This window comes from Miscanthus floridulus, chromosome 16 (genome assembly GCF_019320115.1).
Source record: "Miscanthus floridulus cultivar M001 chromosome 16, ASM1932011v1, whole genome shotgun sequence".
NCBI classification, from domain to species: Eukaryota; Viridiplantae; Streptophyta; class Magnoliopsida; order Poales; family Poaceae; genus Miscanthus; species Miscanthus floridulus.
In genome coordinates, this window is record NC_089595.1 from 57,028,049 (window position 1) to 57,100,137 (window position 72,089).

Sequence of the window (72,089 nt, forward strand, 5' to 3'; positions counted from 1 at the left end):
GCATACGCTCGTGGGTTTAGCATATTGATAAATAGGAGTGGATTCCATAAAAGAAAAGGTAAAAATAAAAGATAAAAGGTTAAGCTAGGCTCGAAGTTAACTCAGCAACTGTTTTTCCAGCAACAGCGTCAGAAAGCTTGTTGGTATTTATTAATGCACACAGATAAATCCGCAAGCGGATGGATACCGCTATAGCTTTCACCTAGAAATATTCTAAGCATCGTATCCATAGGGAAACGTGTGAGATTAACTACAATCTAACTTAACTAGGGGTAGCAACAAGGCTAAGGATAAATAGGAACGTAGAGAGGATAACTAATGTTCTCTAGTTCTGACTTCGGTAAGCTATGACTTCTACTATTCAACTGGGAACATTACTAGGGAAAGACACCAGTAGAGGATGCTTTCTTTTGTAACTGGGAGGTGGACTACAGAGAACTCAATGAGAGTGTCACACTTGCGGTCTAACATTACCTCATGATCTACCACCGGTCCGGAATGCAGGGTGCATCTATGATTAACCCAAATCTAAGCACCACACTTACACTTACGATTAATATTTTACTCCCTCTAGAATAGGAATAAATCACTCAAAAAGTCACAAACCTGATGAACAATATAAACAAGATACTTAAATCAAAAGTTGATTACCAGAGAAATCTCAGAAGCAAGCTTAAGTAGAACTTAGTTCCGCCAAGGTACAAGCCATAGAGAGAGCATCGATAGGCCGACACTTCCTCCAAACTCTTCCCTCACACTCTATCTTACTATTATTTATAAGACTGGATCCTATGGAGGACTAATCTTGTTTTGATTGCTGGCTCTGATCTTGATGAGGAGAATATGAATTAGGGTTTTAGGATGGCTCTGCTGGAGGGGTACATGGCTATATATATAGGAGATAGCATCAATTCTGGACCCTCAGATCAAACCGACTTAAAAGGACGGCGTAGATGCAATCTAGAAAGCGGTGGAGAACCAACATTCAAAGGAAAGACTGACCAGGGGGGCCATAGCCTGACCGGCCTGTAGGTAGGGTCGGTCGACCCCACCTGGCAGCCCCTTGGCCTTTGCCATGGTGGGTTGCCCTCTGGTGTCTTCTGGAATTTTCTGGTGCTGGTTTCATTATGGATAAGTATGATTAATTCTGACGTTTAGGTCTCTCATGACGATTTTCTAGATATATCCTGCTGAAAACACAGATTCACCAAAACTTATAGAATTTGTCAGTTAAAACCCCTATACCTATGTTTGGTGATGGAATTAAGTATATATGTAGGATATGTTGATGGTTTATGATTGATGTTAATGACCGTCAACACCCGCCTTGGTCGAGCCGGTCATAGGTCCACCCTTGGTCGACGTCGTGTCCGAGCTGCAGCCCAGCACCGCAACAATAGGCATGTCACGCTACCCACCATGCCGCAACGCCACCCGCTGTCCTTGACCTTGCTGTCATGACATCCCCAAGCCATCCCATCACCACGCCATGACATCACGCCGACGCTAAGTCGTCAACACCAAATCACGGCAGCATCGCTCCACTCCTTCGTGACATCACTCCAAGCCTTGTCGCCTTCCAAGACAATCATGCTATAAAGCGTAGCCACCGCCTTCGCCACCCAGTTTCCACCCAGTTTCTTCTTCTCTTCTCCATACGTCATTGATCGCATCGCCAAGATCTTTTCTTGGTGCAACGCATAGGTATGATCCTAGTTACATAAAAATATGAAATGTTACAGGCGCCATGGCTTCTCTTTCTGCAGTGAGCGAGGCGAGGGCCCAAAGATCCCCTCCCAATCCTTGACCATCTCAACGAGATGAGGCTCGACGAGGTCGGGTTGCTTAGGTTACCATCATCGCGTTCATGGTGGATCTTGGCTCAGAGGGGATCTTTGGGACCTCGCCTCGCTCGCCGCAGAAAGAGAAGCCATGGCGCCTGTAACATTCCATGTTTTTATGTAACTAGGATCATGCCCCGTGCATTGGATCGGAGAAAAAATTATGTCACAAGATAGCTGCTCGCCAATCCAAAATCAAGGTCATGATATTTCAATTTTGCATTTTAGATAGTCATTTAAACATACAGTGAGAGTGAGGCAAAGTCATTTTCAATGTCAATCAGTACATGCTCATGTCATAGTACCAAAGAATGACTAACTTTGTGTGTTTATTGCACACACTTATATAATCTTGCCGTAGTTATGTCTTTCATCAAGGCTTCTAATGTCTTGTTTGAGGTGTTGATCATCCGGAACCGTTGCCTAAGTCCAAGTCCACTTTTGCACCCTTTAAACTATATCTAAGAACACTAGCAAAATATGTTAGTCCAAATAATCATGTTGTTCATCAAACACCAAAATCCAAACTAAATGGACCAATGGTCCATTTTCCTTACATTGATCATCACCTTCATCTCCTTGTTCCCCATGAACCCTTTCTCTAGGACTTGCCATTTTCCTCACACGGTTAAGTGTAGGATTAGGCTCTTATACCTTTTGAAAGGATCTAGCAAGGGTCTAGTTGTGGTGAATAGGCCTGATTTGACTAAATCTCACAAACTCAATCACACTGCCAAATCACAGAGCATTCATGTATCCTTGCGGAGCTGACGTGTTGCGGAGCCTTTACGAGTCAAAGCACAAATCAAACACACAGCGAAATATAATGTATGAAACGTAGATCAGTTCTGATAACAGCCTTTTCTGGGGAGTGTGTTGACCTTCTCAAAGTAGTGGCTGCACTTACAACTTCATGGAAAGAGTAGATCAAATGCAAACCATAGAAATCAATTCAAACACAAGTAATATGCAATATCAAACATAACACACAAGACACAAGTATTTATCTTTAGGTTCATCTTGCCATAAAGGCCTGCCTACGTCCACGTTGTTGAGGAATCCACCAAGGCAGAGCTGTTCGGCTGATGGTTTCTGTGGCTGATAAGCCGACTGATGCTGATTTGTTGTGAGAGAAAAACACAGTACCATGCCCGATAAACCGAGCGGATTTGTTGTCTCTTTCAACCCGCTCCTCTTCTCCAACCCACCCCCAAGGTAGTAGGTTAGAGGTTTCCACTAAGTCATAAAGGGCAATACAAACATTCCGGTGCTTAACCAAAACCGATTGGGAGCTCCTAGACAACCTCTAGCTGTCTAGGAGCAAAGCTCCAAGAGTAACGAACACACCAGGTGGCTAGGGTTCACCAAGTGTTCAAGAACGAAGGAGCTTGATCTTCTCTAGTTTTCTCACACTCTCTTGGAGCCAAACACCTCAAGAAATTACCAAGATTAGGACAAAAGGTGGTTGGGACATCAATGGAAGAGAGAGAGAGAGAGAGAGAGAGAGAGAGAGAGAGTTGTCCGTCGAAATGAATGAATGAGTGAAGAAGATACTGTTGGGGGAGAGAGAGGAAAGAATATAATACTCTCCCTCAGCTCCCACAGCTAGTTGAACAGAAAGGGTGCAGAGGTTTCGTGCATGCCGGAGAAGAAGAGGATTGAAAATCATCTAGCTTTTTGTAGCTGGGTGTATTTGATGTATATAGGAATATGAGCACTTGGATCATCCCAGCATACCTTTAGTACCCCTTTGATAGTACGCCTTGTCCTAACTCAAATTCAAAATATAAAAATAAAGTAGACTACTCTGTCAGACACTTACAAAAGTCATTAGACCTTTAATTATGTGGTCAACATCACCAAAACCCACTTAGAACTTGGTTGCACTTACAACACTGAGGCCGCAGGCCGCCGCACTGAGGCTGTGGGCGACCTGGTCGTGACCGAGCAAGCTCTGCCACGTCGGCTCTTGCGCAAAGAGAGGGAGAGAGAGAGAGAGAGAGGAGTCGACAAATGGATGGGGTTTCTAGTTCTGCTGTAGCAATACTCCCCTAAAATCACAAAACGGGTTTTCTCAATCCCCTATGTGTGACCCGGAAGTTTACCATTGTCGATTGCCCAGGAATCAAATATTTATTTTGTTTCACAACCTATACAAGGCTGGATCCACTCAGTGCGTAGAACCGATGGATCATTTCAGGCAACCTAAGCTTCACCTTGTGCCAAAAACCAAAATGATCCATCGATCCACCCATTCAGTCTGTAAACATAACAGTGGCGCAAGGATTAGGAATGTGGCTCTTAAAGGAATGACCAGAGACTTTAAGCAGATGAAGTGACGAGGACATCCCCAACGTTGACACTTCTCCCATACCTAAACAAAATGCTATTGACATTGTTGGACCTATTACAAGACAACGGGCAAAACAATTAAAGAAGAAAATAAATGCTCCGGTGAACGCTCTTGCATTCATTACAAACAATGTTGAAGATTCATCTATGCATTCAGGTTATTGCTTTATTACTCTTAGGAATGATGGAGCATATGAAAGTGCATGGGATAATAAAAAAAATTTAGTCCACGACAAGTGTTGTTCTAATGAATTTTTCAAGTGCAAAAACTCAAGGATGAAAAGGTGAAAGCTATCCCTCAATACATGTTACAATTTGCATCTTGAATTGTTATATCGTATTTTTCACTTCTATTTCAGATTCCACTTAATTTATGGATGTGCAAAGATGCTACAAGTATTAGGCAAAATCTGCAACTACATTCAATCAAGACAAAGAAGCTAAAAGAGAACGATAGCTGCAGATTATGCTGAGATGCAAGTCAAGGATGTTAATACCACCTATTAATTAGGCCCAAGGAGATGGAAGGACACCATATACTAACATCTTTGGTGCATGGAAGGGTGATTATGTCGGCAGTTTGTTGCATGTGCCAGACTCGTGCAACTGCCTCATCGTCAGGTTGCGCATCAATAGTCATCAAGTTCTCGGATCCTCGAAGAAGATGGGCCACAACAATTCATCACGCGAGATCCATAGACGTATGCACATCATGAAGTAAATGGTACTAGGAGCTATGTGGTCATGACAGCATCCTCTTCCTCTGCGCACTAACCGCCTGCTTATCATGTTCGATTGCTGTTTTCATGTGGGCAAACAAACCGGCAGCACTTAATTCTCTAATTGCCTCCTCTTCTGGTTCCATTTCCATTTTCATCTGGGCAACAAAACAACCGGCATCACTTTATTGTCACCGTATAGGATCCAGCCAGAGTACAACCACTTCGAGTACATGCTTACAAACGAGGGGGGACAGGGAACACCCTATAAGGCTATAACGCAACTCTAGCACAAACCTCTGCTGCTTCACTTTGCCACATTATTATTTAGGTATTGCATCCCTTGGTGTGCTTGGGGCATTTCTGGAGGTTTTCCCGGATAGGGCTTGGAGACACTCTTGATCACATTGTTGGAGTTGTTCCAAATTCACTCCAGGATATAGGCGGGGCTTCTGACGGAGCGAAGCGGAGGCCCGTCGCCAGAGGCTTGGGCCGGAGCGTAGCGGAGTCTAAAGCCGGCCCATCAGGTCTCGCCCCTGTGCTCGGGGGGGTGCGGGGGGCGGAGCCCCCCGCGGTACGGTACGGTATATACACCCTTGCTAGGGTTTCGTGGAGACTTGATTCTCTTGTAAGCCGCCATAGGCGTGTAACCCAAAACTCTTGAGATAGTGAGATTGTTGCTGGCTGGTGCCCGTGGTTTTTCCCCTTCACATCGGAGGGGTTTTCCACGTTAAATCGTGTGTCTCCTCTGTGGCTTGATTATTTACTTCATATTCCTATACGTCGTTCATAACACACATCGCTTCTCATGCTGACTTCCAGCAACTGCAAGGTTGAAAGAAAGTGTATATTATTATTCTCTGTACTGCCTGTTTATACAGGTAATATCGATAACTTTTTGGCGAGACATCAATTGGATGAAAACGACAGCAAGATTGAAGTTCGAAGTTGAATCAACCATAGAAAGGGAAAGCATACCAAAACATAAAGTATAATTCCCATAGCCACTACACAGGATATACATGAGGCCGGACATCTTTACAGGTCCAGCTCGTCTGGTATTAAGATCTTTGTCAGAGTAAACCAGTTTCATTTCATTTCTCCAGATCTGGAAAGGGGAACAGTTTACGAGTCAGATTTCACCAAAGTACTACTACTTGCCAAGACAATAAAGGGAGAACAGAATTTATACCATTTCTCTAAATTGAACCCTGATGTGCGGTACATTCGTTCTGTGAATGTCATTTCCAGCAAGTCCTCTTTTGAAGTAGTTCTTGCCAATCCAGTGAGACTGCCAAAGATCATATGATTATTTGCTGTGTGCTTTGCACACATTTATACTAAGCAGGTAAGGATATTCTCTAATACAGTTCCAGTGTCTAAAGAGAGAGCTTCAATACATGCTGAAGGCCCCATTTCATACCATCACTCTATAACTAAAGTGAAGGTCTCAGGCTTGGAACACACATTAAAGTGTTTCGAGAGAAGTAGCAAAAGATCGCTCACCTTTTGAGCATGTGAAAATCCAGATTGATAAACGGAGTTCCTCGCAATTTCACATAAATCACAAGAACTGAGCTTCCACAGCTGAAACAATCAAAATGGACATTGGTCGCTCATCCCTTTTGGCATGGGTAGCACAGTATCTATGCGTAAAGGTGTGTGCTGCATACACATGCACACAAATTTCATGCTGCATGTGTGAAAGGACAATCACAGAAGAGCAAAAAAGCAAGGGAAGTAGGAAGTACCGAAGCAGCAATGCTGTATTCTTCCACCAATGGTTCTTTTGTCAGGTGAATTTGCAAAGGGTCATCCGTAGATAATGAGACATTCAGACCTCGTTGGAAGAACGTTGGAAAAGGGTTGCGATGATAGTCAAGAAACAAGGAGTTGTTGCTCAATGGTGACATCGCCAGACCAATCTGACAAAATTTAAAGTAACAGGTTGGAAAGAAAAACATCATCATTCAAAAATCAGAAATTGAAAAGTGCAAAATCTTATGCCATTTACTGGTGTTGCCTCCAGCCACTAAACCCACTAAACATGTGAAATTTTAATAAACATTATAGTCCCCAAAACACATCACCCCTCTATTTGTTAAGTGAAGGCCTATCTACTATTGGTCCATATGAGTGCCTATATCTATCTATCTATTTGTCTATATATATATATATATATATATATATATATATATATATATATATATATATATATATATATATATATATATATATATATAGAGAGAGAGAGAGAGAGAGAGAGAGAGAGAGAGAGACACACACCTGTCACTAATGGGGTGATTACCTCTCGAATCCCCAGGTCAGTAACATACCAGAGCTAAGGATTAGGTCAGGGTTAGCCTAGTCTAATCCACCCACAACCCTTTTTTTTTTCTTCCTGGGGGATCTACTCCGTATGTGTGCGCACCAGGTCACGCACATCACACGACCGTCTGTGCGGCGCCCGCCCACCCGCGCCCATCGTGCGCCCACCCGCGAAACCGTCGCCCATCCGCACACCCACCCGAGGAGTCGTCCGTCTTGGCTCGTAGCTCGTTGATACTGTCTGTGTGGGACGCACCGTCTGCTCGTCTCTACTCATCATCACGCGTCCGCTAGGGCCCTCCGTCGCCATCGTCTGCGGCCCCGACTTCATTCGCTGGCCGTCCATCCGCTCGTAGACCAGAGAAGGTGTGGTTGCCTGTCTGTGTGTGAGACTCTGCTGCTTCCTCTGCTCTGGGACTCGTGCTGCTGCTGCTTCCTCTGTTCTAGGACTCGTGCTGCTGCTCTGTTCTGAAGGATTGCTATGCTCTGGTCTATTGCTTTTTGCTGTTCCCTGGTATCACAATGCCACAGCCCAATGTGTTGTTTTTCCTATGAAACTTGAGGGCCCTAGTAACTATCGAGAGTGGGCTTTCTCTGTCGAGACCGTTTTGAGGGGCCATGGTCTTGTATCTCATTTGACTGCTGATCCTCCAGTCGATAAGTCAAAGGATGGTTCTGGTGCTGCTGCAGTCACGGCTTGGACTGATGCTGATGGCCGTGTGATGAGTGCCATTGTCACTAGTATGAAGTCTTCTTTGATGATGAGTCTTGAGAATCACGAGTCTGCTAAGGAGACGTGGGACTATTTGAAGGGGCGATATGTTCAGAACAATGGTGCTCTTCTCCTTACTCTCATGCAAGAACTTCATGAGCTTCAGCAAAATGAGATGTTCATAGAGGAGTACTACACTGCTTTTAATCGTGTCATAGGACCTTTTCTCTCCATGTCCATGGTTCCAAAGTGTGAGCAAGGGTGTTCCGGCTGTTGTGCCAAAAAGATTCAGTTCATTGAGAGATTTCTCATACATCAATTTTATCATGGCTTGATGTCTGATTTTGAGGCTATTCGTAAGCAGCTGCTGAATGCTCCCACTACTCCATCCATTTTGCTGAAGAAACGCGTCTTAGTTCTCTAAAGCACAAACTCGAGAGCAACATAGGCTTCACATGCTTCATATTCTCCACCACCTTGAGTTTGAAGGGGGTGTTAAGTGAAGGCCCATCTACTATTGGCCCATATGAGTCTGCCCACTAATGGAGTGATTATCTCTCGAAATCCCCAAGGTTAGTAACACTATTCATGAATGTGCTACCCAACACGCCAAATGCGTATTTTTCACAAGTTAAATATTCATTTAATATCTGTCGCCAAAAACTAGAAAAATTTAAATTCATCATAAAACATCACTTATTTTAACTGGAATGCAATATACCAGTACTGAGAAGTAAATGCCATCGAATGCATCTCAGAAGAGACCAAAATCATGCTGGGTTATGGAACTTGGTAACATATTACCTGACCAAGATAGTATAAGTACTGAAGCACAGGAGACTTCCTTAGATTGATTCCATGTGATATGTTGTGACAAAGAAGAAATGTCGCAGCCAAGTGATCGATATCTCCAGCCTGTACGAGCATACCCATTAGAGCAAACAGGATCTGTACTTTCAGAGAGGACCTGGAATAGATTTTACCTCTCCAGCATGTGGACGGAATTTGATAGTGGTCATCCCCTTTGACTCACGCAGCTGAAAATTGAACAGAACCATTACCTCTCTGAGAAATATGGAGAAAATTGAGGAAGGGGAGGAGGATATGATCACCTTGTTTAGGGTGAATAAGTTAGCATAGCAGTAGTATGCATAATATGAAAATGCAGGGTTGAACACATTGGTCCACTGTTCAGGTGTAGGCATGTGGTGCTTTGTTGGACGCCTTTCTGGTTTACTTTCATCATCAACCAGGTCTAGCCCTACAACCTGCAAGGCCCAGAAAGAGTCAACTGAAGTTGCAATATCACGTACCTGAGATAAATGCATGTGAGCATATTTATCAATTATCATTACTGAAAAAACTAATGCTGAAATTTAGCATTAGTTTACCATGTTACACACTCGTAGTCTGGCATGTGAGACACACACACACACTGGCATGTGAAACATCTGGGTGCTCACGATCCAAAAAGGAGGGCAAATAAATGGACTGTTCTTGAAGCCCTCATGGACTAGAAGTGGATCTCGTATGTCCAAGGTGCACTTTCAGTGGATGTCATTGTTGAATTCCTTGAGTTATGGGATATTATATCTGAGGTGGAACTACAGCCAGGGGTGGAAGACTCTCATATTTGGAGATTTTCTTAGTGTGGACAGTACACAGCAAAGTCAGCATTCGACAGATTTTTTCAGGGGGCAATAAGATTTGAACCATATGAGAGGATTTGGAAAACTTGGGCACCAGGCAAATGCCGCTTCTTTTTGTGGCTAGTCACACATAATAGGTGTTGGACAGCTGATAGACTAGCACGGCGTGGTCTTGATCATCCAACTCGGTGTCTTCATTGTGATCAAGATTCAGAAACTATCAACCATCTTCTTGTAGACTGTGTTTGCACAAGATTTTTGGTACAGCCTGCTGCAAAAGATTGGTATGCAAAGTCTCTTGCCCCAGCAGGGCCAAAGGGCCTCTAGTCCAACTGGTTAGAGCGTCCCAGCGGCACTCCTTAGGTCCTGGGTTCGACTCCCCGAGGGAGCGAATTTCAGGCTGGGGTTAAAAAAAATTCTATCGTCTGTTCCACGCCAAAGCACAGGTCTAAGGACCGGCCCGTTCTCACAGGGCGATGGTGCCGCTGTGTAAGGGTGGGGCAGGGGTTTGGGGGTTTTCTAGGCCTGCGTGAAAATGTCTTCTTCTTAATGCAATGCCTGGGGGTGGTCATACCCTCGCAGGTCCAGTTTTTTCTTGCCCCAGCAGGGAGAGGCGTCTTTCGAGGCTCTGGATGGTTTGGCAAGAAAAGGCTTGAACTCTATCATCATCTTGGGAACATGGACACTTTGGAACCATAGAAATCGTTGTGTGTTTGATGGAGCTTCACCTAATCTAGCTAGGGCTTTGACTCTTTTTTTTAGCATTAAATATAGCAGGGGAGGCCCCCACTGTAGTGGGCTTTGACTCTTGCCTTAGAGGACATGAGTTTGTGGGGTATTGCAGGTGTCAGGGGTATTTCTTACCTAGCTGGCCTGCTACCTATGTGAGACAAAGTCGAGGTCCTCTTTTTTATAGCACAGGCGAGCGTGTATTCTTAGTTGCTTTGGTGTGAGTTTTGGGGTGTTTGTAAGGGTTCTTTTCCTTTTTTTTTAATATAATGATACGTAGCTCTCCTGCGTGTTCGAGAAGAAAAAACACTGGCATGTGAGATGCACACAACAGCAAGTAAATGGTTGATGTGTGAAAAGTTGATGCATGACACAAGGCAGAACTACAGTCGATATGCATATTCTTTATAACCAATGATTTCTCAACCTGCTTCAGGAAGACATGGAGCTGCGGGTGTGAAGCTGGATCAATAGTAACCTCAAAAAGAGGAAGGAAAATGTTGTCAAGAAGATTTTGGAATGACGTAACAATACCCATTCCCTTGTACACATTATATAAGCGTGGAATCTGCAAAAGAGTGTCCACAATATATATCAGAAAAGAATCGTTTTTGCATCAAATATTTCACTGGGGCAAAAAGGGTAATATTTCCATGGTTAAGAACTACTGAACTACATCTTAGGCTAAGTACTCATCTTGGCATTCTGCAAGCTAGACTGTTGTCAAGAGTACTTTTGTCCAGTATTCCAACAGATTATTGACTAAAGAAACAGTGACTACAAACTTTTTTTTTCTTGAACATGGGGCGCCACGTATCACTATATTAAAGAAGACAAAGGAGAAAGAGGCCCAGGTACAACACACCCACCCACATAATGTTTTAGGGTTCCATGAGCGCCCATGATGAATAGATAAAAGACGACTGCAAAAACTACTTGCTAGACATATGTATTATAGCCGTGTATGCTATTGGGCCAGGGCCATGTGTCCATATTTTAGCCGGCCAGCCATTGGCGAGGCAATTGTATCCGGTCCTGTTTCTATAAACCGATCAATCCCCTATATATACACACACACACACACGTACATGTGCTCCAATCTAATCAATCCAATATTTCACGCAATATTCATTGCTTTCAGGGTAGCAGAAGACTAAGTTTCTCTCCTGGTCTACTACCGCTGCTCCCGCGCGACCATCCTCTGGTCAGCGCCTCCCCCCACGCACGCCTCTCCCGAGTCGTGCCCCCTCCCTCTCTTGCCCAATGGCGGGGACTCCCCCTGGCTCGCCATCTGGTGCCGCGGCTGCTGCCGCCAAGGCCAAGACGGTGGCCGACTCCGGCGTTGAGGAAGCTGCGGATGACTCCCTCAAGCTCCTGGCCCTCCAGGAGCAACAGGCCCACGACGCCAAGGAGCGTGCAGCTGCTGTTTCCCCTCCAGACGGCTCCTCTTCGTCTACTCCTGAGCCGTCCCTGCGATCTGTTCACGACGCCATGCTGCTCCACGAGGCTGCCGCCGTTCTGAACCTCCACGGGCTGTCGCTGGTGCGAGGCCTTCCTCTTGACTGTGGGCAAGTTCTCACTGGAAGGCCACGTCCTCGCCGACGATCTTGCTCCCGATCACCCTTATTGGGCCCGCATGGACTGCGTGGTTTGCTCATGTATCCTCAGCACCATCTCCATTTCTCCAACGACCTCGTCGAGACCGTCATAGAGCATGGCGCCACTGCTCGTGCCACCTGGCTCGCCATTGAAACTCAGTTCCTTGGGAACCAGGAGACTCGGGCCCTTTACCTTGACGCCCAGTTCCGCAACTTTGTTCAAGGAGACCTCTCCATCACCGAGTACTGCCAGCACAGCACTTGAAGACCATGGCCAATGCTCTCATTGACCTGGGGAGTTCGTCTCAGACCATACTCTCGTCCTCAACATCCTTCGTGGCCTCAACGACAAGTACTCCTCTGTCGGGCTGCATCTCAGACGTGGCCGCCCTTCCCCACCTTCCTGGAGGTCCGCTCCGACTTGCACATGGAGGAGCTCACCCACTCCAACAAGTCTGCAGGGCCGGCCACGGCTTTTGTGACTTCCTCCAGGACAGGCCCTCCGCCGCCTCCTTCCCCAGCACCTGGAGCTCCTCACCAGTGACGGATCCAGGATAAATGTCAAGGGGGCTTCTTCAACCACCAGACAGCTTCGGTCTCTCCTCAAAGTGCATCCCTACCAAAAATTCGTGTGTGTGTGTGTGTGTGGGGGGGGGGGGGGGGGGGGGGGGGGGGGGGGGGGGGGGGGGGGGGGGGGGTTCCATGGATCCGGCGGCCGTAGGGGGGGCTACAGCCCATCCGTCCCACCGTTGGATCCGTCCTGCTCCTCACCCTCCGCCGCCACATTCATTGCTTTCACTACTGTTTATTCCCTAGAATCAAGGGCAGTCTAGAGGGAAATCCCTCGAGCCCTGGACAACAACGAACTGCACTTCCCCACTGCTCAGCAAGGCCGATGCCAAGCTAGGAGTCACCCATCAAAAACACAATGTTTTCGATGTTTAAATTACATAACTTTGGTGGAACAAAAACCAGCAGTAGCTCTATAGCTAAAGAAATAGCAGATACAATTACAAGACAAGGCTTTACTACAGACTACCAGTAGACAAGGAAGAGGTGAACAAAGCAGTCAGGAATCAGGAGCCACAGAACTATCCAACATAGAATATTAGCAATTAGTTCAACTAAGTGCCAGGAAATTATAAACACTGCCACAGCTAACTAGTCCAATAGAAGTAAATAAAGGATACCTGAACCAGCCAGACAACATTTTCATTGTGCAATTCATTGTTCACTATCCAACTCGCAAGTTGGTCCCATTCACTTTGTTTCCTTCCGTAGATTGAAATCCTATATTCTGCCGCTGAAATAGCATATTAGGGCATAAAGTTACAAGATATCAAATAAGAAGTGCCTCTGAATTAAAAACAAAAAAAAAAGTTATCCAGCTGACAGTTTACCTGATATTTGCTAGCAGAAAGGTCAGAGAAAACTTGCTTTGTCAACTCGGCAAGAAAACGGCCTAGTTTAAATCAAATGCAATGTGAGTATTTCAAAATATTAAATATTGGTTAGAACTGAATAGCTGATATAATGATTAATCACGGTTCATGATCGAATCATTCCTCCACAGACCAAAACAAACTAGTGCCGAGCATACTATACAGCAACCACATTTTTAAATGATGTCTAGGCCTCTAACAAAACAGAACTTGGGCATGTGGTCGAACAAAGCCAGAAACCAAAACCAAACAACCAGCTTGATCACTTTAGCCTACGTATATATCTAAAGACTATTTTCTTAAGGGAATCTAAAGAGAAAGGTGATGGGTAGCTCACAGGTTAATAAGCTCAGGAGCACAAAAGGTGGGTTTAGAATATCTCTTGGAGTTGTGTTAGGAAGCTACCCCTCAGTTTCAAATTATAAGTCATTTTGCCTTTTCTAGTTACACAGGTTTTGATAGACATAACGTATATCTTAGGTGCATAGTACAAACTATGTATTTAGAAAAAAACTAAAACGACTTATAATTTAGACTATCTCTTCGAATTGTATGAGGAAGCTAGCATATACGCGTCGCAAATTGCTGATCGTGGTAGTTTTTCCTCTGTCGAGGTCTAGCACAGGCACTAATGTAATTTCAAAGCTTGGTGATACATCATACATGCTGGTAGAATCCCTAGTCCTACGAGAGAGGGATCGGAGGCTGTAGGTGTGGGTTATCGCGGGGCGAGGCTGGAGGGCGCGAGGAAGACGGCGCGGCGGCGCCGTGACTGCTGCTCGCGCGGCTAGGGCTTGGTGCTCGGTGGAAACTCCCGACTCCCAGAAGGAAGCCGAGAAACAAATATGTTTCTGCTTGATTCATCTGAATAATGTTTACAAGTATTAATACCTCTCTCAACAAAAATAGGAAATATTCTAATAAATATTCTAATAATATGGCAATCAAGATGAATATGGGCTTTTAGGCTCCTAGCCACTAGCGGGCTTGCGGCGTGAATAGCCCACGCCGGTCATAACATCTCTCCCCGCCTACTGAAATAGCTCGTCCTCGAGCTTGAAGTCTGGGTAGGAGACACGAAGATCGTCCAGCAGCTCCCACGTCGCCTCTTCTTCGGGAAGTCCTTGCCACTGCACCAGCACCCGCCAGACGCCACGGCGCAGCTGGGCACGCAGGGCCTTGGCCGGTGCCGGAGTGCGCCGACCGTCCAGCACAGGGGGCAGCCGCCCAGGCACCACGGGTAGGTCCCCGCGGTCGCGGTGTCGCTTCAGAAGGCTGACATGAAACACGTCGTGGAGACAAGAGCCTTCCGGTAGCTCCAGCCGATAAGCCACCTTGCCAATACGCTCGAGGACACGGAAAGGACCAGCATAGCGCGGCCCCAACTTGCCCTTGGCCTGTGGTGCCAGCGACTGGGTGGCGCGGTGAAGGAGGCGGAGCCACACCTAGTCACCAACCTGCAGCTCCAGATCGCGATGGCCGGCGTCGTAGTACTTCCTGGCAAGCTCCTGCGCCTGAAGAAGCCGTTGGCGCACCTCAGCCAGGACCTCGTCCCGCAAGTGCAAGAGGCCGTCAACAGCCTCCGTTCGAGCCGTGCCGGGCGTGTAGGGCAACAACGGCGGAGGCGGGCGGCCATAGACCACCTCGAATGGAGTGGCGCGCAGGGCGGTGTGAAACGAAGTATTATAGCAATACTCTGCCCACGCCAACCAATCCACCCAAGCTCGCGGCCGATCACCTGTGACACACCGAAGATACATAGCAATCACCTTGTTGACCACCTCCGACTGGCCATCCGTCTAGGGGTGGAACGCCGTACTCATACGGAGCTTGACACCTGCCATCATGAAGAGATCCCGCCACACATGGCCGGTGAAGACGGGGTCCCGGTCGCTGACGATGGACGACGGGAACCCGTGCAGGTGAACAATCCCGTCGAAAAAGGCGCGGGCGACCGACGTGGTCGTGTAGGGGTGGCCGAGCGCGATGAAATGCGCGTACTTGGAGAAGCGGTCCACCACTGTCAGAATGACCGACTTGCCCGCGACCTTCGGCAGCCCCTCAATGAAGTCCATCGAGATGTCGGCCCAGACTTGGGTCGGCACCTCGAGAGGCTGCAGCAGCCCCGCAGGGCGCGTCGTCTCCGTCTTGTTACGCTGGCAGGTCGTGCAAGCACACACCCAATCCTGCCGAGTGCGCCAAGAGGAGCACTTGGTGGCACAGGTCCCCATGGTCCGGCATGAAGACACGGGAGCCATGGAGCAGGAGCCCGTCGACAAGGCACCACGGTTCCTCAAGCTCACCACCGCGGTGCCGAGTCAGCAGCTGCTGGCCGTCGGGTGTGGCCTCCTGCGCCCGCCTGATGTCGTCCAGGAGCGCAAAGGAAGGCCCCGATAGAGCTAGGGCGGCTGCAGCCGCACCCTCCTGGTCCGCCGGCGCCCCAGCCTCAGCATCTCGGCGTGACAGTGCGTCCGCCATAGTATTGAGGCGGCCCGGGCGGTACTCCACAGAGAAATCGAAGCCAAAAAGTTTGCTGATCCACTGGTGCTGCGGAACGGTGGACAAGCGCTGGTCAAGCAAAAATTTGAGGCTGTAGTGGTCGGTACGAACCAGGAAGTGGCGTCCCCACAAGTACGGCCGCCAGTGACTTACGGCCTAGACCAGGCCGATCAACTCCCGCTCTTATGCTGCCAATTTTAAGTGACAGGCAGCAAATGGCCGGCTGAAGTAGGCGAGGGGTCCAACGCCCTGGTGAAGGACGGCACCAAACCCCGCACCCGACGCGTCGCAGTGAACCACAAAGGGCGCGGCGAAGTCCGGCATCTGAAGAACAGGACCTGTGGTCAAGGCACGTTTAAGTGCCTCAAATGCTGCCGATGCATCGTCGTCCCACACAAACGCGTCTCGTCGCAAGAGACGCGTGAGCGGAGCGACGATGACGCCAAAGTCCCGGATGAACTTTCGGTAGTAGCCGGCGAGGCCCAAGAAGCCCCGCAGGCCGCGGGCAGAGGTCGGAGATGGCCACGCTGCCACGGCGGCGATCATGTCGGCGTCCATGGCAACACCGCCCGTAGAGATCACGTGGCCCAGGTAGGCCACTGAGGACGCCCCAAAGGAGCACTTGGAGCGTTTCAGGTGGAGGTGATGCGCCCGCAGCGCATTGAGGACGATGTTGACATGCTGCAAGTGCTCGGCCCACGACATGTTGACATGCTGCAAGTGCGGGAGGTGGAGGCGGCGGAAGGAGGCTCGCCAGGGACTGCTGCATGGCGGCCATGTTGCGGCTGAGCACGTCCATGTTGCGGCCAATCTGGTCGACCACACCAGCCAAGGACGCCAGGGTGAGCGCGCTGCCGGAGGACTCCGAGATTTCGGAGGACGCGGCAGAAAGCGGCACGGTGGACACCGGCGGCGAAGACCCGCCGGAGGTCTGCGGAGGCGTGGGCATCGTACCAAGGTTCGCTGATACCAAGCTGGTAGAATCCCTAGTCCTATGGGAGAGGGATCGGAGGCTATAGGTGTGGGTTATCGCGGGGCGAGGCTGGAGGGCGCGAGGAAGACGGCACGGCGGCGCCGTGACTGTTGCTCGCGCGGCTAGGGCTTGGTGCTCGGTGGAAACTCCCAACTCCCAGAAGGAATCCGAGAAATAAATATGTTTCTGCTTGATTCATCTGAATAATGTTTACAAGTATTTATACCTCTCTCAACAAAAATAGGAAATATTCTAATAAATATTCTAATAATATGGCAATCAAGATGAATATGGGCTTTTAGGCTCCTAGCCACTAGCGGGCTTGCGGCATGAATAGCCCACACCGGTCATAACACATGTGGTGTGGGTATGTTGTAAAGGTTTCTCTATCCCTCTTTCTCTTCTTAATATAAAAGATATGCAGCTATCCTGCATGCTCGAGAAAGAAAAATGTGACAAATCGACCTAATATAGACCAAGGAGACACTTAGCAGCCATGCTAATTGTTTAACAGGAAGAACATGAACCATACGATCACAAATGAACAGTTTATAACAGTGAAAAGCTTTCTCCAAATAAGTTAGAACCTACAAGCCTAAAACATAAGGGATTTCCTCAATGTTTCGAGGTACTTGTCTCATAGGCTCATAGCACCAACATGGCAAACCATGTTCTACAGCCAGTCCTAAGCAACAAGAAACTATTTTGAAAAACCATATCCAATGAATATTTACCAAAGAAAGCTTAATATTGCTTTTGCCACCATGAATTAAAATACTAATTTTTTGTGTCTAACACTCTAATTTGATCATCTCCATTATCCAAGACAATGCTCAATAAAGTTCAGATGTTCCAACTCTATATGGACATAAATTTGTAAGACTCCAAATGACAAAAGGTTGAGGAGGGCTTATAATAGTATGATAGAACGATGAGCATGACAATAAGCAATAAAAAATGGAAGCCGCATAAAAGGCCCAATCAAAAAAGTCTTTCAGGGAATATAGGGCTTTATAACGACACAAATACCTTGAATGAGATTGTCTTGTTTGAGGAAAACTTCTCTGAGCCTACTTTGGCCACATGGATTGTATTTTAGGTTGAATTTGTCAAAACGATGAAATGTGCTTTTGTCTGCATGGACATCTAGCAAATCAACATTCAGATCATACCTGAGAAAAAAATAAGAATTATAAGCCAACAGTAGTGTCAGCATCATGTGTTAGGAATAGGCAACTCATCTGTTACTGCATCACAAGTGGGAGAATATACACATGTATATCTTACAGAAAGGACCCTATGCAAGAGAAAAATAACATACCCCCTCAAACTCATGGTCGCTCTGCAACACTAAGTTTGGAAAGTAAATAGCTATGGTGCGCCCGTATCTGTGCCTTTGTGAAGAAACCTCCCAAGGCACGTGGTGGAGTCACAACCAGAGCATGCACCTGTGGTCTCTTGTAGGAAGCATCAACACCAATGTGCTTATAGTCAGCTCATTCTTCACAGGATCCCGAGCAATACTGACTGCATGAATGCTATCAGAAGAGAGAGGATTTGGTGTACTCACAAGCACACCCGTATCCAGGGTCACCTGTGCAGTCACAGCCGCCATAGCTTGCAGCTCAACCTCAACACTCTGAGGTGGCAAAGGCACAAGATGCCAAGTGCCAGTGTGCTCCAAAGCAGCAATCTCCTCAGCCATAGCATGTTGTCACTCCTGGTGGACAGCAGCCTCCCCATAGGTCGTGGGCTCAACCAAAGCAATAGCGGTGAAGCCAAGACGATTGGGAGAATGAATAGTGCTACGATCACTAAGAGCAAATCTTGGAGAAGACTCTGGGTAGGTCCAGGAAGAGATGGAGAGGAGTTGGATGGTAGAACAGGTCATGGACAACGAGTGTAACAAAGAGTGATCTCACGAGAAGGACATACCAGAGATGGGAAGGAGGTACCAGAGGCGGGTAAGGGGTAAAACGGACAGTGGTGGGGAGGATGGAGATGGTGGCAAAACGAAAATCAGAGGTGGAGGATGAGGTCGAGATGACAACAGAAGATACTGTTAGATATGTAATTAATCTGCTGCTCCATCCCCCTTTCCGGTACAGAGGAGCACAACAACAGTAGCAGCTCCCTCCCTTTTCTGTCAATAGGACAGCGAGTGGGAGTATGGCTATAGCAGGTAAAATAGTAGCAAGTACGTGCAGCATGGACTTAGGTATGGGCAGCATGGCTCCTTATTTTTTACTTCTGTTTTTACTGTATTCCTTTGCTTCTAAGAGGACAATGCCTAGCTGCAGCCAGTTAAGTTCAGCAGCCCCATTCACTTGTGTTCATGCGTGTGTGCTCTGTTCTCCTCGTCTTCAACCTCCAGCGTGTGTGTGAGTGAGAGGGTTGTGGTGCTACAGACCTAAGACAAAGCCGGCCAACAAGTCATATCGGAGGCGCAGTTGGGTGATCACCGGCGATATCAGGAGCAGCAGCAGGTTGTTCAATCTCCCTAGACCGCCGGGGACGCCGGCCATCACAATCACCAGAGCGTCAGCAGCTCGTGGTGCAGCGAACGGTGAGGGAGGTTGGCGGCATCCAGTACCCCGTTCTCACCTGCACCAACTACGGCGAGTAGACGGTGCTGATGAAGGTGATGTTGAAGGCGCGGAAGCTGTGGCACGCCATCGAAACTGGCACCGAGAATGAAGAGGACTGCGTTGCCATGGAGGCGATCCTGCGTGCCATTCCACCGGAGCACGTGGAGTCGCTTGGCAGCAAGGATACCCGAAGCAAGCTTGGGACGCCCTCAAGGTCATGCGCGTGGGCTCAGACCGCGTGTAGAAGGCGAAGGCGCAGCAGCTTCAGCGAGATTATGAGGCCCTCGTTCCGCGACGGGGAAGCCATGGAGCACTTCGCGCTGCGCTTGCAGTCGCTGGTCAGCCAGCTCGCCGTGCTTGGTGTCACCATCGACGAGGAGGATGTCGTTGCCAAGTATCTGCGAGTGGTGCCCACCAAGTATGTGCAAATTGCGCTCTCACTCGAGACATACTGATGGACCTGTCCAGGCTCACCATCGAGGACGTGACAGGGCACCTCAAGGCGGTCGTTGACCGGGTCGAAGCCACAGCGATGACGACAGCCAGCGGCAAGCTGCTGCTGACCAAGGAAGAGTAGGCGGCTTGCATGAGCGAGCGGCAGCCCAGGGCAAGCTCCTTCGGGTCGTCCGGCCGCGGTGGCACAGGGAAGCATCGCGGCAAGCCACGGCAGTGGAAGACAGCGATGGTCATGCATTTCTAGCCACGATACTTGCCGCACACCGGCTACTGGAACCGGCTCTAGGAACCGGCTGCACGTGCTAGACCTCCATCCAATGCAGCCGGTATGCTTGGAAGCGAGGCAAGACGACGAGCCATGGCTGTGACATGTCCATTTTGGGCTTCTCAGCTTCGACGCGCTAGGGAGCCTTGCAAGCCAGGAGATGCTGCGCGGTCTCCCGCTCATCAAGCACATCGACAAGCTGCGAAGACGGCGAAGTACCACGCCAGCGACCTCCTCGAGCTCGTGCATGGTGACCTCTGTGGGCCAATCACCCTGGAGCCGCATGGAGGTCACCGCTACTTCTTGTTGCTGGTGTACGACTGCAACCGCTACATGTGGTTGCAGGCGAGCAAGGACAAAGCGGTGACGGCGATCATGAACTTCCAGGCGTGGGTGGAGGCGGAGTCCGGAAAGAGGGTGCATGTGCTGACGATGGGCCGAGGTGGGGAGTTCACCTCACCGGCGTTTGGTGAGTACTGCACCGACTGCGGCGTGTTGGGGCACCTCTCCGTGCCGTACTCGCTGCGACAGAACATAGTGGTGGAGCGGCGCAACCAGAATGTGATTGACATGGCGTGGAGTATGATGAAGGCCAAGATGATGTCGACAGAGTTCTAGGGCGAGGCCGTCTCCATGGCGGTATTCATCCTCAACAACACACCAATGAAGAACCTGAAGGGGTGACGCCATATGAGGCCTGGTACGGGAAGAAGCCGAACATGTCATTCTTGCGCACGTTCGGTTGCATCGGTCACGTGAAGTTGACAAAGCCCCATCTCTCCAAGCTGGAGGACGAGCACACCGATGGTGTTCCTAGGCTACAAGGCCAGCAGCAAAGCCTATCAGCTCTACGATTCACGCGAAGGCAAGGTGACTGTCTTGCGTGAGATCCACCTCCTCCTGGCCCGCCACCCTAGCACCTCGTGTCACTAGGTGCTCGGCGACGAAGGTGCCTTGTGTTGGGGCACCATAGGAGGTGGATCCTAGCGCAGTAAGTCCAGGCAGTGCTACATCTCCAGAGACAGTGACATCTGGCAAGCCTACAAGTTCGCCCACATTGGGCATGAACGACCTGCTGTGGAACAAGGGGGGCCTCCGTCGAGCTCCATCCACTTCGTGTCTCCCCTAGCGACGTGTCTTCACATGACGACACCTACCACCAAGGAAAGGATGTGTGTTTCCAAGTAGTGAACGACATCATTGGTAACACCAGCCCTATGAGTCAAACGAGTCGAGTCCTCGACGACGAGGAGCTTCTGATGATGGGCGTGGAGGAGCTGCCAACATTTGCTGATGCCGAGCGCGATCAACAGTGGCGATCGAGGAGAACATGATGTGGGAGCTCATTGGCACACCGCTCAGATGCAAGCCAATTAGGTTGAAGTGGGTCTACAAGGTGAAGCATGGCGACATTGCCAAGCACAAGGCACAGCTCATCAAGGGCTTCGTGCAGAGGGGGCATCGACTTCAAGGAAGTATTTGCACTGATGGCTCGAATGGAGTCCGTGCCTCCTGCTAGCGCTGGCGGCGAGGATTGGTGCATCCACCACATAGACGTGAAGTCCAAGTTCCTCAACGGGTAGCTCACCAAGGTGGTCTTTGTCAACCAACCACCGGGCTTCATCATTGAGTGCAAGGAGCACAGGTTGTTGCGGCTACGCAAGGCCCTCTATGGGTTGTGGAAGGCTTGTGGAGCCTAGAACATCAAGCTCAACACCACCATCGGCTCTTTGGCTTCACCAAATGCTCCACCAAGCACGATGTCGAGTTCATAAACTCGGGGTCCCCAATGGACCTGCTTCCCTACAAAAAAACTTGGCCCAGCAGACGGCGTTGCGACAACGCGCGCCTCCTGGGTCGGCCCAGATACGTAATAACAGATAGGGCAACGATCCGGTCCTCAACTGGAAGGCCTGGCGAAGGTGGGGACACAGACCGACTTCGACCTCCTTTTCCGACCGGGGATACGCCAGACCTCAGCTCATGATTCTTCCCCGACCGGCACGGTCGGAGCCAACTGGGAACAACCAACCGGGGACGCTCGCTCGGTGAGGGCCCAGGGATCAGGCAAAGCAGATAAGGTAAGGCGCTCAAGTCAACCGCAATACAGAGGACCGTACCCTACCATGCCCTGCGCACCTTCAAGACAGTGCCGCCAGGTCATGTCAGACGGGCGCTATGCAACCTTCTAGGCGTGTCAGAGTACAAACAGTATTGTAGGCACCGACGTTTGCCATACCAAGCAAACATGGTAGAGCCTGCCACATGCGTCTGACATAAATAGTATTGTGGGCGCCGATGACCGTCTCGTACCCGACAAGGTGGGCAACAAGACTAGGTAGCACACGTATCCATTCCCTCTTTCTCTGACTTGTAAGGCCATCTCCTTCAAACTATAAAAGGGGATGCACTCTCTCCTCTCTGAGGGACGTTCTCTTGGTTCTCAAAAGAAAAAAAGCTGGACATTCTCTCTGGTTCTAGACAACCTGAGCACTCGAACAGCTCAACGGTTCTAGAACCCCACAGCTACATAGAGCATACGCTCCAATACTTAGCACACGTTAGAGCACCCATCACTCTCGCCCATTCGGTTCAGAGTCCGACCGGGCCTCTAACACCCCCTTCTCATTCCTACTCATTTGTAACCCCACAGCAAACTTCGAGCACTTAGGCTTAGGAATAAAGTCACCGACCGACTGAAACTAGACGTAGGACACGTTGCCTAAACCAGTATAAATCATATGTCATTGAGTGCTAGGCCACATCCGATCACAACGCACAGCAAAACTACAAATATTTACTTGTTGGTCACTTTTCGCACTGACACACGCCCTATACGCACGACAGATGGGGAAGGGGCACCTCATTGTCGGCGTGTATGTGGATGACTGATCATCACCGAGGCAAGGCAGGAGGACATCGACGGCTTCAAGCACGAGATGATAGCCCATTTTCGTATGAGCGATCTCGGCCTACTCACCTACTACCTCAGCATTGAGGTGAAGTAGGGGAGGAGCTACACCATGCTCTGCCAAAGGGTGTACGCGTGAAAACTCTAGGAGTAGAGCGGCATGGTGGAGTACAAGCCATGTCAGACGCCAATGGAGGAGAGGCTCAAGCTATCAAAGGCGAGCACCATGGCAAAGGTCGATGTCACACACTACTGCAGCATCGTCTGCAGTCTACGCTACCGGACTCACAGACGACCAGAAATTGCCTTCACCGTGGGCTATGTGAGTAAGTTCATGGTAGATCCAAGGGAGGATCATTAGGTTGCGGTCAAGCACCTGTTGCGTTACATCAAGGGAAGCTGTGACTATGGTCGTACAACATCTTCCCCAAGGACTGTAGCTCAAGGGGTACAGCGATAGTGACATGGCGAGCGACGTCGAGGGCCGGAAGAGCACTTTCGGCATGTTCCTACTTCTTCCTGCTCGGCTCATCCCCTGTCGCCTAGGTGGTTTCGTTGTTAACCTGTGAGGCAGAGTACATCGTGGCGACCATGGCTGCATGCCAACGAGTTTGGCTCTGCAGACTGCTGCACAAGCTCACCGGTGAAGAGGCTTGTGCACTGACGTTGATGGACTATCAACCCGCCATCGCCCTTGCAAAGAATCTAGTCCTCCACGACCGGAGCAAACACATCGACATCAAATATCACTTCATTTGTGATTGTGTCGATGGAGGATAAATTGTACTCAAGTTCTCGTCGACTCTAGGCGGCAGCTTGCAGACAGCTTCACTAAGTCTCTCGGGTGTGTTCGGTTCAAGGAGCTTCGGGCCAAAATCGGCGTGATCAATATCAAGGAGTAGCAGCAGGATTGGGAGAAGAAATGTTAGGTTTGTAGTCTGCTGCTCCCCCCCTTCGGTCCAAAGGAGCACAATAGTAGCAGCTCCCTTTCTTGTCAATACAGCAAGTGGGAGTCTCTCTGACTTCGATGACGGTGGGAGTCTCTCTAACTTTGATGACGGTCACAGCACGCACCACAGAACTCGATGCCAAACAACTGAAAGTCCTCCATGGTAGAGTCAAGGTGGCAAAACAACTGAGCCTCCTCAACAACAGCAAGATTCATCGCCTCGTTAAAAATCACGTAACTGCTGCAAAGCTGAGCCCACATTTAACAGATCAAATTCAATGCTCACAAGGAAGATAGCCTTAGCATAGGCCTCCTCAGACAACCAAGTCTCATAGGCAGAGAGATCAAACTGGTAGAGTCCATCTCAACCTCGTATACCACAAGAAGAGCCACCTTGACATCAGCAGCAACATTAGCCAGGTAGGTAGGCGGTGTCGGAAGAGCCAGACATGGCAGACATTTCCACTCACCCTGAGGTAGCCCCCACAACTATTGTCTGCCTACGTGGTTCTCCACGTGAAAGGCGAATTCACCCCAATTGGTGCCAGACCAGGACCAAGACATGCAACGAATGCCATGGCCATGCTACAGTCCCCTACTTTCTATTACACCTCCCTTGTCCCTTTTTTTACTCAAGGCTCATGGCAAGTGGAGTGCACACGGGAGGCCACGACTAGGCCCGCTGCGGTAGACTGGGCAGACACGAGTGGCACAGGCGTAGGCGCACATTGGTGGCAGAACAGTGTGTGGTGCAGCCGCGCGGTGGTGGCACACCAGTGGTGGTAGTGGGGGGGACACTAGTGGGACGGCAGAGGGATAAGAGGAAGAGAAAGGTGAAGTTGCCAACTGACTGGAAAGCATGCCAGTGGCTTAACCAACGTCCGCGGCACGATGAGATCTAGATCGAGGGAGACCCTAGCTGTGATACTGAGGAATAGGCAACTCATCTATTGTTGTGTACCTCTTACAGAAAGGACCCTTTGCAAGAGAGAAATAACATCTAATGACATGAACGTAGGAGAAATCCAAAACATACCCAGTTAAGTCCAAGCTCTCAAAAACCTCTGAAGGGACCGCGGACGCCTAAGAGGGGGGGTGAATTAGGCAACTTAAAATTCTAACTCCAAACTATGGCCTCTCCTTCTTACTATAGCAAAACCTATGCAAAACATAAACAATCTAAATGTGCAACTAAGGTTTTGCTAGTGTGTTGCTATCTCTATCGCAAAAGGAATAATATGAACAAAGTAAATACGAAAGCTTAACGAGCAAGGTAGAGATATGCAAACTCTCGTCGATGACTCCAGTATTTTTACCGAGGTATCAAGAAGCGCGTAAGCTTCCCCCTAGTCCTCGTTGGAGCCCCTCACAAGGAATCCCTCGCAAGGGCCAAGCTCCTGGTCGGGTAACTCCGTGGATAGCCTCGGGCCTTCCCCACGCGCAAGTGGGTCTCCGACGTGCCTTCCGGCAAGCCTCTCCCAGATGCTCCCCGCCGTCTTCACTATCAAGCTTTCGGCCGAAACGCCGCGGGCCTTGTTCCCTTCTGTACACGGTGGCGGCCGCACCACAAATGCGGTTGGTGCGATCTCGCAAGACTTCAAGCCCCTCCGATGTACAACTCTTGTGCTCGCAAGCACGGGGTGGCAAGAGGTATGCAAACCTCACTAAACACTAGGTATACACCTAGAGCAAGCGCATAAGCGGTGGTCTAATCAACCTAAGCACTTCGCAAAGCACCTACGCTAATCACTTGATGAAACACTAAGCACTTAGCAAGTGGAGATCACTAAAATGGTGTATCAACACCCTTGGTATGTTTCCTCAGCTCCACACGTCTTAAATGGCCGGTTGGGGGTTGTATTTATAAGCCCCACCGAGAAAGTAGCCGTTGGGGACGAAATCCCACTTTTCTGCTACTGACCGGACGCTGAAATCGTCCTGACCGGACGTGTCCGGTCGTCCCGACCGTTGCAGCCGCGAACTACCGATCGGACGCTGCCAGCGTCCGGTCGCAGTTTCGCGCGCCTGGAACCTCTCTGTACTTGATCGGACGCTGATGCCCTACGTCCGGTCGGTTGCCGCCAGCGTCCGGTCCTCGCGTCCGGTTGCCTGTCTGCCGAGTCTCCACCCAGTGTTCAGTCACATCGTCCGGTCGCTTGTCCAGCGTCCGGTCCAGCGTCCGGTCACCATAGTGAGCTCGTTTCTTCGCGATCTTGCATACGGCTTGGTTCCAATCTTCATGCTTGGACTTTGCTTGATATCTTGGGTCTTCACTTGTGCTTCTAAAGTCTTGCTTGAGGTGTTGATCATTGGATCATCACGTCGCCTTCATCCAAGTCACGTCTTGCACCCTATTGGACTACAAAACAAACACTTGCAAATTCATTAGTCCAATTTGGTTGTGTTGGTCATCAAACACCAAAATCCAAAGTAAATGGGCCAAGGGTCCATTTTCCTTACAATCTCCCCCTTTTTGGTGATTGATGACAACACGACCAAAGCAAGCAAATTATAAAAATTTTGAATTTAAAAACTATCTACTTGCTAGGATGCAATGCAAGGGGCAATGATATATGATGCTAAGAGATACTACTTAAAAGACTATGATACCAATCGAAGACCTAACTTGCCCTTGCAAATGTCCCCATGTGGCATTATGGATTAAAGTCTTGCTTCCTATAAATTCTCCTCATTACTTAGACTAATCCATAATCCACTATCCTCCCATTCTCGGACCATTACCATTTGTAGATATTAACTTAATGCTTGCCTTTGGTCCTCCAAATTCTCCCCCTTTGGCATCAAACACCGAGAAGAAAGACATTAGTAACACAAGGGAGGGTCAAACTTTGTGATCCTTTGTATGTAGAATTGAATAGATCATAAAATTTGACTCTCACATCATATAGACTAAGCTCCCCCTAAATATATGCATACATATGATGGAAGGCAAAGCATATGCTTAATTGGCAAATTATTGCATAAAGGAGTTTAATCTATATTATGCATGGAGAAAGCATATAAATATCAAAAAGAAGTCAACATGATGATACCAAATGAAGAATAATGCTTAACTCCGGGGACTCCAATTTCCTTACAATGAGACTACTACACATGTGATAGGTTTGAAAAATTGATACCATTTGAAAAAGTGTTAGTCTCAAAGCATCCAAGTTGTAGAATTACTCCCCCTAAATATGTGCACACAAATGTAGAATACTTTGTAGAAATCATGCACATTGATTTTGGAATAAAAAAAAATACCACTTGAAAAATGACATCTCATGAATGCGAGAATCATTTTCAAAATAGATATTCGGGAGAGATTATCTACAATTTGGACTTTGGCACATATTAGATGAACAATAGTAAGACACGCTATGTGCCGTGCTCTTAAACAATTGTGAACCATGTAGGTTTGCTCCAAAGGTTAAGAATGAAACCGAGCAAGCCTACCATATGATATACCTAGTGTATGCATGACAAAGGATATAAGAAATCAAATGCAAACATAGGCATGAAGAGTAACTAGATGCTAAAAGATACCAATTGTAGGAAAATTTTAAATCTAATACCAATTGAAGTAAAATAAATCTAGTTACCTAGCATGGGAAGGGGAATTTGGGTCCATAGTATTCACTACCCCACTTGGCAATGATTTTGTCCATCATGATGCACCCCATGAAATGCACCCATACTTTGCCAAGTCTCCAAATTCCCCGAAGTCCGATGGACTTCTCACTTCCCTTTCGGGATCCAAACCTTCTTGGTGCTCTTCATGTTTAAAATGATTTCCTTTGGCACCCAAAAGCGTTTGACCCCATTGTTGGCTTGCTTGTTCACCTTGATGGCCACCACCTTGTCATTTTTCTTCTTCTTCAAGAGATAAGGTGTGGAGGCCTTCTTGTCCACCTTGTTGGTGTAGGTGTTGGAGAGCTTGCTTGTTTGCTTTTGCTCCTTCTTCTTTGCTCTTCCCCCATTCTTCACCTTGCAATCATAGGACTTGTGGCCTTCCTTGTGGCATACGTAGCAAACCACGGTTTGTCCTTCATTAAGCTTCTTCACTCCCTTGACGGTGTTATCTTGATGAAGTTGGGTTTGCTTCGCCTTGCCTTTCACTTGAGTTAAGTCCTTTGTGAGGTGAGCTACTTCTTGCTTGAGTTGCTCATTCTCTTTTGCAACCTCTTGTGTGCATGTATCTACAATCACTTTCTCAACACAAGCTTGGTTGCACAAAGGTGAGTCTAAACATAAATTATTGCAATAAGTAGAGGCATCCTTTTTAATTATTTCAATTCTTTTAGATGCCTTGGTGGAGGTTAAATTGACGGCCTCAAGATTAGCAACTTTATTAGTTAGCTCATTACAATGTTTGCACATGATTTCCATTTTAGCAAGCAAACTATTATATGCTTCTTGTGAGCTAGCTAACTTTTCTTTTAGTTTTTCATTTTTCTTTAAGAGTTGCTCATCATTGAATGTGCATGCATTTGATGTTGCACTAGCCTTAAGTTGCTCAATTTTAGTAGATAGTTCAACATTGAGATTAGCAAAGTTCTCATATTGTTCAAGCAAAGTTTTGTATGCTTCTTGTGAACTATCTAGCTTTTTTTTAAACTTTTGAGCTTATTTTGTTGACTAGTGCAAACTTTAGCATATTTAAGATTTTGTTGCACAATCTCATGATAAGAAGGCATATCATCATCACTATCACTCTCACTAGAGGAAGAGCTTTCGTTACCTCGTGCCATAAGGCACATACGTGAAGAGTTAGATGATGAGTGTTTGCGCCCTCGCCTCTTGTGATGGTCTTCTTCACTTGAAGAATCATCCCATGATCTTATTGATGTAAGGGCTTTGTTCTTCCACGCCTTCTTCTTTGTTTTGGGTGTGGGCTTGTTTGGACAAACTTCCACAAAGTGCCCCACCTCGCCACATCCATAGCATCCTCTCTTTCTTTGCTCGTTTCTTTGATTGGTGAAAATGAGGTCTTGGATTTGGATGGGCACACCCTTGACGTTGAGCTTTTGGATCATCTTCTCCACCTTGTTGATAAGTTTGATTGATTCTTCATCAAGGTCGGAGGTGGAGGAGGAAGATTGATCATCACTTGATTCTTCTTCTTCATCATCATCATCCTCATCTTCATCTTCACTTGAGGAACTTGAGCTTGAGCTTGTCTCAACTTTCTTGCCCTTCATCTTCTTTTTCTCGCTACATGCGAGAGCTTTGCCTTTGCTCGATGAAGAGGCCTCTTCTTGACCCATCTTACGTGACATTTCAAATGCCACTATCTTGCCAATGACAATGCCCGGGGTCATGGTGCTCAAGTCCTCCATATTGTGAAGGATGGTGATGATGCTTGAATATTTCTTTTGAGGTAGCACGGAGATGATCTTCCTCACGATGTCCGCATCATCTAGCTTTAATAATCCTATTGAATGGAGCTCATTGATAATTAGATTCAAGCGTGAATACATATCACGAACAAGCTTATCATCATTCATTGTAAAGGAATCATAATTTTGCTTAGCTAGACAATATTTTTGCTCATGGACATTACTTGTGCCGTCATGGAGCTCTTGGAGTTTTAACCAAATTTCATGTGCCGTATTTAAAGTAAATACTTGGTTAAAAACCTCCATGCTAAAAGATTCGAACAAGCAATTTTTCGCTCTAGCATTGAAATGCAATTCTTTTTCATCACTTTTTGTGGGTTTTTTGGGATTCTTAATGGGTTTCATCCTGTCACGAGTGACTCTCCATACACCTAAATCAACCGCCTCAAGATGGCAAGCTATTCTAGCCTTATAATAGAGGAAGTTAGTGCCGTCAAATTGTGGAGGCCTAGCGGTATCCATCCCAACCACTCTAAGTAGCGTCGGCTCAACGGCGGTTAAGCCAAAGGTCCAAATATGAGCCAACCGGCTCTGATACCAATTGAAGGGACCGCGGACGCCTAAGAGGGGGGGGGGTGAATTAGGCAACTTAAAATTCTAACTCCAAACTATGGCCTCTCCTTCTTACTCTAGCAAAATCTATGCAAAAGATAAACTATCTAAATGTGCAACTAAGGTTTTGCTAGTGTGTTGCTATCTCTACCGCAAAAGGAATAATATGAACAAAGTAAATACGGAAGCTTAACGAGCAAGGTAGAGATATGCAAACTCCTGTCGATGACTCCAGTATTTTTACCGAGGTATCGAGAAGCGCGCAAACTTCCCCCTAGTCCTCGTTGGAGCCCCTCGCAAGGAATCCCTCGCAAGGGCCAAGCTCCCGGTCGGGTAACTCCGTGGATAGCCTCGGGCCTTCCCCACGCGCAAGTGGGTCTCCGACGTGCCTTCCGGCAAACCTCTCCTGGATGCTCCCCGCCGTCTTCACTATCAAGCTTTCGGCCGAAACGCCGCGGGCCTTGTTCCCTTCGGTACACGGTGGCGGCCGCACCACAAACGCGGTTGGTGCGATCTCGCAAGACTTCAAGCCCCTCCGATGTACAACTCTTGTGCTCGCAAGCACGGGGTGGCAAGAGGTATGCAAACCTCACTAAACACTAGGTATACACCTAGAGCAAGCGCATAAGCGGTGGTCTAATCAACCTAAGCACTTCGCAAAGCACCTACGCTAATCACTTGATGAAACACTAAGCACTTAGCAAGTGGAGATCACTAAAATGGTGTATCAACACCCTTGGTATGTTTCCTCAGCTCCACACGTCTTAAATGGCCGGTTGGGGGTTGTATTTATAAGCCCCACTGAGAAAGTAGCCGTTGGGGACGAAATCCCGCTTTTCTGCTACTGACCGGACGCTGAAATCGTCCTGACCGGACGCGTCCGGTCGTCCCGACCGTTGCAGCCGCGAACTACCGATCGGACGCTGCCAGCGTCCGGTCGCAGTTTTGCGCGCCTGGAACCTCTCTGTACTCGATCGGACGCTGATGCCCTACGTCCGGTCGGTTGCCGCCAGCGTCCGGTCCTCGCGTCCGGTCGCCTGTCTGCCGAGTCTCCACCAAGCGTTCGGTCACATCGTCCGGTCGCTTGTCCAGCGTCCGGTCCAGCGTCCGGTCATCACAGTGAGCTCGTTTCTTCGCGATCTTGCATACGGCTTGGTTCCAATCCTCATGCTTGGACTTTGCTTGATATCTTGGGTCTTCACTTGTGCTTCTAAAGTTTTGCTTGAGGTGTTGATCATTGGATCATCACGTCGCCTTCGTCCAAGTCACGTCTTGCACCCTATTGGACTACAAAACAAACACTTGCAAATTCATTAGTCCAATTTAGTTGTGTTGGTCATCAAACACCAAAATCCAAAGTAAATGGGCCAAGGGTCCATTTTCCTTACAACCTCGTTTAAAGTCATATAAGTACCATCTCTGAAAATGACCACCTACAAAGACATATTATGCACAAATAATTTGTAAGGCGATAATCTTATCATGTTCCATAAGGGCCAGGAAAGTCATTTCACTAATTAATTAATGAATATACCTCATCAGGTTCTTTTCTTAGTTTGGATTTTATGAACCTCAACAGATGTTTTTGATTCATGCATGCTGAATGATGAACATGAGTGTCAACCTTCCTGACATTGTAAAAATCACGATGCGGTGGTGCGGTCTTCTAGGCAAGAAATTCCCTATCCACATTTAACATCAGATGAAATTTAAACTTCTGAAAGGAAATAAGAAATGCATCACAACCAAAGAACTGTAGGAGAGCATTCAAATATTTTTCATTGTATATGAAGGAGGTAAACAATTTTATGACATGATTACATGCTCAAGAAGATTTAACCGATTATGGCAGACAGTTCTTGTGTTCCCTGCAGCCGTTACTCGAAGAATATAATGCAAGTCCGTGAAGAAGGTTGTGGCATCAGCCACAGGATAAATGCTCTCTGTACCTGAGCCAGAAAAGAAAAGAAGGGGGGGGGGGGGGGGGGGGGGGAATGAGTCATGAAATTATCTGGTTAAGCAAGCGAAGTACACCAGTAGAAGAACGTACAATCTTTATCCGCATAAACATGGACAACGCCATCAACCATTTGGAAGACATGCTGAAACCACAATTAGATGGAATCTCAAGGACAAAAACAGGGAGGATATCATAAGATTGCAATAAGCAGAACTAAGATACCTCTGACTTTGGTTCAGGCACATAAGTGAACGGGTTGGGGTTAGGTTTTGGAGTACAGGGGTCATTTATGGCCTCCTTCTCCCATGGAGTAACCTCTTCTCTAAAGAGATAAGAGTCTCTTAACTCGAGGCACTTCTGAAGGATTTTGAACACCTCAATTTCGTCAGCAGTTGGAATCTCTGCCATAAATAGATAACACCATTCCCCATAAACTTCCATAAATATTGTACAGAAAAATTCAATTCAGTTATAGATTTTCTTCAGCTGAATAAACAAGTTTCTCAATGTATCTGAATTATATTCTGTAAATTTCACATAAAAAAGATCATAAACTAATCAACAAGAGAAATAAGAATCTGGCCAAGCACAAAACCCAACAATAATTAGAAGTTGTAATAAAATTTACCATGGTTTTCCATTATGGTTCTTGACATACTCCAAATATTGAGACAAAATTATGAAGTCCTGTATATCTAAATGACTACTTTGGAGCATAGGACTAGCTAGAGCATCTAGGCACTCTGTCAAAAGAGTGTGCTTAGAAAAAACTCGAAAAGCATAGCAACGTTCAAGCAGGTGATCTTACCAGAGCATGTGAAACAATAAAACTATTGAGTCCTTCTAGTTCTGCCAAAGTTTCAAATGAAAGGCTATTGTTTCACCCCTTAAATCAGCATTGAGAACTATTATGTATTAACAATGCCATACCCTCTGGAGTAGTTAACATCTTGATAAATGATTCTTGCTGAGGTTCTTTTCGTAGAATATCTGCAGCAACTGGGTCAGGTTGAACTGCATGAAGACCATTGGATATACCTTTTGACCGCATCAAGCTTGCTGCAGCTAATGGTTTGGCAGCCCCATTTTCCACAATTGCATTTCCTTTGTGTTCTCCTTCCTGTTCAAAATGTATTCCCAAATTAAAAAAAAACTGAGAGGTTTTTCAGCCACTTTCTCTACCAAATGGGAGAAGAATATAGTATTTGTATAGAATTGGTCCATGCATCATAACAGCAACCAAACTAGCGTAATGTCAAACACAAATGCATTATTCGAGTACATCATTGACTGTGTTTTTAATGGCTCTACTCCAAGCATTACAATGGTGTTGCGAGCTGTCACTTATGAGTGAATCCTTTGGTGCTCGGTTGGAGGTAGTTCTGGTCGTGTTGCTTTTGGTTTTTATTTTCAGTTTATGTTCTATTAGTCTTCTAGACTCTAGAGTGCTGTAGGTGTTTGAGTGTATGAGTGTTATTGGGATTTCTTCCCCTCTGCTTCAGACCTTTCTTCTTAATGAAATGATATTAGCTCTCCTGCGTCTTCGAGGGAAAAAAACAGTGGCTGATGAATGTAGGGCGTGTTTGGTTCTCCGCCACACCATGCCACAGCAAAGTTGAGGCTCCCACACCTGCTGACATAGCTGTTTAGATTGCAAATCAAGTTAGGCACGCCACAACTCTTTGCATTGATCTACAACAGCAAAACTTGCCACAGGTGTCACGGCCATTTTTGGCACCGCAGGTGTGGCGACGCCACAGTGCGCATGGCAAGTTCCTGGGAACCAAACACACCCATAGTCTTTGGTGCATGGCAGGTGCCTCTAATCTTCAGGAGCTTCTTGTTAGGTCACCCTCCCCAGACCTCTAGGCTCCGGTTGGTAGACTGCTGCCCAATTGGTCGTATTTTGCTCTACTATGGGGCGAGTTTGTTTGTTGTTCTAGCTGGTGTGAGTGTGTGTTGTGTTTCTAGGTGGGGCTGTTTTACCCTCATTCCTCACCCCTGTACCTCTTTCTCTCTTAAATGAAATGACACACAGCATTCATTCAAGGAAAAAAAATTAAAGATTTTTTCAATGAAGCTTCCGAACTTCAACCCATTAGAAGTCATATAGAGGGGCAGCTGAAGCAGTAGGAGAGTTAAGAGATAGGGTGACAGTGCATTCCCTTTCTACGTCAAGGTAGTCTCCGTCATTCACCTAATCCCTATACCATTGTATGCTAAATGTAACGCAGATCATTTGATGTTAACACTTTGCATCATGCAACATTCACAATATAGCAAGCTTCATTTCATATAGACTTCAGCCATACCCTTTCAAAATGAACCGCAGCAAAGAAATTACATCATTATTTGATATCAGGAAATGTCTCGGGGGCAGGTTGGCGCATGCTGCCATGTTGAGGATACATTTAGTTTCAGCCCTAGCAAGCAACCACCTCCATTGCATCCAGTAAAGGAGCTTATCGCCATTACATTTCAATGCAAAGACAAGTTGTTTCACCGGGATGGCGGGATGTTGGAGTGCTGTAATGTCATGAATCATGTCTCGTAGTTCACAGGAATCCACATTGGTTCACTTGTAGCCTGAGATAACTTTTTCTACAGACTTGTAATCATTAAATGAAAGAAAAACAGTAGAATAATCACCCTGTCTCCACATATCCATTCCCAGAACCTTTTGACTTTTAACTCCCTATACTTTGGAACATGTAATCATACATGATTGATGTTAGGTTTCATGCACCAACGAACCTAAAAGCTTAGGTTATTGGGAAGAGGTGGGCAATCCACTAATACATCGCAACACTCCCACCCACGCGCAGGCAGAACAAGGCGTAAATGTGGAAATAAAGAAGGGAGCGGAGGACTTAAAAGATGACTCGAACTCGAGACCTCTGGCTTTGATAACATGTTAGGTTTCATGCACTAACCAAGTGAACCCAAAAGCTTAAGCTACTGGGAAGAGGTGGGCAATCCACTAATACTTCACAACAGTTGAATCCAAGGAATGATGGTTAATATTTTTACAAACCCAGATAAATGATGGAACAGTTCATTCTCAATAATCCCTGAAAACTTTTAGCCACAAAGCCACTTAAACCATGGGCATTATCTCTACCATTTCAAAACAAATGCCTAACTTCCGGTGGTTCCTTGCATGCAAACTCATACCAAGGTCTACTTTGACATACAAAAAATGGGAAAATTGGATCATTACCATCGAAAGAACACGTCTTTAGATATATACCATCAAAAGAATTAGTTTTAGATATTTACCATCAAAAGGTAACAACGTTACAGCTATTTACCAATTTTCTCTACTTTTGTTCACTACCGGACTCCTGTAGTTTGCCGAGTGTCCGAAACACTCGGCAAAATACATAAAACACTCGGCAAATGGTTCGCCGAGTGTAACACTCGGCGAACAGCACTCGCCAAAAACAGTGACGGCAAAGCCAACTTTGCCGAGTGCCCGACACTCGGCAAAGTTGAAACCGAAAAAAACCCGAAAAAATGGGATTTTTACCCAAAAAAATAGAATTTTTTTTATCGATGGAGGCCCCCACCGGCCAGCGCCCACCCATCTCACGCGATTCGAATCCGAGACCTCCCGCTATGCACGTACCTCCTCTACCACTACACCACACTCTCACTTATGTCTGGATTCCGTTTTAGTTCCCAATATATTATACTAAACCAAGTATAAATTGCATGTTTGAGGCCCTAAACGAATTCAAATAAAAAAGTTGTAAACTACAAAGTTTCATAACTTTTCGAGATCTACACTTTTAGTTTAGGAAGTTTTTCCATCCGAGGTCGTTTACAAAATTTGAATTTTAAAATTTTGAAATTCAAACACAGTTTTGCATGACAAGATGTTTTCAAATCAAAAAGTTGTAAACTACAAAGTTTCATAACTTTTTGAGATCTACACTTTTAGTTTAGGAAGTTTTTCCATCCGAGGTCGTTTATAAAATTTGAATTTTAAAATTTTGAAATTCAAACACAGTTTTGCATGACAAAATGTTTTCAAATCAAAAAGTTGTCAACTACAATGTTTCATAACTTTTCGAGATCTACACTTTTAGTTTAGGAAGTTTTTCCATCCGAGGTCGTTTACAAAATTTGAATTTTAAAATTTTAAAATTCAAACACAGTTTTGCATGACAAAATGTTTTCAAATCAAAAAGTTGTCAACTACAAAGTTTCATAACTTTTCGAGATCTACAAAGTTTATTTTGGTTGTTTGGTCATCTGTTCATCCGACATGGTCGTTCTAACATTGTTCACAAATCTTATATATCTCTCTTGTAGTTTCATAAACTACCAGAGAGATATGTTAGATTTGTGAACAAATTTATTTTCACTTTGTCGTATGAAGAAAAGACCAAAACAAACATTGTACATCTTGATGAGTTATACAACTTTATAGTTGAAAACTTTTTTATTTGAATTAATTTACTGCTTCAAAATGTGCTTTGAAATTTTCTTTGCCGAGTGTAAAAAAAAAATAACACTCGGCAAATAAGCTCTTTGCCGAGTATAAAAAAAAACACTCGGCAAAGAAGCTCTTTGCCGAGTGTAAAAAAAAACACTCGGCAAAGAGATTCTTTGCCGAGTGTCAAAAAAAAACACTCGGCAAAGGCGTCTTTGCCGAGTGCCCGAAAAAAAAACACTCGGCAAACCACGTGGCACTCGGCAAAGAGCCGATCTCCGGTAGTGGTTAGCCTGGTCGCTGGTTTTAGATTTTTTGGCCGGTCCATATTTTACCATGTTCCGATTTTGCCCATGAGACTAAATGAACGCCGCTGCTTCTAAGTCTCACGCGGAGAGAGAAAAAAGTAGCGCGCAGAGAAAGGGCATTTCACGTAGAGAAAAAAGAAGTCTTGTGCACAGAGAAGAAGCGGCACATCTCCTTGCCACCGCCGCCGCCGTGCTGCCCCGGCGGTGCACTCCCCGGCAGTGCACCCTAGCGCCCACTGCCTCCTCCTCGCACCCTAGCTCTTCTTCTTCCTGCTCTCTTTTTTTGTTGTTCTTAACCCTAAGTTTTCCCTCTCTCCTAGTGCTGAAAAATCGACCTGTAAATTGAGCCATATGTATCCTTCTGAGGTTATAGAAGGTAACAATCTTTTTCTCTCCTTTTGAAACTCTAAAATTTGTAGCTATTAGCATCTAGTTTGCTAGTACAGTGAGGAGATGACATAGCGCTTTGCAAAGGGAATAAAATTAGTGGATGAGGATCTAGAATTGTTGTGTTTATACGTTGCTGAGGTGTTGTGTTTGTATCCTACTAAATTTTTATTTACACATGCTCTCCTAAAGTACAGTTACACAACGCTAGAATGGGGCCTAATATGCAAGGGCAAAATGGTCAGAGATAACTTAGAGTTAATAGAGCTGGTCAACTTATAACGTGAATCATGTTTTGATGGTAAATATCTAAAACTGATTCTTTTGATGGTATATATATAAAGATGTGTTCTTTTGATGGTACGGATCCAATTTTCCCTACAAAATATAGCATGCATGGGGCGGGCAGTAGGGGAGGGGAGTAGAAAACTGACAACAATAACAAGTGGATGATGGGAACTTACCAGGTTTCCATTTGTGTTCATGTAGCCATTGTCACTATTTTGTATAGCATCACATGATCCATCTGCACTCTTAAGTGCACTTGCACTGGCAGCAGGGGACTTGGGTGACTTAGGTCTAGTTATTTCAACCCGTCTAGTTGAAACTGTCCGGGCAAATTGTTTACTGCCTGCAATAACCATCCATTGCTATAAAGAGCTATTGCAGAGATAAGAAAAGTAAACTTCACTGCCTTGCATAGAAAAAAAAAATGATGAAAAAGTATCACAGATGTCATGTAGCTTATAGACAGCTCATGTCGATTAAATAGATATTATTATGATGCTATGCATGATGGCATCTCCAGATTTAGAATACAGAGGTCATAAAATTATGCTTGGCAATCGAGGTGCTAAGAGTTTTGCTTTGAATATTGACTAATTGTAACAAATATTAGTGCATCAATAAAGAATGACTGATTGCAGACTTGCAGTGTTAGCTTCCCACAACTTTCATGGCACCTAAAGCTAAAATTCAGTATGCACATGCTCCATACAAATGTATTTAGAAGTTCCACTCGTTCTAATGATTTGCTTGCTTCAAGAAAAAAAGAAATATTGCCCTCGGTGTTGAGCGCTTGACGCAATAGTCAGAAATTCGATGAGCAAACAACGTTTTATTTCATTATTCCACTGCCTAACCCACCTATCTCCGAGCAAGTTCCCCAATCCTATCCACCCCACACTGCAGTAATCTGCACCCCACGCCAACCGCACACCCCCACACGTATCCATAAACTGGGGAACAAAAACATACCGTCGGGGCCCACGTTCAGTCTAGGCAATCCCTGGGGGATGTCCAGCAGCTCCGCGCGTTCGAGCGCGCCACCGTTCGCGTGCGGGCCCAAGACCCCATGCGCATCCTCCTCCTCCTCCTCCACGAGGTACCCGCCGGAGGCGAGCCCGCCGCCGCCGTGGCCGCGGGCATCATAGAACGCAGAGAGGTCGGGAAGCGAGGCAGAGCCGACGGCAGCGCGGCGCGGCGGAGGGAGCTTCCCGCCGGCGGCGGCGGGGGCGGGGGCGGGGGCGGGCGGGCGGGTCCTGCGGCGATTGGTGGAGGCGGAGCGAGCGACCTGCTTGACGGCACGGTAGTGCAGGTAGTAGGCCGCTACGGGGGCGGAGGAGGCGCCCACGAGCGCCGCGAGGGCGAGCTGCAGCTTGTACGACGAGGCGGAGCCCAAGGAGTCCATTGGCGCCGGGCCGCCTGCCGCCTGCCGCCTGCCGGTGAGGTGCGGGGGGCTCGTGGGTTTAAGGAGGTGATTAGGCTGGGAGGGGGATTAGCATTAGCAGCAGTAGCATGCATGAGAGGGTGGATGGGATGGGCAGCGGTGGGCCTATTTATAAGGTCCCGTGCGGATGGTGACGTGGACGCTTACGCGGGCCCCGCTGGGTGCGTCTCGTCACTAATCCAGTCCAGTGGTGATTCCGTGCAGGGGCAAGTTTTTTTTGTTTTAGGTTTGCTTGTTATCGTGGCCGCTGTTTTTTAGCACTTTTGAGTGGTTATTATTATATTAAGCTAGGGTCTTTTTTAGCTTGAAATTACGCTAGGCTTCTGTCACTTTGCTGAGAGCTTTTTGGACTCGCACCAACAAGGCATAAAAGACGTGAAAAGTTTGTGAAAGGGGAGGATATTTGGACTTTGGTGGTACGGCAAGCCAAGGATAACAAAAGGCCTGCATCGTGGCCGTCCAATGGTACGGTGTGGACTGCTTCAATCATTTAGCACAGCTTTTGTCATGAGCAACTGGGGATTGATTCAATTCAAAAGCTTTTAAGAAAGGCAAAGATGGAGTGTGCGGTATTATCGTAATAAGAACTTATAGATGGTGTATTTGTGGATACGCTGGAGCGAAGATATCACTACTACAGAAATAAGATCTAGTCTCGGTTGGGAACTAGCTCTACTCCTGGTTTTCCAACCGGGACTAGCAATCCGGGGCTAAATGTGTTGTTCTTTAGTCCCGGTTTGCCACAACCGGGACTAAAGATCCTCCCAGCTTAAAAAAAAATAATGCCTCCCACCGCTGTGCCCCGTGAGATTCAAACCCAAGACCTCATGCACTGCCTCGCGCGTAGCTTACCACCCCACCTACACAACACATCTAATAATGGATGGGATGCTTTCCTTTTGAACTAACCCATGGGACTAAAGGGTCTACCTTTAGTCTGGGTTGGTATTACCAACCGAGACTAAAGGTTGGAGGACTTTTAGTCCCGATTTAGCCGTTGGGCAGGGACCTTTAGTCTCGGTTGGAGACACCAACCAGGACTAAAGCCTCTCTAGTCCCGGGGGCAAAAAATGCCGAGGCTAATGCCAAATTGGAACATCGTTCTAAAGTCTGTTCTCTAGTAGTGTATGCACTGTGGGGCTTATCTCACAGTTAGGATATACACAAGACGAAAATATAGTACCAAACCTACAAGAAGAGAAGGATAATAATGAAGTTGATGGATATCAGCTACATGGCTAGGAGATGGACAATACGTGACTCATATATATGTTTTGGACCTACTAAAAGCTGTACCCGAGGGGAGGACAAGGATTTGAATAGGGACAAACTGATGACTCATGATTGTTGAGCTCATTGTATACTGCCGGTTCATTTCGTTGTTTTTATATCTATACTATAATATATTGTATATTTTAGTTTGAAGTTATTAGCTTAAATGTAGAGGTAAACAAAGAGGTGCATTCTTGTAACTTCTATATGTTTCAAGTGGTTATGGAGGATACTACTTCCATTAATAAGAAAACAGAATTAAAAAGGCAGCGATAATACTTCTATATTATTCTCTTACTTCTCTCATAGGGTATGTCCCCTTCTTTATCCAATTCCGTTCTTTTCTTCACTCTATTCTTAAATATATGCTACCTCTGATTTCTACAAAAAAAATAGATAACATAGAAGCACAAAGGAAGTGGGTCGATTTTTTTTGTGAGGAAAAGGAAGTGGGTTGATGAGCATACATCATTGTCCAATGGATAGATGCAAGTTCTTTGAGCTAAAACAAAGAAAAGCATCATTGTGAGCAACAATGGCTCTCACACACTCATATATATCATGTGTCCTAATGGATTTCATATTCATTGAATATATTTCCTTCAAGTGGGGTCTTACTAAAATTCACTAAATTACTCATTTATGTAAATGTTGACAAAGCTTGGCTAATATTTAGTTTGATACCACATTTTAGCAACACTCCTTATCTCATGGAACTCTAGTCCATTTCATGCTGGAAGTTTGATACACCAATAATGGGTTGCCAAATACGAGACTAAACTTTGGCATTGGAAATTTTGTAAGGTTTTGATAAGGCAATGCAATCTTGTAAAACAACAATGTCAAATAATCATTGAAATTTCTCCCGAATTGTTCCTAAGATATCAAATTCCTAATATCTTTAACTTGCTCATCAAATAAGCATGGCACCTTGAAAATGATCATGATTTCTCTTTATTGGATTTTTCACTTGTTTCTTTTTTCTATTTGAATGGACACTTCTTTATTGTACACCATTTCATCATGATCTCATTATACCATTGTGGGCGTAGAATCTATGGCCCATAACTAGCCTTCTACACCTATTTTCATATTTGACTTAGAACAAGAGATAAGTAGCAGCAAAAATAACATTGATTCTTTACAAGTGTTGTCTTAGTTATTTTTGTTCGGAATATGAAAAATATGGTTTAGAATTGTTAAACTCTCCTAAAATGCTATATGAGATATATTTTAAATTTGAGAAAGAAAATATATCATATAGCATTACATTGGTGATTTGAACATAATAAATAATTCCTTCTTTGAACAAAGTTCAGCATTTACTTTGTTTTTTTACATTCAACATAGGGATACTTCAATCGTCAATAATAAAAACACATGAGATACTTAGAGTAGTATAGGTCTTTGTTTTTCCTTTGACTGTACTATAATAAAGGGAGGTATGAACCAGTAGCTTGACCTAGGTGAGTCTAGTGAGTGGATGTGGTGCACACTTGTCAAACCTAGAGCTAGGTAGCTTAGATGAAGCCCTAAGATCAATTGGAAGTTGGACCATTTTGAAAGATGATTGAATTGGATGAAAAATGGAGGGATTACATAGCCACCGAATTTATTTGGTACAAGCATTGGGGTTTAGGATCTTTGTACACGGTTTGTTTATTGTGCTAAAAGATTGCTTTCTCCGATGATCACCAAATAACTCACACCGGAGTTTAGGCTCCTAGACCACAGGAGACGAAGAGCTCCCAGACACACCAGATTTCTCCGGTGGGGTCACCAAAGCACCATCGGTGGATTGCAGCTAGCCAAAAACCTTTCGCAAAAGGGTTTTTAGGCCACTAGATTTCTTTGGTGGTGACACCAAAGAGGCATCAGAGAATGCATTGGAGGTCATCGTATAGTAATTAACCATTGGAGAGTCACCAGATTTCTCTAATGCTCATCCAAAAGTACCAGTAGAGTTTTTCGATGAGTACATTTCCGCTAAGTGGCATTTAATGGCTAGTTTTTGGGGGTGAGTGTCGATGCGGGACCCACAGGATACCCCGCAAAGAAGAGAGAAGATCTAGTCTAACTAGGATTCTTCCCATGTAATCTTAGTAGTAGCATTATTCTGTAATCCTACTAGGAACTCTCATTGTAAACCGACTAGGGTTCTGACCACCTGACTATATAAGGGAGGGCAGGGTTCCTAGAGAGGAGACTTTACAACACAACACTTGATAATCAATCCAACGCAAAGGCTAACGCCGATTGGACGTAGGGCTATTACTCGATCAAAGATCGAGGGTCCGAACCAGGATAAATCGACTGTCTCTTGCGTTAACCGTCGAGTTCCGCATACACTAAAGCCCGAACATACTGCCTCGGGGACCCCCGTGGCAGGCTATCGGTGGTCAAACATCGACAGCTAGCGCGCCAGGTAGGGGCTTTCGGTGACTTTGCATCCAGGAGCTCGATGGACCTCGACAACATGATCTTCTCAAAGGGATCAATCTTCATCTTCGGTTCATGGATCTACGAGGCAGGTGACAATGGCAAGCTCCAAAGCCATCTTCTTGAAGATTCGGATCATCATCAAGACCTTTCCATTTCGGCGACAACGACAGATCAACTTGCTGGAAGATTTGCGCAGCTCGTGATGTCCGATCCAACTCAGATTTCGCGGCTTCATGCATCTGATTCAAACTCAAGTTGCGCTTCTGAGACGGAGTCTTATCCGAGTTCTTTCAGAAAACTGAGTTCTTTTCCGACAAGGTTCCAGAACACGACATCAACCTATCAAGAAAACAACTCGGAGTACACTCAGAGTACTCTAAAGAAGCTGGATCCTTTTCCGTTCAGACTCCACAACATGGCAATATCTTGTCGGGCACAGCTCGAAAGATCTCTGAAGCTAGTGCTTGGAATACCACTGACGGGAGCCAAGAAGGTCTCGTCTTAACTATAACATCTCAAGACTGCATCGTCCACTGGCTAGGTTCCGTTCCTGAGGATAGCGACACCCAACTAGTCGACAATGCGACAACAACAATTCTACCCTACCAAGGAGACTCGATCTGTGACCTCGAAGCCTCTACTGAAGTTATCAACAACTCTAACAGTACGGAAACCAGCACCAATGATAGAACAACTCACGATCGAGAAGTACTCATGATTCGCCGTCCTCGGTCACCATTGGTACCCCCAAAAGCGCCCGACGTTAGGTCTTCAGATGAATCTGAGTCCAACATATCACCATTTACCCAGGGGCACGATGGTGAGACTGAGAGTCAGAGGCAAGCCAGAGAAAGGAAGAACAAATTGAAATAAGGACGTTAATGCCGTGCTAAGCAGCGCAAGGAAGCTTGGATCAAATATGAGTCAGACCTAGCCGAGTACAATAGAAGAAAATCAGAGCGAGAGGTTGAAGAAGGACGAGCAGCGAATACACCCTATGATAAGATCCGAGAAGCACTAGAAGAACTCAGGGCTACTTCACATCCCAATGAAAAACAAGAACAGCTCTGGGACTTCCTCCGATCAACAGTCCTAAGGACGCACGATGGAAGGGCGACATCTCATGAGCAGGAAGATCAAAATCAAAGGAAGTCCACCTTCGAGAGACTTGGACCAAGTGGAAGTCACAACAGAGAAAGTAAAAGAAACCATAGTCCAAAACAACCGAGTCGAACAACCAAGAAAGGCCAGAAGCAAAGCACCTACACGGACAGCTACGCAAAACTACTCTCACCAAGACAACAGTTGGCAATAAGGGGGCGCTGAATCAGAATACATAGAAGCCAGAACACACGATAGATTCCCCTGTTTTGCAAATAGACTCACTTCAATATGACTGCCTCACAAGTTCAAGCCATCCAACCACTCCAAGTATGATGGCAAGACCGAACCAAGGCAGTGGCTCAGGATTTACTCACAATCGATTGAATTGGCCGGAGGAGATGATGACATCAAGACCTTGTTCTTTCCCACGGCCCTAGAAAACCATGCCACTTCAATGGTTTGACAAATTGAATCCAGGATCAATCAGGAATTGGGAGGACTTACAAAGAGCTTTCTACAAAAATTTCGCGGGTATCATTACACACCCAATCACCCACGCAGAGCTAAAAGGACTCAAACAGAAAGGAGGTGAAAGTCTCAGAAATTACTATTGATGATTTGGTGAACTACGAGCTCAAGTACATGACATCACCCAACGAGAAGTGATCGAAGCTTTCTCTCACGGAATCATGGCTAGGTGGCAATTTCAAGACTTCTGCAAAGAAAACCCAAGAAACAATGAAGAATTCAGACGAACAGTGGAAAAGATGATTACCACAGAGGAAAAGACACAAGAAAGATTCCTGGATAGAAACAACAGAGACAACCCGGACAAGCAAAATCCTTGAAACAACAGACATTAGGAAAGAAAACGTGGACTAGACAACATGGTAGCAGTCACTGACAAATCAAGGAAGTTTTCCAAGCCCAGGAGGTATGACGACATTGAAAACATGCGTTTACCAAAGAGGGCAATCAGAAAAAAGAAGAAGACAATCACGAAGACAAGGGATTCGAAAAATCCAGGGGGGACAGTAGCAGTAATCTTTGCCGGAGTTCCAGATTCCAGAAGCAAACATCAAGAAAAGCTAGCGCTGCGAACCATCATGGCAGCAGAACCGGCTACTCCAAGATATCTCAACTGGTCACAGTATCCAATCCAATTTTCAAGAGAAGACCAATGGACTAGCATAGGAAATACAGGCCATTACCCGCTAGTTCTAGATCCAACTATTGCCAGTATGACTATCATGAAAGTACTAATCGACGGGGGAGCCGGACTCAACATCATTTTCTCAGAAACTCTAAGGAAGATGGGACTACAACTCGCCGGGATGATTACACCCACAAGCACGCCTTTTTATGGCATAGTACCCGGCAAGGCAGCAATGCCACTTGGACAAATCACTCTACCGGTTACTTTTGGGACTCCCTCGAACTACCGTACAGAGTTCATCAAGTTTGAAGTTGCAGACTTTGATTCATCATATCACGCAATCCTCGGGCGCCCAGCACTAACAAAATTCATGGCGATACCGCATTATCCGTACATGTTGCTTAAAATGCCAGGGCCTAATGGTGTCCTTTCTCTTCGGAGTGATTTGAAGCGCGCTTTTGATTGCGATGTTCAGGCAATCCAAATTGCAGCAAAGGCACAGGACATCGATGGAAGAAAAGAAATAGCCATTGTTGCAGCAGAAATGAGCCCAGAAGACCTAGTAATACCGGCCTAAAAAAACCCAGCATCCTAGCACATACAAAAGAAGCCGACGTCAAGCAAATCGACCTGGGCACCAGTGATCCCTCCAAAATGGCAACCATCAGCGCCTACCTCTCGGCAAAATAGGAACTCGCGCTCACCAACTTTCTTCGGGACAACAAAGATATCTTCGCTTGGAAGCCAACCGACATGCCAAGGGTTCCAAGAGAGTTGGTTGAGCACAGAATTGATATCAATGAAGGCTCCAAGCCTGTAAAGCAACGACTATGATGATTCTCACCCAACAAGAAGGCAGCAATTAAAAAAGGAAATTCACAAAATTAATGGCAGCTGGATTCATTAGAGAAATCCTCCATCCAGATTGGCTAGCAAACCCAGTTCTAGTACAGAAAAAGAATACAGACGAGTGGCGCATGTGTGTCGACTACACAGATCTCAACAAACACGGTCCAAAAGATCCATTTGGGCTACCACGCATCGATCAGATAGTTGACTCAATAGCAGGATCTGCCCTATTATCCTTCCTTGATTGCTATTCAGGATATCACCATATCGCATTAAAGAATCAAGACCAGAGTAAGACATCTTTCATCACTCCATTCGGTGTCTACTGCTACAAAACTATGTCATTTGGACTCAAGAATGCTGGTGCCACTTACCAAAGAGCTATCCAAACATGCCTTGGTGATCAGATCGATGAAAACATAGAGGCATACGTGGATGATGTAGTAGTAAAGACAAAGAACCCGGATACACTAATTGAAGACTTAAAGCAAACCTTCGAAAAACTAAAAAGATGGAGGTGGAAATTGAACCCAAACAAGTGTGTATTCGGAGTTCCTTCAGGACAACTACTCGGATTCTTGGTCAGTCATCGCGGAATCGAAGTAAGCGCCAAGCAGATTCGAGCCATAACAGAGATGGGCCCTCCCCGAAGTGTCAAAGATGTGTAGAAACTAACAGGCTGCATGGTGGCCCTCAATCGTTTCATATCTAGACTGGGCGAAAAAGGGTTACCTTTCTTTAAATTGCTAAAGAAGACAGACAAGTTCGAGTGGACAGAAGAAGCCAACGAAGCTTTCAAGAAGCTCAAGGCATACCTCACCTCCTCACCCATTCTCACACCTCCAAAGAAATACGAAGACATGATGTTGTACATTGCGGCAACTTCTACTGTGATCAGCACTGTGATTGTCATAGAAAGAGAAGAAGGACGTGTATATAAAGTACAATGCCCCATATACTACATCAGCGAGGTACTATCAGAATAAAAAATCCGGTACCCGCATGTGCAAAAACTACTATACGCCCTCTTGATCACTTCACGCAAGCTTTGCCACTATTTTGAAAGCCACAAGATTACCGTGGTGACAGATTTCCCACTCGGAGACATCTTACACAACAGAGACACAACAGGGCACATATCTAAATGGGCAGTTGAACTTGGTGCTCTCAATATCGATTTCACCCCACGGAAGGCAATTAAATCTCAAGCCCTGGTTGATTTTGTTGCCGAGTGGACAGAAATTCAACAACCTATGTCAAATACCATCCTCGATCACTGGAAGATGTACTTTGATGGATCACTCAAGCTAGGCGGAGCCGGTGCAGGCATTCTCCTCATTTCTCCAGATGGAAAACAACTCAAGTACGTCCTTCAGATATTATGGCAAGCTACAAACAATGAAGCAGAATACGAAGCACTCATCCATGGGCTACGAGTGGCAATTACCCTCGGAATCAAGCGTTTACTCATTTATGGCGATTTAGCGGTAGTCATCAATCAAGTCAACAAAGATTAGGACTGCACCAAAGAAAACATGGGCGCTTACTGTGCTGAAATACGAAAGCTCGAAAAACATTTTCAAGGATTAGAAATTCTACACGTCCTGCGTGATTCTAATATTGCGGCAGACGTCCTCGCCAAGCTTGGATCAGATAGGGCGAAGGTCCCACCCGGTGTATTCATAGAGGAGTTATTAGCTCCCTCTATCAAACAACCCAGTGAGATAACCCCTGAAATCTTAGCTAAAGGCACCTAGATTTTGGTAATCACCACTTCATGGACCTAGGTTTTTATTCGATTACATCAAAGAGAATAAGCTGCCAGCAGAAAAAGAGGAAGCTACCAGAGTTCGTAGAAGCAAGAATTACGTCCTAGTGGGAGACAAGCTTTACAGAAGAGCCGCATCATCAGGAGTACTCCTAAAATGCGTCTCATTTGAAGAGGGCAAGAGATCCTAGACGAAATACACTCAGGTTACTATGGAAATCATGCCTGCTTCAAGAACACTAGTCGACAAAGCATTCCACACTAGTTTCTACTGGCCAACCGCTTTGAAAGACGCAGAAGAACTCGTCAGAAGATGCAAAGGTTGTCAAATGTTCGCAAGACAAGCTCATGTGCCAGCTCACAACCTCATCTGCATCCCACCTGCTTGGCCTTTCTCCTGCTGGGGGCTGGATCAAGTAGGACCTCTCAAGAAAGCAAAAGGCGGTTTCGAGTACATCTTCATAGCAATTGACAAGTTCACCAAGTGGATTGAATACAAACCACTCGCAAAATACAGCGTAGCCAAAGCAGTCGAGTTCATCCAAGACATTATGCACCGCTTCGGCATGCCCAATCGAATCATCACAGATTTGGGTTCTCCCTTCACAGCTATAGAATTCCAAAGTTGGGCACTAGGACTATCGGCTTCAGAATAGATTACGCATCAGTCGCACATCCAGAGGCCAACGGACAGGTCGAAAGGGCTAACTGGACTCATACTAGCCGGATTAAAACCAAGATTGTATGAAGAACTAGTAGACTATGGATCAAAATGGATTGAAGAATTACCCAAGGTCGTATGGGGGCTACGAACTCAAATAAGCAGGGCCACCGGATACTCACCTTTCTTCCTGGTTTATGGATCAGAAGCCGTACTACCTGCCGACTTGATCTGGACGTCACCAAGGATAGAACAATATGACGAAGGAGAAGCAGAACACACCCGAAGATTAGAGCTCGACTGTACAGAAGAAGTCAGAGTAAACGCTACCCTTCAATCAGCAAGATACCTCCAAGGATTAAGACGCCACTACAACAAGAATACCCAGTCTCGATCATTACAAGTCAGAGACCTAGTACTAAGAAGAATACAAAAAACCAACGGACGCCATAAACTACTCAGTCCATGGGAAGGTCCTTTAATCAGTCACAAAAGTCACCAGGACCGGGCACATACAAGTTGACAACTGAAGACGGAAAAGAAGTCAACAATACATGGCACATCAGCCAGCTACGAAGATTCTACGCATGAAAACAACTCAAGGGAAAATATATATACAAGCCACAAGAGATCAACGTTCATGATCAACAAAGATAGAGCTCATCAACAACATATGTACTATTATGACCTATCAATATTCATGATCAATAAAGATGGTTCTTTCTCGACAAACATATGTCGTATTATGGCTTTCCCCGAGTTGTTTCAAAAAAGCAAAATGGCTAAAAAACGCCTGAGCATACCAGCCGAGAGCAAAAGAACTGAAAACATGCTTGGGCCCGCCGATGCGGGTAGCTAATAAGCTAACACCTGAACAAAAAAGCAAAATGGCTGAAAAGACGCCTGAGCATACCAGCCGAGAGCAAAAGAGCTAAAAACATGCTTGAGTCTGCCGATGAGGGTAGCTAATAAGCTAACACCCAAACAAAAAAGCAAAATGGTTGAAAAGACGCCTGAGCATACCGGTCAAGAGCAAAAGAGCTGAAAACATGCTTGAGCCCACCGATGAGGGTAGCTAATAAGCTAACACCCAAAACAAAAAGCAAAATGGCTGAAAAGATGCCTGAGCATACCGACCGAGAGCAAAAGAGCTGAAAAGATGCTTGAGCCCGTCGATGAGGGTAGCTAATAAGCTAACACCCGAACAAAAAAGCAAAATGGCTGAAAAGACTCCTGAGCATACCGGCCGAGAGCAAAAGAGCTAAAAACATGCTTGAGCCCGCCGATGAGGGTAGCTAATAAGCTAACACCTGAACCAAAAAGCAAAATGGCTGAAAAGACGCCTGAGCATACCGGCCGAGAGCAGAAGAGCTGAAAACATGCTTGAGCCCGCCGATGAGGGTAGCTAATAAGCTAACACCCAAACCAAAAAAGCAAAACGACTGAAACTAAGCCTGAGCATAAATTAGAGCAATTTCAAGACAAGACCCTCCAGCTCCTTGTTCCAAATAGCAAGAGGCTCGGGGGCTACACTCAGTGGATCCCAAGAAGCGCTACACGGTTTCGCTCAAGAAAGCACTCGGACGACGATTGTTCCTGCTCAACAAGACTTGAAGGAACAAGACGAGGCTTCCAGAATTCAACCATGAAGTGCTCGGGGGCTTGTCGATCATAGGATGTTTTTGCAACCAAAGATAGGACCAGATGCTGACCACACTCCGAGTTAGGCCGAAAAGAAGAAGCCGAGATGTCCTAAGTCCTTTCAGTACTAACGAGAACACAAAGTTTGTTGAGACAACGATCTATACCGAGTTGTTTACAAGTCACAGACGAAAACCAGACAAGCACTCGACAAATCAAGGAAACCTAGTCAAGATATCAATCTACATATACCGAGTTGTTTACAAGGCACAAACGAAAGCCAGAAAAGCACTCGACAGATCAAGAAAGTTTGTCAAGACAGTGATTTACCTAAGCCGAGTTGTTTACTGAGACAAAGAAATACAGACAAAGAAGACATCAACAAAAAATAAAGAATCTCCATTCAGTTTTCAAGTATAGTGTTTTGTTACAGAAGCTGGAATACAAAGGTCGATTACATCAGGCATTGTCATCAGGAGAAGAAACATCAATGTTAAGATTATCTACAATCTTCCTGGCTAAGTCATCGACCTCAGGCTCCAACCTCTCAACAGCATCCAGGTACTCTTGGCTCTCGGCTTCATCGGCAACCTTGGACAAAGGAAAGTCTAGAGAAAGAACCCGGACCTGGGCAAGAACTGTTCCTGGTACACAGATGGGCTCACCTCTTCACTGAACTCCTGGAAATGAGTCGGCACTTGGGGAATAAATTGAGCCCAAGATTGACCATCATCCGCTAGGAGTCCGGAGAAGGTCGGCTACTGACCAAAAAGACTTCCACAAAGCATTCCAGTTATCAGTAGCCGTTGCCAACTTACCAGTCAAGTCTTGAATAGTTTTTTGGGCCTACATAAGATCCCTAGTCAGCTCCATGCCTAATCAACTTAGCAAGCATGAGTTCTTCTTCAGCTCGAGTAATTACCTCCTCAGCCTTGTTGTGGTTAGTGCGGACGAGTGTCTTCATCTCCTTGATACCCTCCGAGAGCTTCTGCTTTTCAACTCGGAGAGCTAGGCCAAGCAACAAAAACAAGTCAGCAGAAAGGAAAATCAGAGTACAAAAGGAAAACAAGTCAACAAAAGGGAAATTAGAGTACAAAAGAAAAACAACTCAGTAGAAAGGGGAATCAGAGTACAAAAGAAAAACAAGTCAACAGAGAGGGAAGTCAGAATACAAAAGGAAACAAACAGAACCAGCAATACCTTTGCACTCGTTCTTCATGGACTCCACCGCAGCATCCTTTTGCTTCTTCGCCTCTACCACCTGGGCATGAAGAGCCTTCTCCTCCTTCTGATGCGTCTAACTCTCAGTCTCCAGCTCGGCCTGATAGAGGTCAAGCTCTGCCTTCATGGTACTCACCTTAGAGGACAACTTTTTCTCATTTTCAGACGAGAAAAAGAAGCCGGTATGATCATGAGAAAAAGACTGAGCAAAAAGAGACAAAGAAAAACAAGACATAAGGACAGAAGAAAAACGAACATCCAAAGAAAGAACTGTAGAAAAACTTACCTGGAGCCTTTCCCCAAAAGAAGTCGCAAGGGTCGATAAGCTTCCCTAGGCGGTAGTTAGCTCCGACAATCGATGACTGGCATCAAACTGCTACACCACGTCATCAGTAAAAGGCGGACCACCGGAGGCAAGAAGAGGAGAAGGAGAAGCCGGTCGAGGCGAAGAAGGCATGGCCAGGGCAATCTCCTAGGAAGCCAAGACCAATCCCTCAGATGAACCCGCCGCCACAGGCCATAGTCACCTCGGTAGCCGGCAAATCAGCAGCTGTGGACTCTGTCCCCCTCACAGCCACCTCGGCGACCGTGCGTTCCGAGTCCTGAGACTCAGTATGCAAGGGTGCACTAGAGGTTTGACAAGAAGTTGACTGGAGGCTCGGGGAATACAAAGGCCTGAAAGTTGACAAGGAAACTCGTAAAAAAGAATAGGAAAAAAGGAGAACAGAAGCAGAGAAATAAAACCAGAATTCACTCACTCAGCTATCTTCTTCTTCATAAAACCAAAAGAAGACCTCGCAGGGGGAACCACGGCAGCAAAAACATCACCGTCACTCAGCAGCAGGAGTGGCGTAGCCAGTACTGGAGCCCCATAAGAACTCGGTACCGAAGCTATAGAAGAACTCGGTGCCGGAGCCCTAGAAGAACTAGTACCCGACGACCGCTTACTACAAAGAAATCAAGACCAAAGTCAGAATAAAGGAGGGGTTCAACAACAGGAAAACAAGAAAAGAACTCACCGATGCGCGGCAAGAGGCGCATCATCAGCCTCGTCTTCCTCCTCACTCTCGACCAAGGCCACCATAGATCCAGCTGAAAAAAGGACAAAAGTACTCGGTCAAAGATAAAAACAAATAGCAAAAGGACATAGCGTATTAATATGCTCACCTAAGAGCATGCTAGCTACAACTGAAGTACCTGGACGAGTACTCGACTGGCGAGACTTCTTGGCAGCTAGATGGAGCAGAAGAAGAACTATTCCGCTCGCCCCCTCTTTCTGAAAGTACGAGGAGCTCGAGGGACTGGACGAGGAACATATTCTTCATATATGTCAGAAAATGCGGAAGAAACACCAGGAAGCATCATGGTAGTTTGAAACTTACTGGTCAAGGACGCCCCAGCAAGACTACCCCCAGCCTCCACATTTGCAGGGACATCAACAAGAGGAATTGGATCAGCAAAATTATGCCCCAATTCCTATAAAAGAGTAAAACAACAAGACAAGGAAGAATAAGCAAAAGTGGATACAACGAAAGAGAATCAAAAGTACCCGCATAAAGAAAAGAACAACTCACAGCAGCGGGCGGGTTCTTAGCGCTGTACTCAAGGACAGCAAGCGGAACGACGCTTACTCCTTTCAGCATCTTCTGGAGATGCTCGAGTACCTCCTCATCGGTCAACTCAAGAGCAGGGACCATATGAGAAGGGTCCTCCGCCCTAGAGTACTCAAAACCATAATGTTCGTGCTCCTTCAAAGGTTGAACTCGGTGGCGAAGAAAACTCGAAATAATACCGAAGCCGGTCAAGCCTCTCAAGAAAAGGCTTGATCGTCTGGAGCTCAGCAGTCGTCATAGGGTTCTTTTCCCATCGGTCATTAACCAAGAGACCAGATCTGGAGTGAACAGAAAGAGGAGGAATCAAGTTGGCTAGCATAAAACCAGTCATGCACGCCAATCCCTCATAGAATCAACCAGGTCATAGTCAAAGAATTTGCTTCTAAAACCCTGGCGAAACTAAATCTTGCAGCCACCAAGAACGTTGGTGTCATCGCGGCGAGGTTGGGGCTTAGACGAAAGAAGTAACGAAAGAGGGAAAGAGGAGGAATTCCAAGGAAAGTTTCACAGAGATGAACAAAGATAGAAAGATGAAGGACAACATTGGGAGCAAGATGATTCAGGCTAATCCCAAAATAGTTAAGAAATCGATGAAGAAAGGCAGAAGCAGGGAAGGACAGAGACCAGGCACAGGATAAAGGAGACGAAAAGAATAATCTCACCAGGACTTGGAGCAGGGACACGATGCTCGCCTGGAGCCCTCCATTCAGCAATGTCCTTGCTTTGGATCAGACCATCGCCAACAAGCTTGCGAAGCTGGTCTTCAGTCATCGTCGAAGCCGGCGAAACCTTCTGGGCAGCCCTCATGGCCATGAACTCTTGGTTCTCGATCACGGAAAGCGATGCTTCCTCATCGACAAAGGTCGCCTAGGACTTGCTCACGGCTTTCTTCCTACCCATGTACTAGCGGAAGCAAAAAGGCACTAGGGAAAGATGAGGCTCAGACGACGGCGCTCAGAAGACGGCAACAATGGCGGCGGTGGATTTCTGAAAACTAGGGTTTCAAGGCAAAAGCGGAGCAGTGAAGAAGAAGATGAAAGGCCTTTAAATAGATTTTACAGCAGTAAAACGCGGCCCACCAGGCCCGTTAAAACACGATGTGAGAACACAACGGTCCATTTACTGACACAGCTAAAATGACAAAAGGCACAGATCCACACAACGGTACAGTTCAACGGGCAGATTTCAGACTTATCCATCCAGCACCATAGCGGAGTTATCATATTGCTACGAAAAGAACTCATCAACCATGAAGCAATGAGGGGTTACCTACAAGGAACACAACAACCCGGATCTTATAGAAAGAACTCAGGAATTCATCAAACAACCGGGAAATCAGAAGAATAAAGAATGACAACTCAGAAAACAAGATTTTTTTCCATTATAAATGGTTTCAAAAATAGAAGATTACACATCTTACAAACCCAACAAACTTGGTACTACGACAAGCAAGGTAGCAAAGAGGAACCCAGATATAACTAGGCTCTGGAACGACTACGTGTTCCAAATCGCTACTCAGTAGAACAAACCGCACTCGGCTACACTAGTTTTCTTCAAAGGACGGACGCAGTGCATCCAAGGCGGAAGTCAGTAGAACGGTGGAACAACATGGAGCAGAGAAGGTCGGCAGGCATCTGTCTACCCAAGTCCAATGTGATGCTGGATATGATGTTGATCTGTGCCGGACAGTCTCAGGGCAGGCGACGAGGATAAACCCAGAACTGCCAGATGAAGGAACGAAGCCCACATCACAAGACTTCCTCCAACTACTACCGCCACGTACATCCTGGTACATTGCTGCTGTGGGATTAGTCTACCTCTAATCCCTATCACAAGACTTCCTCCAGCTACGACAAGATATACAAGAACTACAAAATACATCTGGGGGCTGCTCTACTTCACAAACTACCATATTCATGACTACAGAGACTTCAGAACAAGCAACAAAATGTTCAATGAATCAGAACAGCACTCTAGGAGGGTATTTATAGACCGAAGGAGCCAGTCCACATGGACCAAGAGCACCAACGAAACAAGCCTAACAAAGGACACAGTGAAAAGACATAACTCAATAATGGAGGACTCAGAAGTGAAGGAACAATACTCGAAAACGAGTATATTCGGAAGAATATACCAACACTGTGCGACTCATGAACAAACATCATTTATACTCAACTACCACCATGCAACTACACCTGACAAAAAGCAAACTACTAGAGAATATGCCAAGACCCTGTATCTGAGTTCTTTTTGAATAAAAGAACCCAGAAATGTGCTCAGGGGCTGCAACAGAAAAGGTTTTCAACCCTTCAAACAACCCAGAATCAAGACCCTCCAACTCCTTGTTCCAAATAGCAAGAGGCTCAGGGGCTACACTCTTTCAACGAAGAAACAGAGTAGTTTCAAGCACATCACTCAAATTCTTCAAGATAGCGGTTCAAGACCCTCCAACTTTTGTTCCCAATTGCAAGAGGCTCGGGGGCTACACTCAGAAGACTTCTTCAGAACAGGAATTTTCAAACAACATAAAGATTTAGGACCCTCTAGCTCTTTATTCCAAATAGCAAGAGGCTCGGGGGCTACACTCAGTGAGTGCACTTTTTCTTCAAAAAAGCACACGTCATAGAAAATACTTCTTCAAGGCAGACCACTTCAAGACCCTAAGACAGAGAACCTGGACCGAGCCATATCCGAGTTCTTTTTGACCTTCAACGAAGAAACAGAGCAGTTTCAAGACAAGATCCTCTAGCTCCTTGTTCCAAATAGCAAGAGGCTCGGGGGCTACACCTAGATGGATGAACTTTTTTCAAAAAGCACACAACACTCGAAGGTCCAAAGAAGCGCTACATGGTTTCACTCAAGAAAGCACTCGGACAACCCTTGTTCCTACTTGACAAGAGGAACAAGACAAGGCTTCCAGATTTCAACCATGAAGTGCTTGGGGGCTTGTCGATGCGGGACCCATAGGATACCCCACAAAGAAGAGAGAAGATCTAGTCTAACTAGGATTCTTCCCATGTAATCTTAGTAGTAGTATTATTCTGTAATCCTACTAGGAACTCTTATTGTAAACCGACTAGGATTCTGACCTCCTGACTATATAAGGGAGGGTAGGGTTCCTAGAGAGGGGACTTTACAACACAACACTTGACAATCAATCCAACGCAAAGGCTAACGCCGACTGGACATAGGGCTATTACTCGATCAAAGATCGAGGGTCTGAACCAGGATAAATCGACTATCTCTTGTGTTAATCGTCGAGTTCCGCATATGCTGAAGCCCGAACATACTGCCCCGGGGACCCCTGTGGTAGGCTATCGGTGGTCAAACATCGACAGTGAGCTCTATATACCCCTCCATCTCATCCATTATGGTTCTCTTGCCATTCTAAAGTTATAGCTAGACTCATTAGCATCCAAGAGATAACTTGGAACTAGATGAATGATTTAGGTTTCCTAATAGAAGATTAAGGATTGCATTACTGCTTAGGGAGTAGCAAGCCTGTATCCATTCTTCTCATTAGGATTGGTTAAGTCAAGTGATAGTTTCTGCTTGTTACTCTTGGTAATAGGCATCGCGTAGATGGCTTGGTGGTGTTGAGGAGCTTAGTGATTTCTCAGGTGGTGATTGTGAGAGGCCCAAATTGGTGATAGTACACGGCACCGATCATCCATCGTTCTAGAGTTGGAGAAGGATCAACCACTAAAGAGCACTTGGTGCTTGCATGTATCAAGGGGAAGCGATACCCTTGTGCGGGTGCTCCAACAAGGACTAGTGGAGAGTGCTGACTCTCTAATACCTCAAGAAACATCGATGTGTTCCTTTCCTTTGCATTTCACATTTACCTTCATGCAATTTACTTTCTTAATATTGACATGCTAGTGTAGGATTGGAATTAGGGTGCAAAAATCTAGTGCTATAGCATTAGACAACAGTTGTTAGGCACATGGTTGAAGTAGGCTAGGTGATAGGTTTAATTTCTACAAGAATTTTAGATTAGCCCAATTCACCCCAACCTGTCTTGGGCATCTTGATCCTTTCAATAGCATTTTAATATAGCATTCATTTTTTAATCAAACTAACCATATCAGCTCTTTTCACCACTATAGCGGAGTCAAAACCACGACAAGCATGTTGTTCGAGTCAGTGTTAGAGTACTGGAGTCTTCGGTGGCTCAGGTGGACTCAGGAACACAAGAATCATGCAGAGAAGACTGCAATGGTTTATCCTAGCTCGGGCAAATTCGATCCCTATGTCTAGCAGCTGATGATCCTTATACTCAAGAGCACCCAAAATCTGGGGGTTACGATAGTGTAAAGGAAGAGAGTTTGGTAGGGGGGTTAGCTCAGTACTAATCCTAAGGTTGCCTCACCATCGGTGGAGTCTCCCCCTCATTGGAGAGGAAGGAGACGGCGGGATGCGGTGGAGGAGGGGCTCTCGGTGTCCCTCTTCGGGTTGCCTTGCTCTTGGTGCAGAGCTGAAAGTAGATGGAATGGAATGGAGTGTCTGGTGATCGAACTAGGATCCTCTCCCCTCTAGGTCTAACCTTATCCCTTATATAATGAGATAGGTCAGGGTATAAGGTGGTTTAGGGGTTCTAGTCTATGGTCTATGTGCATCGGAGTTTAGGAGGGGCTTCGCAGTGGTGCGCCATGGACCGTCAAGGTGTCTTGGAGCTGAAGAAGCCTAGGCATCAGTCCGGCTACTCTGTTCTGACACTCTATGTGTCAAGGCGGTGTCAGCTTGGACCTGGCCTCCCCTAGGTGAGACCTTCTAGAGTCTTCTTGGTGGCAAAGGAGGTCAGCTCTAGGGGCTAATGCACTGGGCCTAAAAGCCCCCGAGCCCCCAGAGGCCATAGGAAGCTTTGTCTTCTTGTGTCATGCCCTGAACATGACCCTATTAGAGGAGCAGTTGGCAAGGGCACGCCTAGAGAGCGATGCTAGGGAGCCCCCGGGCATCGATAGCCTAGGGCTTGTTTTCTTGTGCCCAGGCCTTGGCTAGCATAATTAGCCATGCAGGAGCTAAGGGCCAGGCCTAGAGGTGCCGTAGATTGGGATCCAAAGGCTCATGGAAGCCCTCGAGCCCTAGGCGGAAGCTACGGTTGAGTTAGGCTCAGCCAGACCTCTTTGCCAGAGGGCATGCGTGAGCGTGCCCGATGGGCATAACCCTCAAGTCCCTAGGCGATCCTGAAGAGGTCGGTCAAGGGGTCTTCTTTGTTTGGGAACCACTAGACCTGAGGCTTAACATATCTATATGTTAGGATCTCGTTAGGAGCCCCCAAGCCCTTTGTGGCCTCACTTGGCGTGATGGTGACAAAGGGCTGAATTCGATCTTCGGGTGACTGAATCCTCCTTGGTCGGGATAGCTTCCACTGGCGAGAGTGTTGTGCCCTGCTTGGGGCCTTCTTCTCTAGTGTGATGGATGGTGCTTGGCTATCGAGGCTAAGCAAAGATGATGTTGATCCCTTCACGAGTCTATGTCGCATGAGTTTTTGACTTGAGCGAGAGCTCGGTGGACTCATCTAGGAGTCACCGACTATAGGCCCAAAGGTGCCCTCCTTTCTGATTGGAGCCTACCATGGGCCAAGTGATCAAGAGCGCTGGGCTCTAGCTTGGGGACCATCTGATCATCCAAAGCTCCACGCCCTTCTAAAGGCTACAATAACAGGTTCCGATCCTCTCAAGCCAACCTTTTGAGGCCAACCCTCTACCGCCATAGATTGGGGAAGTGGGATCGTGCCAAGGCTCGGACGGTGGCCCTCGTTGGGCCCACTACTTAGCGGCTCCTGATCCAACTCTAGGGAGTTGGTTGGTTTTTTGGGGGATGTGCCACCTGAGCGCCCGTTGATCAGGAGGTCAGGCTGCTTTGTCTAGGGAGCCAGCGCAGCCCCTGAGGCCATTGTAGGGCCTCCTTACTAGCGAAGGGGGCAGCTTCTGGGTGTGTCCTGTCCGCTGACGCCTTGCATAGGCAGTTGATGGCATCTGGGCCATCATGCCTAGTGGAGTTATGACACGTGCGCGTGCGCGTGCCGTCCGGTCTTGTCTAAGAGATGGGACATCAGGGCCACGTAGAGCTGAATATGGTGGAGGTGGAATCATGGCACTAGGTGCGCGTGGATCCGAGCCATTGATGATAGTCGGTGGGCCTGGGAGGAGCGGATCCCCCTAAGTCCTGCAAGGAGGCGTGCATGGAGTGGGCGGTGTGCGCGTGGGAAAGTGGAGCGAGAACTTGACTCATTGCCAGTGGTTCCCTGACTCCACCTTTACTGCACGACCGTCATCATGCAACTGCCCAGAGGCATGCTGCGGGGATTGAAGGGATCCCTAGCTGGTTCCCCAGGGTCCTTTGTAGCCGCTGATGGCTGATCAGAGGGCCTGGAGCCACTCATAGTGCACCGCTTTTGGCTATAAAGGGAGGCCCCTAGGGGACATGACATCTTCAATCCCTCCCTCCAGCCCCCTCTCTTCTTCTTCCTCAGATCCATCTTCTTTGGTAGTGATGGCGGTGGGATGAAGTGCGACGGTTTCCTCCGAGTGAGCTTGGTGTTGTCTATCGAGCCATAGCTTCTTCAAGGGTGGAAGGACTCTAGTGAGGCATCCCCCACAACTACATGAGGTGGTGGGACATACTCCGTGACACTATGCGGATCTTGCTTCATGTAGGGTGGGGGCTGCTGATCTTCTCCGGTCTTCATCCGCGGTGGGGTCAGTCGATGCCTCGGAGGCCCTTGGCCTATGAGCCTAGTGGTGCAAGTCCCATAGAAGGGGTCAGGACAGCGTCTTGCTGAGACTCTTCCTGCGGGATCCCCTGCACACGTACCTGAAGTTGGTCTAGGGAAGCAGGCCTTCTCTAGCGTGGTAGGTTGGCCTCCACCATTGGCATCCTTTCCCCTTCCTGAGGAGGAGAGGAGATCATCGCAGGGTTAGGGGGTCGACCCTGTGCTGAGTAGAAGAGATTTTTGCCGCCATATATTGTACTCAGGTCGTTCCCAATCAATGAAATGAAATTGCTTTCATGTGTAATCTCATTTTCCTCTTGAGTCATGCTCAGAGACTTGATCCCTCGTTGGGCTAGGCTGTTATGATGATGGCAAGGCCAAGATAGTCGTGCTTATGTTGCTAGCAGGTAAGTCTATGAGAACCCTAGATTTGTGATCATTCTGTGCCCCAGTCATGTCCCCTAGGGGAGATTCTCGGCTTCTTGACCAGGCCACTCGTATAGTTCTTGAGCCCATCTATCAATGCTTGAGGGCTCGCTGCCTCCCTCATTGGGTCACCACGAGTGGCTCGAGGTTGATACATGGACATCACTCGTCTGATGGTCGAGACGCTTCTGAGTGTCCCGGCTACAGCCGCATGGGATTGTCTCCTGAGCATCCCTCGCACTTTAAGTTGCTTCAGGCGACCTTGAAGCCTAGTGGGTTGGCCTTGAACCCTTGGCGATGCCCCTTCTGGGGGGACCCTAGACCGACATGCGGTGGGGTGGAACGATCTAGTGGAGGATCAAGAGATAGGCAGAAATCTAGAAAGAAAATAGAATGGACACAAGAGAGGGGAAAGAGGACATAGCTGGCAATCAGATGGCTAGGGCCACTCTGTTAGTGCCTTGCCGATCTTCTGCCTACTCCTCCTGCTCCGTCTGCTCATCCTTGCCTCGCTCGAGGGTCTTCTACAGTGGTCCTCCTTCAGAAAAGGTCAGCAGGTGGTTAGCTCAGTCGATCCTCTGGTGTGGCCGAGCCATCGCTAGGGTGCCTTGGGTCAAGGAAGATAGAAAATAGAGCAAATAGAGGTAAGCAAAGTAAAAGGGTCAGGAGGATAGGACATATCTTGGTTTTTGCTATTAGAGAGGTAGGCCGGTGAAGGAGGTCGATAGGCGGGCCATGGCTCGAAAGGTGCGACTTCTGGGCGGATGGCTCAGTGATGGCCTTCCCTAATGGGGAAGGTCAGAACTCACCTTGATTGGGTCAGCCCCTTCTGGGGAGCCAAGCTCCTAGATGGTGGGGCCAGCCAAGCCACAGCTACTGCCAGAGGTCTTGACCGCCATGCTGATGCTCGGTCGGTCGAGCACCGCCACCATCTCAGATGCTTCCTTGACTGGCACTCTCCCTATGTCATGTCTAGGGTTCAGTAGCATAGGGGGTGATGAGTGTGGTCGCTTGGGTGACTTAGTCTTGCTCGTAGTAGTAAGCTTGCTTGAAGCTACCTTCGACGGTGATGACCCCCTTCGAGTCGGGCATCTTGAGCTTGAGGTAGGTGTAGTTGGGGACGGCCATGAACTTGGCAAAGCATGGTCGACTGAGGAGGATGTGGTAGACACCGAGGAAGTTGACGACCTCGAAGGTGAGTGGCTCCTTGTAGAAGTTGTCCAGCTAGCCAAAGGTGACATTGAGCCAGATGCGCCCTAGGGGCACGGCTTCCATCCCCAACACAATCCCATAGAACGACGCCTTGCTAGGGCACAGGCTGCTCCGAGGGACGCCCATCTTGTTGAGGGTGCTGGCATAAAGTTTGTTGAGGCCACTACCACCATCCATCAGCACCTTGGTGAGGCACGTGGTGCCCATGATTGGGCTGACCATGAGCAGGTAGCGCCCTGGATAGGGGATGTGATCGGGATGGTCTTCTTGGTCAAAGGTGATGGCCATCTGGGACCACCGGAGCCACGTTAGGGTAGCGAGGGTGTGGACGGCGTTCACCTCCTGCTCAGTGATGCGACACTATCGGTAGGATTCATACGCTTGGCCTTGGAGAACTCATTGTCTTCCTCCTAGCACCATCAGCTAGGTCATTGACCTTTGGGGTAGGCTTCTAGGCCTTGCCCTATTGGCTAAGGGTGCTATGGATGTAGCCCTTCATGGTGGCGCAGTCCTTGAGAAGATGTTTTGCCTGCCCCCCGTGGAATGGGCAGGGGACTCGAGTGCCTTATCAAAGTGTTCCAGGTGTACAGCACCCATAGGGCTGAGGTCTAGTGGCACGATCAGCCATGACAACCATCTCCTCCCTGTGGTGCTTCCGCTAGGATGAGGCGGGATCGTCGGTGCCGTTTCCACCACTGAGGTGGCTGACGGCCTTGGCTTTCCAGCTAAAGTTGGCCTAGATGGCCTCCTCGTCAGTGGCATACTAGGTGGCGATGTCCAGGAGCTCCCACGTGAAAGGTCCTAATATGGCTAGAGGGGGGGGGGGTGAATAGCCTATTTAAGAATCTACAAACCAACTAGAGCAATTTGATTAGTATGACAAATAGCGAAAAGTGCACTTGCTCTAGCTCTACATAGGTTGCAAGCCACCTATCCAACAATTCTAGTAACTATGATCACTAGACACACAATTTACTAAGTCACTACTCACTATGATCTCTCACACTTGTTACACTAAAGAGCTCCACTAGATGAACTTAAGCTACAAAGCAAGCTCTCAATTCTAGCTACACTAAAGAGCTTACTACAACTAGTTTGCGGGTATGTAAATGAGTAAGTAAGGTGATTATACCGCCGTGTAGAGGAGTGAACCAATCACAAGATGAATACTAACTCAATCACCAGGAGAATACCAAAGGGCAAGAGACAACTAATTTTCTCCCAAGGGTCACATGCTTGCCAACACGCTACGTCCCCGTTGTGTCGACCAACACTTGGTGGTTCTGATGGCTAAGAGGTGTTGCACAAACCTCATCCACACAATTAGACACCGCAAGAACCTACCCACAAGTGAGGTAACTCAATGACCTGAGCAATCCACTAGGGTTACCTTTTAGCGCTCTGTTGGGGAAGGCACAAGTCCCCTCATAGTCATAGGGAGATGGCCACGAACAATCACCAACTCGTGCCAATCCTCCTTCCACTGCAGCAAGGGTCTAGGTTGTGGCAACCACCAAGAGCAACAAGCGAATCCGGTAGTGAAACACAAACACCAAGTGCCTCTAGATGCAATCACTCAAGCAATGCACTTGGATTCTCTCCCAATCTCACAAAGATGATGAATCAATAATGGAGATGAGTGAGAGGGCTCTGGCTAAGCTCACAAGGTTGCTATGTCAATACAAATGGCCAAGAGAGTGAGCTAGAGCTAGCAATGGGGGCTTAAATAGAGAGCTCCCATTAATAGAGCCGTTGGCTCTCTATTCACTGGAAAAATCGGGGTGACCGGACACGCCGGTCATATTGACCGGATGCAGGACCCCAGTGTCCTGGTCCTTAGATCTTCGCCACGTGTCCCCTGCTTCAAATGCTGATCACCGGATCTGAATGGTCATCAGTGCATTTTAGTTGTGACCAGACGCACTACAAGTGTAGGACCGGACGCACAGTTGCCTAGCATCTGGTCACTTCCAGTAAGGTTCCATTCATGATCAGACGCATCCTGGTCATGCCCGACCAGACTCGCCTAGCGTCCGATCACTCTCCCTCTTCTCTGTACGCTACCACATCAGCATGATCGGACTGCTGAGCAGTGTTCAGATAGAGTCCGGTCACCTATGTCCTGGTCAAGAGACCGACTGACGTCCTTCACTACGTGCCACTGACCGGATGCTAGGTCAAAGTTTGGTCACTACAGTGACCAGCGTCTGGTCACTGCGTGACCAACGTCCGATCACTGTATCTCAGTGACTATCACTTCCTTCATTTTACCAACTTCTCCACCCTTGCTCAAATGTGCTAACCACCAAGTGTATCACCTTATGCACATGTGTTAGCATATTTTCACAAACATTTTCAAGGGTGTTTGCTTTTCACAAACATTTTCAAGTGGCACTTTGATAACCGCATTTCGATACGAGTTTCACCCCTTTCTTAATAGTATGGCTATCGATCATGTAGGGAAAATGGACCCTAGGCCCATTTACTTTGGATTTTGGTGTTTGATGACCAACATAACCAAATTGGACTAATGAATTTGCAAGTGTTTGTTTTGTAGTTCAATAGGGTGCAAGACGTGACTTGGATGAATGCGACGTGATGATCCAAAAATCAACACCTCAACAAATGCATGTGAAGATGCATAGAAGACATACAAAGTCAAGCAAAGTCCAAGCACAAAGATTGGAACCAAGCTAGATGCAAGATTGCGAAGAAATGAGTCTGGCAGAGCAGCTGTGACTAGACGCTAAGCAGCTGTGACCGGATGCTGAGCAGCAGTGATCGGACGCTGAGCGAAGCAGTGACCGGACACACCGGTGTCACTGTTCATTGTCACAACAATGTTTTCAGCATGACCGGACGTAGTAGACTGGATGACCGGACGCATGAAGTGCAGCGTCTGATCATTTTTAGAGAGGTTCCAGAGCAGTGCCAGCGCGACCAGACATGTCCGGTCAATGATGATCGGACTCAGCCAGAGTCCGATCAATGTGCGAGCTCCAACGGTTGGGACGACTGGACATGTTTGATCATGACAGATCAGCATCTAGTTAGTAGCAGAAAGCTGGTTTTGTGCCTAATGGCTACTTTTTTTAGTGGAGCTTATAAATAGACCCCCCAACCAGCCCTTTGAGAGGAGTGGGGCTAAGAAAACATACCAAGGGTGTTGATACACTATTTTAGTGATCTCCACTTGCATAGTGCTTAGTGATTCATTAGGTGATTAGCGTAGGTGCTTTGTGAAGTGCTTAGGTTGATTAGACCACCGCTTATGCACTTGCTCTAAGTTTAGGCCTAGTGTTTAGTGAGGTTTGCATACCTCTTACCACTCGGTGCTTGCATGCACCATTGTTGTACATCGGTGGGGCTTGTAGTCTTGTGAGATCACACCAACCGTGTTTGTGGTGTGGCTGCCACCGTGTACCGGAGGGAACAAGGCCCACGGCGTTTTGGCCAGAAGCTTGATAGTGAAGACGGCGGGGAGCATCCGAGAGAGGCTTGCAGAAGGCACGTCAGAGACCCACTTATGTGTGGGGAAGGCCCAAGGCTATCCACGGAGTTACCCGACCAGGAGCTTGGCCCTTATGAGGGATTCCTTGCGAGGGGCTCCAACGAGGACTAGGGGGAAGCTTGCATGATTCTCGATACCTTGGTAAAAATACCGGAGTTGTTGATGGGAGTTTGCATATCTCTACCTTACTCTTTAGCTTCCATATTTAGATTGTTTGCATAACGCTTTTATGCGGTAGAGATAGCAACACACTAGCAAAATTGTAGTTGCACATTTAGATAGTTTATCTTTTACATATGTTTTGCTAAGGTTAGTAAAAGAGGTAATAGTTTAGAGTTAGAATTTTAAGTTGCCTAATTCACCCCCCTCTTAGGCGTCACGGTCCCCTTTCAATTGGTATCAAAGCCGGTTGGCTCAATTTGGACCTTTGGCTTCGTCGCTGTTGAGCCGACGTCATTTAGAGTGGTTGGGATGGATACCTCTAGGCCTCCGTACTTTGACGACACTAACTTACCTTACTATAAAGCTAGAATGACTTGTCACCTTGAGGCGATTGATTTGGGTGTTTGGAGAGTCACTCATGACAGGATGAAACCCATTAAGAATCCTGATAAACCCACAAAGAGTGAAGAAAAATAAATTCATTTCAATGCTAGAGCTAAAAATTGCTTGTTTGAATCTTTTAACATGGATGTGTTTAACCAAGTGTTCACTTTAAATACGGCACATGAAATTTAGGTTAAAACTCCAAGAGCTCCATGATGGCACAACTAATGTCTGTGAGCAAAAACATTATCTAGCTAAACAAAATTATGATTCCTTTAAAATGAATGATGATGAGCTTGTACGTGATATGTATTCTAATTTGAATCTAATCATCAATGAGCTCTATTCAATAGGATTAACAAAGCTAGATGATATGGACATCGTGAGGAAGATCATCTCTATGCTACCACAAAAGAAATATGCAAACATCATCACCATCCTTTACAACATAGAGGACTTGAGCACCATGACCCCGGCCATAGTCATTGGCAAAATAGTGGCATTTGAAATGTCATGCAAGATGAGTCAAGAAGAAGCCTCTTCATCAAGCAAAGGCAAAGCGCTCACATGTAGTGAGAAAAAGAAGATGAAAGGCAAGCAAGTTGAGACAAGCTCAAGCTCAAGCTCCTCAAGTGAAGATGATGAAGAAGAAGAAGAAGAAGAAGAAGAAGAAGAAGAAGAAGAAGAAGAAGAAGAAGAAGAAGATGATGATGATGATGATTCAAGTGATGATGATCAATCTTCCTCCTCCACCTCCGACCTTGATGAAGAATCAAACTTATCAACAAGGTGGAGAAGATGTCCAAAGGCTCAATGTCAGGGGTGTGCCCATCCAAATTCAAGATTTCATCTTCACAAATCAAAGAAATGAGCAAAGAAAGAAAGGATGCTTTGGATGCGGTGAGTTGGGGCACTTTGTGGAAGTTTGTCCAAACAAGACCACACCCAAGACAAAGAAGAAGGCGTGCAAGGACAAAGCCCTCACATCAATAAGGTCATGGGATGATTCTTCAAGTGAAGAAGAAGACCACCACAAGAGGCGCGGGCACAAGCACACATCATCAAGCACCTCACGTGTGTGCCTTATGGCACGAGATAACAAAAAGCCTATCCCTAGTGATAGTGACAATGATAGTGATAGTGATGATGAGCTACCTTCTTATGATGAAATTGTGCAAGAAAATCTTAACTTTGCTAAAGTTTGCACTAGTCAACAAAAGAAGGTTGAAAATTAAAATAAAAACTAGATAGCTCACAACAAGCTTATGCTACTTTGCTTGAACAATATGAAACTTTTACCAATCTTAATATGGAGCTATCTACTAAAATTGAGCAACTTGAGACTAGTGCAAACACAAATAATTGTACAATCAATGATGAGCAACTTGTAAAGAAAAATAAAAAATTAAAGAAAAAGTTAGCTAACCCACAAGATGCTTATAAAAGTTTGTTTGCTAAAATGGAAACTATGTGCAAACATTGTGATGAGCTAGCTAATAAAGTTGCTAATCTTGATGCCATAGGTTCTACCCCCACGGAGGCACCTAAAAAGAAAAGTTCTATCTTTGACATGCCTAAAAAGGATGCCTCTACTTCTTGCAATGATTTATGTTTAGACTCATCCTTATGCAACCAAGTTTGTATTGAGAAAGTTGTTGTAGATACATGCACACAAGAGGTTGCAATGGAGAATGAGCAACTCAAGCAAGAAGTGGCTAGCCTCACCAAGGACATTGACTCAAGTGAAAGGCAAGACTGGAGCAAGACCAACTTCATCAAGATAACACCATCAAGGGACTGAAGAAGCTTGATGAAGGACAAACCGTGGTTTGCTACATATGCCACAAGGAAGGCCACAAGTCCTATGAGTGCAAGGTGAAGAATGGGGGAGGAGCAAAGAAGAAAGAGAAAAAGCAAACAAGCAAGTTCTCTAACACCTACACCAACAAGGTGGACAAAAATGCCTCCACATCTTATCTCTTGAAGAAGAAAAAAAATGACAAGGTGATGGCCATCAAGGTGAACAAGCAAGCCAACAATGGGGCCAAATGCATTTGGGTGCCAAAAGAAATCATTTCCAACATGAAGAGCACCAAGAAGGTTTAGGATCCTGAAAAGGGAAGTGAGGAGTCCAATGGACTTCAGGGAATTTGCAGACTTGGTATAGTTTTGGGTGCATTTCATGGGGCTGCATCACATTGGATCATGTCAATTGCCAAGTGGGTTAGTGAACACTATGGACCCAAATTCCCCTCCCCATGTTAGGTAACTAGATTTAATTTCTTGCAATCTCAATTAGCATCTAGTTCCTTTTCATGCCTAGGTTTGCATTGACATGCTTAAATATTTTATTTTGCATACACTAGGATATATCTTATGGTAGGCTTGCTCAGGTTTCATTCTTAACCCTTGGAGCAAACCTACATGGTTTAAATTATTTAGGAGCACTGATGCATACCTTGTTTTATAATTATTCATCTAATATGTGCCAAAGTCCAAATTATAGATAATTTCTCCCAAATATCACCTTCGAAAATGATTCTCACATTCATGTGATGTCATCTTTCAAGTGGTATCTTTGATTCTAAATCAATGTGCATGTCTCCTACAAGTATTCCATACTTGTGTGCGCAAATTTAGGGGGAGGTTACTCTACAAGTTGGATACTTTGAGACTAACACATTTTCAAGCTTATCATGTGTGTAGTAGTCTCATTGCAAGGAAAATGGAGTCCCCGGAGTTAAGCATCATACTTCAAATATCCACCACCTATTGCAAGTGGTATAAATCAAATTGGTTTCCACATGTGGTATTTCTAGACTAATATCATCATATTGATTTCACTTTGGTATTTATATGCTTTCTCCATGCATTATATAGATTAAACTCCCTTGAGCATTAATTTGCCAATTATGCATAAACTACATTCTCTATCATATGTATACATATATTTAGGGGGGGCTTAGTCTATGTAATGTGAGAGTCAAATTTTGTGACCTATTCCACTCCACATACAAAGGATCACAAAGTTTGACCCTCCCTTGTGCTAGTAATGTCTTCCTTTTCGGTGCTTGGTTCCAAAGGGAGAGAATTTGTAGGGACCAAAAGCAAGCTCGATCATTATAATTATAATAGTAATGGTTTTCAATTAGTAATGGTCTGAGAAAGGGAGGATAGTGGATTATGGAGTTAGGGGGAGGCTTAAATCCATAATGCCACATGGGGATATTTGCAAGGGCAAGATAAGTTTCCAAAGATGTTTACATATGGTATCTTTTAGCATCATATAACCTTGCCCTTTGCATTGCATCCTAGCAAGTAGATAGTTTTTAAATTCCAAAATTCTTATTATTTGCTTGCTTTGGTCGCTGTTATCATCAATCACCAAAAAGGGGGAGATTGTAAGGAAAATGGACCCTAGGCCCATTCACTTTGGATTTTGGTGTTTCATGACCAACACAACCAAATTGGACTTAATGAATTTGCAAGTGATTGTTTTGTAGTTCAATAGGGTGCAAGACGTGACTTGGACAAAGGCGACGTGATGATCTGATGATCAACACCTCAAGAAAGACATGTGAAGATGCATAGAAGACATACAAGGTCAAGCAAAGTTCAAGCATGAAGATTGGAACCAAGCCGAACGCAAGATCATGAAGAAACGAGCCTGAGAGAGGTGACCGAACATAGCTCTATGAGTGACCGGACGCACCGGTGCTCAGCAACACCAGGCATCGGTAGCTGTGACTAGACGCTGAGCAGCAGTGACCGAACACTGAGTGAAATAGTGACCGAACGCACCGGTGTCACTGTTCATCATCACGACAATGTTTTTAGCATGACCGGACGCAGCAGATTGGACGACCAGACGCACAAAGTGTAGTGTTCGATCATTTTTAGAGAGGTTCCAGAGTGGCACCAGTGTGACCAGACGCGTCCGATCAATGATGACCGGACTTAGCCAGAGTCTGATCAACGCACGCGCTCCAACGGTCCAGACGACCGGACGTGTCCGGTCAAGACGGATCAGCGTCCGATCAGTTGCAGAAAGCTAGGTTTCGTCCCCAATGGCTACTTTCTCAGTGGGTCTTATAAATAGACCCCCCAACCAGCCATTTGAGAGGAGTGGAGCTGAGAAAACATACCAAGGGTGTTGATACACTATTTTAGTGATCTCCACTTGTATAGTGCTTAGTGATTTATTAGGTGATTAGTGTAGGTACTTTGTGAAGTGCTTAGGTTGATTAGACCACCGCTTATGCGCTTGTTCTAGGTTTAGGCCTAGTGTTAGTGAGGTTTGCATACCTATTACCACTCGGTACTTAGGCGCACCATTGTTGTACATTGGAGGGGCTTGTAGTCTTGCGAGATCACACCAACCGCGTTTGTGGTGTGGCCGCCACCGTGTACCGGAGGGAACAAGGCCTGTGGTGTTTTGGGTGGAAGCTTGATAGTGAAGATGGTGGGGAGCAGTACGGGAGAGGCACACCGGAGACCTACTTGCACATGGGGAAGGCCCAAGGCTATCCACGGAGTTACCCGACTGGGAGCTTGGCCCTTGCGAGGGATTCCTTGAGAGGGGCTCCAACGAGGACTAGGGGGAAGGTTGCATGATTCTTGATACCTTGGTAAAAATACCGGAGTCATCGATAGGAGTTTACATGTCTCTATCTTACTCTTTAGCTTCCGCATTTAGATTATTTGCATAACTCTTTTTTACTGTAGAGATATCAACACACTAGCAAAATCATAGTTGCACATTTAGATAGTTTATCTTTTGCATTGGTTTTGCTAAGGTTAGAAAAAGAGGCCATAGTTTAGAGTTAGAATTTTAAGTTGCCTAATTCACCCCCCCTCTTAGGCATCATAGTCCCCTTTTCAGATCCTAAATGTGATCACATCAAACTTGTCCATATCAAATTCACCTTTGCCTTGAGCTTTTTGTTTTTCTTTCTTCTTTTCTAAGTCCAAGCATTTAATCATCACCGTGCCATCACCATCATCATCATGTCATGATCTTCATTTGCTTAGACACTTAGAGTAGTGCTACCTATCTCATAATCACTTTGATAAACTAGGTAAGCACTTAGGGTTTCATCAATTCACCAAAACCAAGCTAGAGCTTTCAATCTCACCCCTTTTTGGTAATTGATGACAACCCTTTCACAAAGATATGAATTGGAATTTGATTGAATCCATGTTGCTTGCCCAAACATATTTACCATGTGTAAAAGGATATGGACAAGTTTCATGAACCCCAAATGGTAGCAATTGCTCCCCTCTACATATGTGCTAAGAGTTTGGATTGTAGCTTGCACATATGCTTAGATAGGAAATATAGGAGACAATGTCTACCAAATGATGCAAGGTATAAGAGATGGACCTTTGAAGTGTGATACCAATCGGAGTGCACCAAATATACCATCCTTAGCACCATTAGTAACTAAACATACACAAAAACTAGAATACCCCATGAGATCAACATTAGAAGCAAGGGTCTAGTTTCCATAAAATGAACATAAGTCTAGTTACTTAACCTATGCATGCTAGTTTTATTTCATCATTCAAACCTACAACTAGCATACACCACACAAGCATGAATATTGAAATTTAAAACTTGTGTCATGCAAGCAAATATATGAAATGCACATTCGAATGCAATATACAAGTTTATGAGCTTGCTCCCCCTACTTGTGTACAATTTTGATTGATCACCTTACAATGTCATTTCATTTGTTTACTCCCCCTATCTTACTATCTTTGTGAATTTCTCTCCCCTTTGTCAACAATTAGCACAAAAGGTGAGCTCACATTTTAGATAGGTTGGGGTGAAACAATATGAAGTGAGGATCATTTTCCCAATTTGGTTCAATCTAGATCACTTGCAAAAGATATTTAACTCGGTTTGATCCAAGGGCAAGCTTCTTCACACCTCCAAAAGAGGGTTATCATGGACCATGTTAAGTTAAACACTTATAGCTCATTTTCTAGATTAAGCACTAGGTTTACAAGCCCACAAACTTGTCATATGCTACCACTAGATCATTTCAAGCATACAAGCAATAGTGGTACCATACAAGCATCAAATTCGTTTGATTTTCATGGATGAGCCTAAGACATGATAGGAATGACTAGATGCACTAAACAAGTCCTTAGCAATGGATGAATGACATATCAATCAACTTTACCTTGCTTTGCTCATAGGAGAGGCATGTCATATAATGGGGGGTGCATCAACACATATTTGAGAAGTCAAGTATGTTCAATTCATTCCTTAGCTTGCAAAACCTCTTCTCATCAAGTGGCTTGGTGAAGATATCGGCAAGTTGATCTTCGGTGCCTACACTCTCAATGCAAATGTCCCCTTTTTATTGGTGATCTCTTATGAAATGATGGTGGTACATCAATGTGCTTTGTTCTTGCATTTTGAACCAGATTGTTTGTTAACTTGATTGCACTCTCATTATCACATAGCAATGGCACTTTCTTGAACTTGATTCCAAAGTCACCAAAGTGGCCTTCATCCAAAGTATTTGTGCACAACAACTACTAGGCCAAAATGTACTCTGCTTCGGTGATAGAAAGTGCTACACTATTTTGCTTCTTTGATGACCAATACATAAGTGATCTTCCCAATAGTTGACATATTCCTGATGTGCTCTTTCTCTCAACTTTGCATCCCGCATAATCGGAGTCCGAATATTCAATCAACTCAAATCTTGCTCACAATCCAACATTTTGTGTATGCTTCAAGTACCTCAATATTCTTTTTGTTGTCTTCAAATGACTTTTCTCTTGGTGAGGCTTGAAATCTTGCACACATGCATACACTAAACATGACATCCGGCCTTGATGCGGTCACATAGAGTAGGCTTCCAATCATAGACCCATACATCTTTTGATCCACCATGTTACCACTAGCATCACTATGCAAGCTTCCATTTATTCCCATTAGTGTGCTAATAGCTTTAACATCATCCATTCCAAACTTCTTGAGCATGTCTTTGATGTACTTGCCTTGACTCACAAATGTGCTATTCTTTAATTGCTTGATTTCAAGACCAAGTAACTTAACTCTCCAATCATGGACATCTCAAACTCACTTACCATCATCTTGCCAAACTCCTCATAAAAATCTTGGTTTGTTGACCCAAATATGATATCA

General features: G+C 46.1%; 1 pseudogene; it reads right to left on the reverse strand.

The window, feature by feature from the left end:
• Positions 1-5,935: 5,935 nt before the first annotated feature.
• Positions 5,936-38,816, reverse strand: LOC136511896 (probable AMP deaminase; annotated as a pseudogene).
• Between the last annotated feature and the right edge of the window lie 33,273 nt (positions 38,817-72,089).